The following is a 72089-nucleotide window of genomic DNA, read 5'->3' as shown; positions in this document are numbered from 1 at the left end:
CATCGTGATTATCTTGGTTGTAAAGTTCTTTTTTGTACAATTCTTCTGTGTACTCTTGCCACCTCTTCTTAATATCTTCTCTTCTGTTATGTTCATACCATTTCTGTCCTTTATCGAGCCCATCTTTGCATGAAATGTTCCCTTGGTATCTCTAATTTTCTTGAAGAGATCTCTAGTCTTTCTCATTCTGTTGTTTTCCTCTATTTCTTTGCATTGATCGCTGAGCAAGGCTTTCTTATCTCTCCTTGCTATTCTTTGGAACTCTGCATTCAAATGGGTATATCTTTCCTTTTCTCCTTTGCTTTTCACTTCTCTTCTTTTCACAGCTATTTGTAAGGCCTCCTCAGACAGCCATTTTGCTTTTTTGCATTTCTTTTCCATGGGGATGGTCTTGATCCCTGTCTGCTGTACAATGTCACGAATCTCCATCCATAGTTCATCAGGCACTCTATCAGATCTAGTCCCTTAAATCTATTCCTCACTTCCACTGTATAATAATAAGGGATTTGCTTTAGATCATACTTGAATGGTCTAATGGTTTCCCTACTTTCTTCAATTTAAGTCTGAATTTGGCAATAAGGAGTTCATGATCTGAGCCACAATCAGCTCCTGGTCTTGTTTTTGCTGACTGTATAGAGCTTCTCCATCTTTGGCTGCAAAAAATATCATCAATCTGATTTCGGTGTTGACCATCTGGTGATGTCCATGTGTAGAGTCTTCTCTTGTGTTGTTGGAAGACAGTGTTTGCTATGACCAGTGTGTTCTCTTGGCAAAACTCTATTAACATTTGCCCTGCTTCATTTCATATTCCAAGGCCAAATTTGCCTTTTACCCCAGGTGTTTCTTGACTTCCAACTTTTGAATTCCAGTCCCCTATGATGAAAAGGACATCTTTTTTGGGTGTTAGTTCTAAAAGGTCCTGTAGGTCTTCATAGAACCATTCAACTTCAGCTTCTTCAGCATTACTGGTTGGGGCATAGACTTGGATTACCGTGATAGTGAATGGTTTGCCTTGGAAATGAACAGAGATCATTCTGTCGTTTTTGAGATTGCATCCAAGTACTGCATTTCGGACTCTATTGTTGACCATGATGGCGACTCCATTTCTTCTAAGGGGTTCCTACCACAGTAATAGATATAATGGTCATCTGAGTTAAATTCACCCACTCCAGTCCATTTTAGTTCACTGATTCCTAGAATGTTGACATTCACTCTTACCATCTCCTGTTTGACCACTTCCAGTTTGCCTTGATTCATGGACCTAACATTCCAGGTTCCTATGCAATGTTGCTCTTTACAGCATCAGACCTTGCTTCTATCACCAGTCACATCCACAGCTGGGTATAGTTTTTGCTCTGTTTTTTCCATCCCTTCATTCTTTCTGGAGTTATTTCTCCACTGATCTCCAGTAGCATATTGGGCACCTACTGACCTGGGGAGTTCCTCTTTCAGTATCCTATCATTTTGCCTTTTCATACTGTTCATGGGGTTCTCAAGGCAAGAATACTGAGGTGGTTTGCCATTCCCTTCTCCAGTGGACCACATTCTGTCAGACCTCTCCACCATGACCCTCCTGTCTTGGGTGGCCCCACACAGCATGGCTTAGTTTCATTGAGTCAGACAAGGCTGTGGTCCATGTGATCAGATTGGCTAGTTTTCTGTGATTATGGTTTGTGTGTCTACCCTCTGACACCCTCTTGCAACACCTACCATCTGACTTGGGTTTCTCTTACCTTGGATGTGGGGTATCTCTTCATGGCTGCTCCAGCAAAGCGCAGCTGCTGCCCCTGACCTCGGGCGGGTGTGGGGTAGCTTGTCTTGGCCTCCACCCCTGATCTCAGATGTGGTCATTACTATAAAACTCCTCACCAAATCCTCTCAGGTGGGGACACAAAGTTTTTGAGGGGCATGAACCTGCTGTGTCTCCCTTTGTGTGGAAAAGCAATAAAACTATTCTTTTCAACTCTACCCAAAACTCTTGTTTTCAAGATTTGATTGAGCATCGAATGCTTTTAATGTTTTACCATTTCTGAAATCAAAATTACTAACTTGCTTTAGTTAATTGACAGCATTTGTAAAAAAAAAAAAATGATGATGATGCATAAAACAATGGTGTATCTTATATTCACTATGGTATCTGCCGGGAGCCGCCATGGAAGATCCCACCCATGACAAAGTCATGTGAAAGAGAACTGTTAAGCAAGGCTTCAGAACTCAAGGGGCTCCCTAGGCTTTCTCGAGCATCTACCCCAAAACCAGAATCTGTCTGTTTTACTGTTTCATGACTTTCGCCAACTCCTCTGACATTAACAGGGGGCTAACCCTGACCACTTTTCTCTGGAGAAAATCAACTTAGGGCTATAGCTAATAAGTCTCCTGGACATGAGAGGAATATTTCAAATCAAACCCCCTCTGTTAGCATTCTAGCTTGCTCGGCAGATATATCCAGACCCTTATAGCTACGCATGTGATTATTTACAGCCTCCCAACTGTGAGAGGCATGGAAAGCCTAAAACATAGAGCCTTTGAAAGAGTTAAAAGTTATTAGAGTAGTGCTAGTGCTGATGTAGGATTTCATTATTGGGCCAATGCTTGTTGCTAAGTTCCCATACCTCTTATCCACTGTGCACCTGGGAATGCATTAGTTAACATAGTGAGAATGCAAGAAAAACACGTGTAGCCTTGAATTTAACCATATCAAACTTTTGAGCTAATTGGTTCTTTCTTGTAACTCACTGCACCTTTGCTCTGTGAAAAACGTAACTCTGTTTGGCATTTTCTGAGGCTGACATAGATTAGAAATATAAAGAAAAAACACTTTGAGGGAAAACAAGTTTTTTGGTTGAGCAGCCTTTATCAAAAGAGGGTCATAAAATGTTCACAGGCCTCCAAGGCCAGAAGATACTGTACACAACATCTTTTGTGGAAAAGGTATGCAGAAAAATCATGGTTTTGATAAAGGCAATACTGCTGGAATGTTGGGCTGACTCTGTATGACCTTGCATCTTTCATTTCCTCTATGTACAAAAAAAGTATATAAGTACTGTTTAAAAATAAAGCTATGGATCTTGCTCATCAAAGCAGCTTGATCTCCTAATGTCAATCATTTTCCTCTTCTTACTCTCTCTTTCTGGCTAGTTCCCATCTGGAGTACAGAGATCCGCCGTGTCTACTTATTTGCCTGGGTTTCTAAGACCTGAACGGGAAGGCGCCCTGCGCCTTCACTCCCTCGGGAGACCGGGAGGGCACCTGTGGCCTCACGTAGATGGTGCAAGTCTCTTGTCTTGAGATTTTATTGATTTTCTGTATAAACCAAGGAACTCCAGCCTCTTTTCTTCTCTCCTCTAGTTTCTTATCTACAACATTCTTGTCTATCTCTCTCTCTCTCAATCAATCGCTGATGCCGTTTCTCCTTCGGGTTTCCCTGGATCCTGCGGGGGCTGGACCCCGGCGGGTATCATGCAGTGGATTACTTTCAATATTAACAAAGCACCATAGAGTTCTATAAAAGCAGTCATATGTAATAAATATATATTTCAACTAAACCTTTACCTACTTGGGTTTGGGTTTCTTTTTTCTGTAATTTGTTGAAAACAAACTCACAGGTATGTTGTTCTGTTATGTTTCTATCCCCCCAGAAACCTCGTATTGATTTTGAATTCCAGATTGGGTTTCTTCTCCTGCTCCTCAGTCCCTCTGGTTGTCAATTACCTCTGTATCTTTTCACATACCTCTCCCTCTTATTCTTGCAGCAACAAAATCCTGTTACCTTCCATTTCAGTGACCATAAAGCTGCTTTCCATCCTTGTCTCTCTCACTCATGTCATGTGCCCAACTATTTTCTTGGCTTTGAAATAGGATGGGAAGACATGTTATCATAAGAAATATGTGTACCCAACAATGTTCTTCTGAAGATTATTTCTGTGAAACTGATCAACAGAAACTAAATTTGATACAAAGATAATCAATTTGGCTTTTTTATTTTTGCAACATTTGCTGTAAATAGCATTTACTATGCTGTAAAGAGCATAGAATTCAGTTTGAGACACTCCTGCTCACTGGTGGGACTCAGACAGGTTCGGGCATGTTTAGCAAACTGATAAGATAGGCCTGTCAGAAGCCTATTTACAGGTCTTAGGACCCCTGAGAAAGCCTTGAGCTATACCATTTCCTGAAGTTCAGACATATCTGGGCAGGTCTGGCAAATTGAGGATCTGTAAGCAGAAACCTGAAAACTCTTTATAGAAAAAAAACTTTCCTTTTTTAAAGCTTAAAAAAATTATATATATATATATATATATATATATATATATATATACACACACATATGTAATTGCTTTACAATGTTGTATTAGTTTCTGTTCTATGACATCATGATATAGCCATATGTATAAACATATCCCCTTCCTCTGAACACTCCCCCATTCCACCCATCTATATCATCAAACTCTTCCTCCATAAGAAGGAGTATAGCACATGGAGTTTAACCCAATGCAAGGCTCCAGTTGTCAGTGAAGAATAATAATGTTGAACTCAACATGATGGCAGCGACTCAAATCTCTCCTTAGGGTCAGTCCTGACCTCTGGGAGGTCTGTCACTAGGACAGCAAAGATTTTAAGTAAAAATCATTCCTCTCAGAAAGGTAACTGAAATTTGAAGACAAAAGAACAAGGAGGAGGAAATGGAGGAGGAGGAGAAGGTCAAACATTACCCAGCAGTTTAGTAAATACATTAAAATAGAGAAAAAGAATACCTGATTTCAAATGTCAATCCCCTGATACAAATCTCCCTCCCTACCACCTGGCTACCTCTTATTAATCTTCTTTATTGTCACAAAGAAATCTTTTTGAAGACAAGCTCTATTTCACTCCTCTGTACTCTTAAATGGCCCACCATCTCTTTTCATGAGCTTTCCTGGTGGCTCAGAAAGTAAAGAATCTGCTTGCAATGGGGGAGACCTGGATTTAATCCCTGGGTCGGGAAGATCCCCTGGAAAAGGTCATGGCAACTCACTCCAGTATTCTTGCTTGGAGAACCGCCATGGACAGAAGAGCCTGGCGGGCTACAGTCCATGGTGTCACAAAGAGTGGGACACGACTAAGCAACTAAGCACAAACATTTCCTTTCAAAATTTTTCCCAATTATTTAGCCTATCACACAAGGTCCATCTGTCTCAGACTGATTTTTTTTTAGTTGGAGGAAAATCGCTTTACAATGCTGTGTTGGTTTCTGCCATATAGCAACGTGAATCAGCCATAACTATATATATGTGTGTGTGTGTGTGTGTGTGTGTGTGTGTGTGTGTGTGTGTGTGTTGTGTGTGTGTGTGTTCCCTCTGTCTCGAGCCTCCCTCCCAACTCCCAATCCCACCCCTCCAGATCATCACAGAGCACTATAACTCTAGCACTGTGCTATATATAGCAGCTTCCCACCAGCTATCTATGTATGGTAATATATATATGCCAATGCTACTTTCTCAGTTCATCCCACCCTCTCCTTCCCACGCTGTGTCCACAAGTCCATTCTCAACATGACTCATTTTTAACTCATAAAATAAGAATGAAATTAAGTAAGGGAAGAAGCATACAAACGGATCTTGTGATGTATTAGAATTTGGTTAAATATACTTCAACTTATACAGAATGTACTTTTCTTTTTTTTTTTTTCAAGATTTCTAGATTCAAATATTGATACTATACTGACATGGTCACCCACACATTTAGTCACAAATTTTGCTACTTCAGACAACTTTAGCAAAATAAGACAGCATTATCATTCACTTTTCATCCTTGGTATGATTTGTTGTGAAAGTGACCTTTTCACATTGCAGTTTTTTAACATGAGACTCAAAGTGAGATGCAAAATTGCTTTCACCTCAGGCAAAGCCAACCAAATCTTACTATGATAATAACATGATAAAGGCTTGATAGTTAAAATGCCCTTTGTCTTTGTCATTTTTTTTTTTCTGTTCAAGTTAATATCACCATTTTCAGAAGACTCAGTTTTTTCTTGTTTTGTTTGCCTTATTCCTTTTCAGGATCATTGCTCACTCCTGTTATTAATATTATTATTTTAGGTATGTAAAGTCCTCAAACAAAAATCATTTTTCATAATGTAGGTGAGGAAAATTAGTTTTCCCTCTACCTTTCTAGGTTCTTGGCCGAATCCTCCCTGAAATAAAAATAAACAGAAGTCTAATGATGTGTAAATTTCTTGTACACACGGGAAATACCCAGAAGACTGAGGAACTCCTTGAAAAGAACCAAGCCACCACCTTAAAATACCATCTCCAGTTAAAAGAAGTCTTTTCTTGATGGGGGCCTAAACCATGGGTAAGGTTGTCATGAAAATTTAGGTTGTTGTCTTCTCCTTTGTAAGAGTTTCTACAGATTTTAGTCATCATCCTCTTCCTTCTTAGTACAGAGAGGGAGACATCCTTTAAAATGGAGATTTTCCTTATAAATACAAACATGTCTTACAAAAGGACAACTTCTACTCAGTTTTCAGAGCTTTGACTATGTCTGCTGTTTCTTAGGGCTTCCCAAGTGGCACTAGTGGTAAAGAACCCGCCTGCCAATGCAGGATACATATTAAGAAATGCAGGTTTGATCGCTGGGTTGGGAAGATCCTCTGGAGGAGGGCATGGCCACCCACTCCAGTATTTTTGCCTAGAGAATCCCATGGGCAGAGGAGGTTGGCGGACTACAGTCTATACAGCTGCAAAGAGCTGGACATGACTCAAGCGACTTGGCACACATGCATACTGTTTCGTAAGCCAGTAAAAAAGCTGGCTTAAAATTCATTCAAAAAACTAAGATCATGGCACCTCGTCCCATCACTTCATGGCAAAACAATGAGGAAAAAGTGGAAACAGTGACAGATTTTTGTTCCCCCCTTGGGCTCCAAAGTCACTGTGGATGGTGATTGCAGCCATGGAATTAAAACATGCTTTCTCCTTGGAATAAAAGCTATGACAAACCTAGACAGTGTGTTAAAAAGCAGAGACATCGCTTTGCTGGAAAAGGTCTGCCTAATCAAAGCTACAGTTTTTCCAGTAGTCATGTATAGATGTGAGTGTTGGACCATAAAGAAGGCTGAGTGCTGAAGAATTGATGCTATCAAATTGTGTGCTGCAGCAGACTCTTAAGAATCCCTGGACATCAGGGAGATCAAACCAGTCAACCCTAAAGGAAATTTCAACCCTAAATATTCACTGAAATGGCTGATGCTGAAGCTGAAGCTCCAATAATTTGGTCCTCTGCAGTGAAGAGCCAACTTATTGGAAAAGATCCTGATGCTGGGAAGGATTGAGCACAGGAGGAGAAGGGGATGACAGAGGATGAGATGGTTGGATGGCATCATTGACTCAATGGATATGAGTGAGCAAACTCTGAGAGACAGTTGAGGACAGGGAAGCCTGGTGTGCTGCAGTCCATGGGCTTGCAAAGAGTCAGACATGACTTAGCGACTGAACAACATATCATCTAAAATAATCCTATGTCAAAGAGACAAATTTAGGGGTTAAAAACTCTGCTCCCTTTTAATAACTTTCGAATGTGACTTCTTTATGTAGTATATTTATGTGATTAATGTTATAGAAAATGAGTTTTTTCACCAAAAATTTTATTTTAATAGAAAATATTTATAATATTCAATGTCATTCATTTTTAATCCTTTTAGTGTACCTACAAGTTTTAAATCAAGAAGTATTTTTCCTATTAATTTAAGCCTAACTTCCATCAGAAATCCATGTTTCTTTCAACATTCTAGAAATGTTTGCTTATAAACTGTTTACATGTAAACTAAGCTATCTATAAATCCAAAAACAAGTTTCAAGACTCTTCTCTGAGGGATGTGTCAGGATTTTCTGTTTGTTTGAAAGAGACAATTATAACAGAAAGTATGTTCAGCAGAATGGTGATTTTATGAAGAACATGAACATCTCAGGGAATGGAAGGAGAGACCCAGGCAGGACCCAGGCAGCTTGAGGTCCCCAGAAACACACCTGGGTGTCTCCCCCACATCTTCCCTGTAAGAGTACCTAAGGCCTACCCCCAAGGACCACCCTGATTTCTTTAGACAGTTCTCACCTCTGGGTTCCTCCTCTTGGAAAAATTTAAAATTCCTCAACTCTCCCTGCCTAATCCTCATCAACACTTCCCTACCTTGAACTTCCCTCTCCTCTCACCTAGAGTAATAAAATAACCTTTTTACCTTCCTTCTCTTGCAAAAGTTCCCCCAGTGATAGATGGGCATGGCTGACTGAGAACTGTATCATTGATAAAAACAATTATTTACCTACATAGATAGTGAGTGACAAAATAATCATTTAACTGTAGAGTCATTGAGTAACTACTACATGATGACACTGTTCTAGGGCCCAAGGATAAAAAGGAAAGAAAAATCACCAGTGTTCAAGAGTTCAGTGGGAGAGAGGAACATTCATTAAATTATTACACAAAAGGATTGCAGCAGGGCCTGCTCCTTGTCCTCCAATATCATTTCTTTCACCTTCTGATAAATGAGTTTTTATATGAGCAGAATAAACACTGTATTTCCCAGACTCCCTTGCAGCTGGAAATCATCACACTATAACAGGAAAGGAGAGTTTGTCCTTTTCCTTTCCTCCTTTCAGCTGGCAGGCATGTGCATGTGATGATTACCTGTATGTGCACAGGAAGGCTATGGCCCTGATGGTGGATGAATAATATAGAAGGCGTTGTATCCCTAGATGGCCTCAAGGATCAGAGATGCTCTGCCAGCCTACCTACACACTGTTACATCCAGGAGAAATAAGCTTCCCTCTTGCTTAAACCACTTACTTGAAGTCTCTATTACACAGAATGGAGGAAGAGAGAGAGAGAGAGAGAGAGAGAGAGTGCACATGAGGGCGTGCATGCATTTGTGCTTGCTGCATGCTAAGTCCTGTCTGGCTCTTTGCAACCCTATGAACTGTATTCTGTCAGGCTCCTCTGTCCATAGGATTCTCCAGGCAAGAATACTAGAGTAGGTTGCCATGCCCTCCTCCAGGGGATCTTCCCAACCCAGGGATCAAACCCAAGTCTCTTATGGCTCCTGCATTGGCAGGTGGGTTCTTTACCACCAGTGCCACCTGAGAAGCCTGTGGTTGTGCATATACATATATATATATATATATATATATATATATATATATATAGAGAGAGAGAGAGAGAGATTAATATTAGTGTGTATTTTCTAATTGTAATAAATTCTGTGAGATGTGGAAATGAGGACGCTGCCTAGTTAGAAAGATCAAGGAAAGTGTCATTCATTCAGTTAACTTTTATTTTTTTTAATTACCTACTGCCTGTGAAGCGTCAGGCATTGTTCTAGGTGTAAGGCCTGCACAGTGAACAAAATAAACTTCTTGTTCTCATAGAACTTATAGTATAAAACAGTAGGTGTATAAACTCCTAGTGCATAAACAGGCAATCAATCTATCAATAAATGGGCAAAAATACAGGAAGTAATAATGCTGCAAAAAAAAAAAAACAAGGCCACATAAGAGGAAAGAAAGATGGAATGTAATTTGAAATAGGACTGTCAAGGAAGACCTGTTAGAGGTCATTTCAGTTCAGTTCAGTTGCTCAGTCATGTCCGACTCTCTGCGACCCCATGAATCGCAGCATGCCAGGCCTCCCTGTCCATCACCAACTTCTGGAGTTCACTCAGACTCATGTCCATGAGTCAGTGATGCCATCAATCCATCTCATCCTCTGCCGTCCCCTTCTCCTGCCCCCAATCCCTCCCAGCATCAGAGTCTTTTCCAGTGAGTCAACTCTTCACATCATGTGGCCAAAGTACTGTAGTTTCAGCTTTAGCATCAGTCCTTCCAAAGAAATCCCAGGGCTGATCTCCTTCAGAATGGACTGGTTGGACATCCTTGCAGTCCAAGGGACTCTCAAGAGTCTTCTCCAACACCGCAGTTCAAAAGTATCAATTCTTCAGTGCTCAGCCTTCTTCACAGTCCAACTCTCACATCCATACATGACCACAGGAAAAACCATAGCCTTGACTAGATGGACCTTAGTCGGCAAAGTAATGTCTCTGCTTTTGAATATGGTATCTAGGTTGGTCAGTGGTGATGAAATTGAGGGCTAATCTAATTGGGCCCCCTGTATCTAACTTGTCTTGCCTGCTTTTTAGTTACCTGGGTTTTTGTTGTTGTTGTTGTTAGTTGCTTGTTTTTAATTGATTTTAAACTAAACTGCCACTAGCTTGGGGCTTCCCAGATGGCGCAGTGGTAAAGAAACTGCCTGCCATTGCAAGAGATGCAGGATACACGGATTCAATCACTGGGTGAGGAAGATCCCCTGGAGAAGGAAATGGCAACCCACTCCAGTATTCTTGCCTGGAGGATCCCATGGTCCATCTAGGTCATGGAGAACACAGAAGGTCTTCAGCGTGGCCCACTTGCTTACTTAGATATAATGCTTCCAACATATGGTTTACTGTAGTAACAGTTGATTAAATTGTTTTTCAGGAACTTGGAGCTAGTTCTTACCCAGTTCAGATCAGCTGAGACCACTAAACATTCAACCAGACCTGTATGAGTGTCTGATGGATGACCTTCTGACTTCAAAGGGCCAAAAACTTCACCCTCAAAACATGCTAAAGCTATTATTTTCTGAACATGTCCTCTTAAGAGCCATGAAGCTCACCTAGGCTTGCACAGACCACTGGTTACCTCACTTTTCTTACCTTCAATCATTTTTCCTCATGCCTCGGACCACCCAGCCTTTTTATCCCATAAATATCTCTAAACTATCTTTGGGGAGGTAGATATGAGATGTGTTCTCCCATCTCCTCGCTTGACTGCCTCATGATAAACTTTTTCCCTGCTGCAACACTTGGCTTGCAGGTAAATGAAGCTGGTTAAGTAACAGTGCCATTGGGGCAGAAATCTGGAGGAAGAGAGAGAGAGTGATGATTCTGGTGATGAAACCATGTCCAGGAAGAGGGTAGGCAGTGCACAGACTCCATTGTAGACAGGCAGCTTGAAATGTGAGAGGAGCACCAAGAGGGCCAATGCAACAGAGCTGCAGGAACAGATCAACTCTCAATAATTTAGCAAATGAAAATTCCCTGAGCACATGATCTCTGGGTACAGCTCATGGTGACTAAAGATTTGCTACTATAGAAATACTTAGAGAAGCAGAATACTTTACAAAAAATAAAAGTATAAAAGAATACTTTATAAAGTATAAAGAATATAAGCAGAAGAATATTGAGCTTAAACCAATCGAAAATTACATATGATGATTGCTAAATAATGACATATGGCTATTACGATTAGGCTTTACATATGACACTATGGCATGGGCTAAATGTAGTGTGCCATTCAACATCTAAGTGTCTTGAGGATCAACTGCATTTCCCTCCTCCAGATCTTTCCAGTTTGGGTTGGATAGGAATAAAAACAAGAAGCACATTCCCTCTAAATAATATAGAAGAGAATCATCTATTTCTAAGAGATAATGATAGGGGCAATGCATGCTTGCATGTCAAGTCACTTCAGTCATGTCCAGCTCTTTGGAACCCCATGGACCTCCTCTTCCATTAGATTCTCCAGGCAAGAATACTGGAGTGAGATCCCATGCCCTCCTCCAGATGATCTTCCTGACCCAGGGATCAAATCCAGGGATTGAACCCAGGTCTCTTATGTCTCCTGCAGTAGCAGGCAGGTTCTTTACCACTAGCATCATGAAACCCATAGGGGCAGTATTTAGGAGAAAGCATACCCATAAAAACATGCAGTTTCAAGGGTTCTTGAACACTCGCTTTCTTGGGATGCCAAGCCCCAGCTGAGACCATGGAAGAGCCAAAGTCCAAGGTTGACATGATTCCAGAAGAGTCTGGGAGCAGGAACACTCACACTTGCTCCTCTTTCTGGTTCTCTACTCTCTCATCTACCTCAGCTCCCTGCTGCCAATCAACTGCAGTACATTAGAGAATTTCCATACAACAAAAAAAGAGCTTAGCAGAATTCTCTGGCTTCAAATGACATTCACAAAATTAAGACTGCTACATGAATTTTTTAATTACATTTGTAACATAATCTTATAAGAGTTTTCAAGAGTTCTCTGTAATATATAGTTCCTCAAATATTCTGCCCAGAGCAAGCTGTGAAAACACGGTAACCACATATGATACTGCTGCCACCACTCTCCACCCTTCCTCCACCTGGAAGCCCCTTAGGAATTTATGGCAGACTCTTATGCAATATATGGGTAATTCAAACCACAGCTCATATGAGACCAGGGAAGTGCTTTCTATAAGAAGCACAATTATAACAAATAATAAGTTAAAGGCTGTTGAGGAGGGAGAAATTTCCATCTCTACAGTTCATGAGTTCTTGTGGCTCAACTACTAATAAAGTTGACATAAGGCAGATTAATAGGAGAAAAAGATACAAATTTTAATTCATATGCATGGAGGTCTTGGAAAAGGGACCTAAGAAGTGGGCAAAGGAGGCAGCTTTTATACTTTTTTGGCCAAGAAAAAATACATTTATGAGGGACTGACAGAACAAAGAAACTTGGGCTTTGGATGCTTAATTAGTGAGGAATCTAAACAGAGTTTGGCTTGAGATAGTAAATTAAAGAATAACAAGGGTGTTTTAATCAGGCTTCTTGGCCCAAACTCCCCATCTCTGGAGATAAGATTGTCTATCTACCTTCATATATGCAGATGGCACCTTGCACGTGACAGATTTATTTCCTGCTTTCAGGGAGACAAAGAGTAGGATCTTGCATTTGCTGTTTCTTAAGTAATTTTCATTTGAAATAATCAATATGCCAATGAGGTATATTTGGGGGCTGCCTGCTGGGCCCCTGACAAAGTGCTTAGTCCTTTAACAATAGGGAAATTTTTAGGACTAAATTTTTTTATGCAAAAGGTAATATTGTCTCATCCTAAAACATAAATGGATTAAAATATATTGATGAATTAATTGGCCTTGGGAATTTAGTGTCCAGTAAAATGTGGTAGCGTTTCCAGTTCATTCTGGAAACTGGCTCAGCAATCTTCTTTCAGCTTCTCACCAAAATACTCAAAGACAGAAAAAGATAAATGCCCCAAACCACAAAGAAAAACATAACTATCAGACAGTCTCACACTATAATCTTGGAGGGATTGACAACAACTGCAAGGCTTATGGAGCTAGGCTTAGAAAAACAATTTGGAATTCAGCAAATGACATACACTAGCTTCAATTTATGGGAAAATGAAAAGACAACCTAAAAATATAGGCAGGAAAATATTTGTTCTTTCATACTCTCTATGCTTCTGACCCAGAAAACTAGGGATTGTGTCAATCAGAAAATCATCTAAATGTTCTTCTATGCCTGCCAAGTGCCAAAGGAATATAAATCCACTTATGCCCTGCTTCCTTCCATTTTCCTAAATTCAGAAAGATTACAAATCCCAGAGAACAATAATATTATAATATTAGCAGGAAATTTGGGGGTTTGTGAAAACTCAGAGAATTCTGAAAACTATATCCATGTATATACCATTATCAGTTCAGTTCAGTCACTCAGTCGTGTCCAAATCTTTACGACCCCATGAATCACAGCACGCCAGACCTCCTTGTCCATCATCAACTCCCGGAGTTTACTCAAACTCATGTCCATCGAGTCAGTGATGCCATCCAGCCATCTCATCCTGTCATCCCCTTCTCCTCCTGCCCCCAATCCTTCCCAGTATCAGGGTCTTTTCCAATGAGTCAACTCTTCGCATGAGGTGACCAAAGTATTGGAGTTTCAGCTTCAGCATCAGTCCTCCCAATGAACATCCAGGACTGATCTCCTTTACGATGGACTGGTTGGATGTCTTTGCAGTCCAAGGGACTCTCAAGAGTCTTCTCCAACACCACAGTTCAAAAGCATCAATTCTTCAACACTCAGCTTTCTTCACAGTCCAACTCTCACATCCATACATGACCACTGGAAAAGCCATAGCCTTGACTAGACAGACCTTAGTCGGCAAAGTAATGTCTCTGCTTTTTAATATGCTGTCTAGGTTGGTCATAACTTTCCTTCCAAGGAGTAAGCATCTCTTAATATACTCTTTAATAAAGATCAGAAAGAAGTAATATCTTAATTCATAGGTTACATTGCCATGTAAATAAAAACTTTTTACAGATTCTAAGAAGAAAATTACTAAGCTAATAAGTGAATTTTTCATTGATGCTAGACAAAAATTAATAAACAAAATTAACTGCATTTCTATAGATTATCAGATAACAATTTAAAATGAAAATTTTAAATGCCACCTATAATATTAATAGCATGCCCAAAACACAAATTTTAACAAAAGATGACAGCAGGAACCCTGCTCTGAAAACTATACATTACCACATTACTGAGATAAATTAAGGAAGACCAAATAAATGGAAAGTCACACCATTTTAATGAATGAGAAGATTCACTATTGTTAAGATCAGTACTTGCTAAACTAGTCAATAGATGCAATGCAATCCAATGCAATGCAATCCCAATCAAAATACTACAAACACACACACAGAGACACCAAAATTATAAGGCTTTTTGTTGAAACCAGCAAGCTGCTAAAACTTACATGAAAATTCAAAGAACCTAGAATAGTCAATCAGATGAGAGAAAAAATATAATTTTATTAAATATTACTAAAACTTGGTGCTTGTCTTGCAGCATTCTTGTAGAAATGGTTAATTATACAGAAAATCATAATAAAAAGAAATAAAGCCATGTAGCTATGCCTTTGGGGCTGAGTGAAAATTAACAAACATGTCAAAGGAGAATGAAGAATAATGAGAAAACCATTATAGGAAGCTAGAAAATGACAAAGCATGTTATATAGAGGCAAAAATTTGTTTTAATGTATTACCTATAATAACTAAGAAGATAGAAAATATACCTAATGAATTCATGACCTTGAGCAAGGAGGTATTTAGGTAAAATGCTAAAACCATCAGCTGCTCATTGTAGCTGCATGTAATAGGGTACAACAACAGAGACTGTAGCTTCAATATAATTAGACACATTACAAACATAATGAGAAAACTCTGAAGGCTAAAAAATTCCCTTGCTGAGTTGCGGAAGTAAACCTATGTCCTCTACACTCTTATCAGTTCAGTTCAGTCACTCAGTTGTGTCTGACTGTTTGCGACCCCATGAATTGCACACACCAGGCCTCCCTGTCCATCACCAACTCTTGGAGTTTACCCAAACACATGTCCATTGTGTCGGTGACGCCATCCAACCATTTCATCCTCTGTCATCCCCTTCTTCTCCTGCCCCCAATCTTTCCCAGCATCAGGGTCTTTTCAAATGAGTCAGCTCTTTGCATCAGGTGGCCAAAGTACTGGAGTTTCAGCTTCAACATCAGTCCTTCCAATGAACACCCAGGACTGATCTCCTTTAGGATGGACTGGTTGGATCTCCTTGCAGTCCAAGGGACTCTCTATATCTACACTCTATATCTCTATGTAAACACATGATATCTGTCTTTTCCTTTGTTCCTTTCTTCCACTTACATAATGCTTATTACATATAGTTTTTGCTTGAATTTCTACCGTATAACCAGCCTTTGAGCCATTATAACTAACCAAGCTAAAGCATATTCATTGACTAGAAAATGTTTGACAATAAATTAACTGAGAGACAAAAGATGTCCAATAAGTTAATATGTGAAGAACCAGCTTTTGGTTAAAAAAAAAAAAATGAAGAACTTTCCCTAAAAGACATTACCAGATGACAAACACAGCATTTCAGTGGTTACCTCTGAATGGTTTGTAGTAAATGAAGGCATTTATTTTTAACTTACTGTTAGTTTTTCTTCATTTTAAAATTTTCAAATATAAATGTACTTTGATTCTATATTAAGAAAAACAATAACCAAAAAGAAAGTCAGGTTTTGACTGAGAAAAGAAGAAATTATGAAGATTGAAATCTCAAATGATGCCCATGTTATTTTCTATAGCCCAGCTATACGATGGGAAAAGTACATTTCTAGGGAAAAGTACATTTCTAGGCAAAAACAACACAAGCTAGTAATGAAGAAAGTAATACCTGGCATATACTAATTAGATTATAATTGCAGATTGCGTACAGGGACCATTAAATATAAAAGTTGTTTCTCACTTAAATAACTAATGTGCTTTTAAGATGACACCTGATTAATGATTCTCCTGTCCCAGAATGAAGATGGTCAGTTAACTTACAACCACATTTATCTTCATATTTTACTCCTCCAAATTGCCAACAGCATATTGCAAAGGAAAGACCTTAACGATTATAAACTATGGATCACATGGCAAGTCCTTTAAGATCTGTGAGTTTCAGTTTGCTGATCATTAAAATGTGAATGATTTTAAAAATCCTAATTAATATACCAAGTTTTATAAAGAATCCAATTAAAATAAAAAAATCACATCATAAAATACATTTTAAAATTTATGAATAATATTTCTAATAACAACTGTTTAATTGCCATGTAATGAGGAATCACATTTATCTGGGTCCATAATATTCCCACAAAAACTGATGTTCACACACAAAAAAGGACATAGTCTATTAACATTATTAGCAATGCAGAAAACTTATTTTTTCTATCTTTGCATGTGTTTTCTTAAAAAGCATGTCACAGATGTAATTTTATACTGACATCAATTTTACAATGACAAACTAGTGGGAAGACCTTTTCATATAAATAATTTTCCTGGTCTCAATATCAGTCAGGCTATCCACTTACATTTAGGTATGCCTTCAATTCCTTTCACTAGAATTGTATCTTTTACTATTTTTAGTCCTGTGTCATCTGGTAGCATGCCTGAGTGTATGGAAAATTTGTGGAAAGTAAATTTTATGAATCGATTTAGGTTATAAGTGCTCTAGATGATCTCATAACTCACTTCATAAATTTATTTCTTAATTCATCTATTTGCAGACTCACTGTAACATTGGTTTTCTTAAAGGGGACGTGGCTTGGCGCAAAGGCAAAATTGGTAGGAAGAACACATTAGTGCATGGTACTCTTTGGACAATACATTCTTTTTACAGCAAAACTCACACACATGTAAAAAGCATATTCTCAGTACTAATCATAGAGGGAAAAACAACCTAGTTTTTACTCAGAAATGTCAGTGATACAGACTTTTACAATAGTTACTGAAATTCCAAATTTAATGTTACTTTTTGCTGTGAAAATTTGTTTAATACTCATCTCTTTGTGCTCAAAGAAAGTAGGATTCATTTAATCTGTGTAATACTCATCTCTAAGCTTCTGTGAAAAGAAAGTAGGATTCATTTTTGCAAATGTCACACCATAAAACATTAGCTACTTCCATAGAACATTAACTGCTTCCATAGCACAGGGAGATCCATTAAAACGTGAGTCAGCAAAAATTGACAAGTGAGCATTTTTCAAGACAGATGGGGTACTGCATGCCTTGCTTTGCTAATATTCTTTGTTATATTTATTATTGATGTCATGGTGATATTTAATACAGCAAATAAAAAATAGACTATTCAGAATAAAAGGCCAAAGAATCTTTCAAATAAACATAATATTCAGTCCACAGGATTCTTAGATTATGGGAGAGAGGGATGAATGAGTGGGCTTTAGACAACACTTCATGCTGTCATATCTCCTTTTAATTTAATCTTTCATTAGAAGATCACAGGTTTCTGTACATATGTGGGACTATCCATAAGAAACTATCTTCCCATAAAAAAACCTCATTAAAATATGATTTTGTAAATACAATGATGATAGGGTTATACTGACTCCTAAATCAGTAGGGAAATTGCCAATTTAAAATGTAATTAATGAAACATTAGCTATAAGACTGGATGTGACAATGCCAATAATTTGGGTAATTAAAAGAATCTTTATATGTGGATACTAAAGAATGAGCTCCAATAATATTGATAAGGGGAGAAGTCCTCTGGCTGATAAGGCAATTCTAGTTCATCATAACTATATGAATTATATAATTTATAATATATAAAGTGATATAAAGCCATCCTGCTATTTTAACCCTATATTTATCAAATACTACCATCCAAAATTGATTCTGTTTCTTAGACAATTGTCCTAAGGCAAAGAGAATGCACTGATCAACAGATATTCTAGGCTGTCTCTTCTCCAAATAATAATTAATCTGTTTATATTCTGTTCTATAAAGACACCTATTATCAATTTGCTTGACACAGATTAACTACTCTCTCAAGACAAAATGTCACCCTGATGAGCTAAGGAAGTCAAATCAATGAGAAATTAAACCCAAGACTGTTTAGGATCTTAATAAGAACTGGCTTTCCCACTACTGCATTTCCCAGATCCTGTAGAAAGCAGCAAATGGCTTTTACTTACGTATTGAAATACAATACACCTGCAATGCAGGAATCCCAGGTTCGATTCCTGGGTCGGGAAGATCCTCTGGAGAAGGCAATGCCAACCCACTCCAGTATTCTTGCCTGGAGAATCCCATGGACAGAGGAGCCTGGTGGGCTACAGTCTATGGGGTTACAAGAGTCGGAGACGACTAAGAACATAGAGTACTGCCGTTAAGTCGCTTCAGTCGTGTCCGACTCTGTGCGACCCCATAGACGGCAGCCCACCAGGCTCCCCCGTCCCTGGGATTCTCCAGGCAAGAACACTGGAGTGGGGTGCCATTTCCCTCTCCAATGCATGAAAGTGAAAAGTGAAAGTGAAGTCACTCTGTTCTGTCTGACCCTCAGTGACCCCATGGACTGCAGCCTTCCAGGTTCCTCCGTACATGGGATTTTCCAGGCAAGAGTACTGGAGTGGGGTGCCATTGCCTTATTCACATATAGTACAGTATATATAAATAACACAAAGGATTAAATAATAATCAAGGAAACCTCAGCCATTTCAACTTACTTTCTTTAGCCACTCTTTTTTTTTTCTTCCCTTATATTTTAAGGAATATATATGTCACTTAACATCACTTAACCTCATTCCATCTTGGTTTCTACATCTATAAAATGGGAATAATCCCACCCACCTTCCAGCATCATTCTCAGGATTGTGTTGTACAGTTCAGTTCAGTTCAGTTCAGTCGCTCAGTCATGTCCGACTCTTTGTGACCCCATGAATCGCATCACACCAGGCCTCCCTGTCCATCATCAACTCCCGGAGTTTACCAAACTCATGTGCATCAAGTCAGTGATGCCATCCAGCCATCTCATCCTCTGTCGTCCCCTTCTCCTCCTGCCCCCAATCCCTCCCAGCATCAGGCTCTTTTCCAATGAGTCAACTCTTCACATGAGGTGACCAAAGTACTGGAGTTTCAGCTTTAGCATCAGTCCTTCCATTGAACACCCAGGACTGATCTCCTTTAGGATGGACTGGTTGGATGTCCTTGCAGTCCAAGGGACTCTCAAGAGTCTTCTCCAACACCACAGTTCAAAAGCATCAATTCTTCAACACTCAGCTTTCTTCACAGTCCGACTCTCACATCCATACATGACCACTGGAAAAACCATAGCCTTGACTAGACAGATCTTGGCAAAGTAATGTCTCTGCTTTTTAATATGCTCTCTAGGTTAGTCATAACTTTCCTTCCAAGGAGTAAGCATCTTTTAATTTCATGGCTGCAATCACCAGCTGCACTGATTTTGGAGCCCCCAAAATAAAGTCTGACACTGTTTCCACTGTTTCCCCATCTATTTCCCATGAAGTGATGGGACCAGATGCCATGATCTTAGTTTTCTGAATGTTGATCTTTAAGCCAACTTTTTCACTCTCCTCTTTCACTTTCATCAAAAGGCTTTTCAGTTCCTCTTCACTTTCTGCCATAAGGGTGGTGTCATCTGCATATTTGAGGTTACTGATATTTCTCCTGGTAATCTTGATTCTAGCTTGTGTTTCTTCCAGCCCAGCATTTCTCATGATGTACTCTGCATAAAAGCAGGGTGATAATATACAGCCTTGACGTACTCCTTTTCCTATTTGGAACTAGTCTGTTGTTCCATGTCCAGTTCTAACTGTTGCTTCCTGACCTGCATACAGATTTCTCAAGTGGCAGGTCAGGTGGTCTGGTATTCCCATCTCATATCATAGTACATGTATTAAATATATCACAGTATGTATTTATATAAGAAGCATAGCACAAATCCTGGAATACAGTTACTATTACCATCTGGGGGAAAAAGTCCCCAGATCTCAGCACTGATTTTTTCTAGCCAGTATCAGTATCACATGCTACTGCCTGTAACACCACACCATCTTTGAATAGATGTAGTCTAGCAGCTCCAATGCTCCACTGCTGGCGCAGGCCACCACCCACACTTCCTCCAGGCTCACCACCTACTACTTGGCTAAGACACATCCCATGCCTGGCAGGTTCCTCCACCCAGTCCACACCACCAATACCACAGCTGCTTCATTAGGGACTGCTGCTTGTCACTCCTCTAAAATGGACCAACCTGTACCAACTAGCAAGAAGCAATTATGTGTATCTCCTCCCCATTCTGTTCAATGATTCCAAGTTGATAGTTGAAAATTGGCCATGGTGGAAATCTATGTCTCAGAAATTGGCAAATGCAGCAAGCAAGGGTGATCCCCACACACACTTTGGGACATGCCATTGTTAAACAGACCGGCACACCACTGTCTGAAAGAGAGGAAGAAAAGACAGGACTGGGCAGAGGAAGAAGTGGATCCTACCAACCACAATAACTGTTACTCCACATGCCAAGAAATTAAAACTGCTGTTGTGTCAAATAATAAGTACATCCACTTTAATTAGACTCAGAAGCAGAGACTGGGTTATGACTACTGGTCCATGGACCCTAGCAGACTTGCTCTTTGACATACTTGGAACAGAACTTTACCACCTGGTTAACCTATTCTAACCAAGGGATTATGATGACAACTTGGGTGCTAGGTATCAACATCAGCTGAGACTCTACGTCCAATAGTCCTTAAAATATCTGAGACTTCCCCTTTCCCTAGCATTGAGTTACCCAAGTAAATGACTTTATATATGATATAAAAATAACATCAACACAACTCCACATTAGGTACAGCAATAATGTACCTGTTTCAGGTCCAGAGATTTGGTGCAGAATGTCTGTATGGACTGTGATCTCCTGATCCCTCATCACGGATAAGGATTAAACAAAGAGAGAAAACGAACTAAGATGTATAGCAACATAATCAGCCAGTCCTACAAGAACCAAAGTATAACCTTGACCAAGGTAGCTCCCCTCTGCTGAGGGCAATTTCCATAGAAGGACTTGACCCAAGAAATGTGATGCCAGCAGTGGTTCTAGGAAGCAGACTTAGCTCTGAGTCCTGGGAAGTTAGTTTATCAGCTGGGAGACTGTCCTGAAGTAGGGAGTCTCAGCAGCATACTACAGTGTCCATTACACTGGGTCAGGTTAAAGTAAGAGCCCCTATACTACATGCCGAACCATATTCTCCAACAATCTTAAGGATTTTAGTTCAGCTTGGAACACCAATTTCCTTCTTAGCCTACATTCTCTCTCATCAACTGTTTAGGTTCTTTCTTAAAATTCTGCATACCCAAAGGCTTTCAGAGATGTTTATACACTGATCAATTTCACCTGGGTTTGTTTGTTTTCCAAAGGTTTTTCAACTACCATATAAAATGAGCTAATTCAGTAATATACCAAAGATGAGGGAGATTTTCCAGCCTCACACAATCTATACCAATGATGCTTTTGCAGGACTATATTACAATTATTGTCATGGTCCATTACTGGTAATCTTTGGTTATAGTGAACATATTTTTATAGTCAATATATTTAACTTACAAACTGAATGCGGTACAGTCAGCAGGAGAAAGAAAAAATAACTCTCTCATTAGGATAACCAGGCAGTTAGGGGAAGACCTTGACATATGGGTAATGTTTTTAGAAAGTTTCAGAGACACAGTTATATGGCAGTTACAATTAGCATCTAACAAGGAATTAGATTTGTTTATACACACTTCAGGGGGAAGAAAGATTATGGAGGCCATTTCGAAGGCACCCATTGTGCTGGAAATTGATGAAATATTGAATAACATCTTTAAAACATAATTTATCTAGAACTGATACTCAGATCTGTATAAAGGGCCATGCTGAGAGAAGAGTGAGTTAATAGGTTTCTGGGTGATTTTCTACCCAAACAGGTTTGGAGTAGCTTAAGCAATTAACAAACTTTCTGAGCTGATTCAAGATTACAGGAAAAAATTTTAATGTGCAATATGCTCTTGGGGGATTCTTAAAAACTGTCTCTGTGATTGTCAAGAGATGACACCATAATCATAATGCTGGCATCTGTAGACCTGACTCAGAGATTTCTTTGAATGCAGTACTCTCATTAATTTTATTCCTTTTAGAGATCTACATCAAGAGCTAGAAAGCAAAATGGGTTTTTATGCTTTCTGGCAAGATATGATGTCTTAATGTGAATCTATACAGATTCTTGACTTCATATCAGGGTTGACATTTTGTGATTGGATTTGTAATGGGGAGACAGCGCCTTACTCTCGCCAAACAGGTGGTAGATGAGGAAGACAAAACCCAGGAAAACCTACCTCCTGAAAGAGCTTATTGAATACAAGACCAGTTCTGGGTCAGGCCATTTGTAAAACCACAGAGCCAATGACATAACATGTTATGTGAAAACCATCTGTGCTAAAGATATGATATGTGATATTACCTTATATAGATTTGATTATATTCAGAACAACATAGAAGATTTTCTGCATACTATAGATGGCAGAAAGCTGTGTACCCACTTTTGTTCATGAACAACAGCTTTAAATTAGGTGGGGAAAGTATGAGTTAAAGAGAATTTAGAAATGCAATTATTTATTCATCCTAGTATTAAAAATAGCTCAGGGTACACTTTCTGTTTCCCACCTTCTGTCATAAATATTTCTATTTTTTAACACATGTACACCTGTGGTGGATTCATGTCAATCTATGCCAAAACCAATACAGAATTGTAAAGTAAAAATTAAAAATAAATAAATTAATTTAAAAAAAAATTAAAAAATAGAGTTTGGTTTTCCTTCGGCACTTTGGGTCTAAGCAGCAAAGAATGAAATATGGATATGGCTTGGACTTAGATTAGTCTATGGTATGCATGCCTCTTTTTGCTCTCTGCCTCCATCCAGGCTGTGATATGAGTGCTCTAAAGCCCCTAGCACATGGATTCTATGTACTATGGCAGAAAGCCAGTCCTAGAATATCTTTTTGTATTAAGGTGGGGCAGGGGGTGAGTTGTGAGATAAACTTTCATGAGCATATTTCAGGAGACTCCAACCTATAAAATGTGAAGAGCTGTGTTATTACCCTAAGGGGTGTATAAGTCACACTGTACAGGTTCCTCTGTCAAGATATTATTTTCAATTGTTACTACTGTGATACTTCAGATTTAGTCCTCATACAGGACCCAGTAACACATATATAACAGTGCTGATAATCACACTGATGCTGTCATTTTACAAATGGCCTGGTCCAGAACTAGTCTCCCTGTACACAATCAGTTATTTCAGGAGTTAGGTTTTCCTGGGCTTTGTCCTCTCCAGGCACTACCTGTGTGGTGATTTCTCTAAATATTTGGGATGGCTGACAATGACACCAGTTCAAGGTACATTCATTTCTCATTTTATCTCTTACACTTTTCCATTGTCTTTGTGATCTAAGCAGCTAGAAGTATTTTGGATTCCCTAGAATCTGAGGGTAAGAGTAGCCAGTAAACCATAATAACACCCCCAAGAAGAACAGCATCATCTTTTCTGAAAACTTTAGGAGTCCTCTGGGGTGAGGGGAGGTGGGGTTAGTAGTACATCAGTATTTAACACTGGTTTCTGTGCTAATAAATTAGTACGCCTTCTGGAACTACAGGCTCAGTTGCCCAATTTTGCACTGTGTCAACATCCACAAAGGTGGACCCAGGATCCATGAAAAGAAAAGCTATTTGTCCTCCTCTCCACATGGATGACCAATCATTTCATGCTTAACTTTCTTTTCTTCATGCCCTTTGTTATGTCCACTTCTGACTTAATCCGGCTCAGATTCTTTACTCTGTTGTGTGTGACACAGTCTTATCAATATATTCAACTCTTTTCTCCAACTATATTCTTCTATCACAACTGGTTGAAAAGCCCATGGCCTGGATAAACAGAGCTGTTGGTTTTCTTCAGGATTATATCTAAAGCCCTGAATGATACTCAAGATAATCATACACACTTTCAGACTGGCATCAGGTTAAGTTCATGGTTTTAAATTTAGATCATCTGCCTATGAAGTCCAGCAATTCAGACATTCAGGACCTTGTAAGTTTGAAAAGTCAACTCTTCCTGTGTTGCAAGCCATAAAGTGTAAGACTTTTAATTAAAGGCACTAAGGAAAAACATCCCATAAAACTTTTCAACTGGATAAAATTACTCAGAATAAAGGTGAGAATAAAGGATTTATCCACTCTTCAGGAGCCTGACATCTGCACTGTAGCTCTCATTAAGTTGAGAGAGAGAAAAAATGATATGCAGAGAAGAAAAAAAGATATAGAGCATGTCTGGAGGATATTACTTTGAAAAGAACTCTAGAAGTAATTACTGGCATATGGAACTGACTTCAACCAAATAAAAACAAAGTCTAACAAATTTTGATGGAGATTTACTAAAAAGCTTGAACTAAAAAAATTCATGTGACTGTTCAAGCTTTAAAATAAACTTGAGCATCCAAATTTCTATGAGCAGGTAGCATAATGAGAAAGCAATATATCTCCCAAGGAGGGCATATTTCACGACAGCACTTCAGATGTGGCTAAGGGGAATATGTAACAAAAAGGAAGCACCTTGCCATAAGGAGGAGCCATAAAGTAGAGAAAGAAGTGGTAAGAAAGCTCCTTCCGAGGTCAGAACTGGGCCTGATTAAGGAACATTCCCCGCCACTAGGTTAGCATGTCCTCATAATGTCTGCCCTCAGGATTTCAGTTGTTACCGACAAGTGACTACTGTGCATTTGATATCAGCCCCATTTCTAAATGGAAGTACTTATCGTACACAAGCAAAGCTCATTCCACCATCATCAGTTGTGTCTTAAGAGAGGAGAACTTGGTATCAGAGTTCCCTCAGTTCAAAAAGAGCTATGTGCGTGCATGCTAAGTCACTTCAAACGATTCTTTGCAACCCCATAGACCGTAGCCCTCCAGGCTCGTCTTGTCCATGGGATTCTTCAGGCAAGAATACTGGAGTGGGTTGCCATGCTCTCCTCCAGAGCATCTTCCTTTTTATCCCTTTTATCCAGGGATAAAAGCCACATCTCCTATGTCCCCTGCACTGGCAGGTGTGCTCTTTACTGCTAGTGCCTTCTGCTATACCTGGATCTAATTGACGGAAGACTTTGCATCTTTTCAGAGATCTTGGACCTAGACCATAATCTTGTGACTGAATAAGACATTTGGGTTTTCTCAGTTAAGAAGGGGATTAGCGGGGCTTCTCTGGTGGTTCAGTAGTAAAGAATCTACCTGCCAATGCAGGGGACAGTTTGAACCCTGATCCAGTAAGATCCCACAGGCTGCCGAGCAACTAAGACCATGTGCCACAGTTAGTGAGCCTGTGCTCTGCAGCCCAGGAACTGTAACTCCTGAGCCCACATGCCACAGCTGCTGAAGCTCACCTGCCCTAGAACCTGTGCCCCACAACAAGAGAAGCCATTGCAATGAGAAGCCTGCACACTGAAGTGAGAAAGTAGCCCCTGCTTGCTGCAATTAAAGCCCATGCAGCAACAAAGGCTCAGAAAACAAAAATAAATAAAAAACTAAAAATAAATGGCCAGACACTAAATAAGTGGCCAAACACTAAAACTAAATAAATAAAATTATTTTTCAAAAAGGAGAAAGCTCTGTGTTTGAGTAGAAGTATTGACTGAAGATCTGATGGCAAGAGAGCTGAACTGTGGTAGACTGTGTTAGTGCTCACAGTACCCAGTCTGCGTCTTTTACCAGGCAAGTGAAAGACAACATTTTACCAATGTTAATTTCCCCAAAAACTAGGTGGGCTAATTGCCTGCTTCTGGCCAATGGACTGTGAGTAGAAGTGACTTTGTCAATTCTGAGCTGAAGAAGAAGAGACACAGAAAATCTCTCTGTGTCCCTTTCTCTCCAGCTGCAAAAAAAAAAAAAAAAGGCAGCTCATGGCGAGTTCCTAGAACCAAGAGACAGGAGTAGCCAGCATGAAGGAGCCAATGCATGGAAAAAGTTAATCTGGATACTTCTGCAGCAAATTGAGTGAGAATGAGAAACTTTCATTCCATTAGACCACTGAGACTTCTGTTAAATCCACATAATAACCTAAGCTATTCAGATTCCATTTTAATGAAATCATGCATAACTAATTTAAAATTTAAGTCACCATCCAACAGTATTTTCCTTCACCATTTTGAGGGTGTAAACCCATTATATTTTGAGAACTACTGCTACTGATTAGAAGGATATTGCAATTTAAAATATATCCTTCAGTTCAATTCAGTTCAGTCGCTCAGTCGTATCCGACTCTTTGCGACCCCATGAATCACAGCATGCCAGGCCTCCCTGTCCATCACCATCTCCCGGAGTTCACTCAGACTCACGTCCATCGAGTTGGTGATGCCATCCAGCCATCTCATCCTCGGTCGTCCCCTTCTCCTCCTGCCCCCAATCCCTCCCAGCATCAGAGTCTTTTCCAATGAGTCAACTCTTCGCATGAGGTGGCCAAAGTACTGGAGTTTCAGCTTTAGCATCATTCCTTCCAAAGAAATCCCAGGGCTGATCTCCTTCAGAATGGACTGGTTGGATCTCCTTGCAGTCCAAGGGACTCTCAACAGTCTTCTCCAACACCACAGTTCAAAAGCATCAATTCTTCGGTGCTCAGCCTTCTTCACAGTCCAACTCTCACATCCATACATGACCACTGGAAAAACCATAGCCTTGACTAGATGGACCTTAATCGGCAAAGTAATGTCTCTGCTTTTGAATATACTATCTAGGTTGGGCATAACTTTTCTTCCAAGGAGTAAGTGTCTTTTAATTTCATGGCTACAGTCACCATCTGCAGTCATTTTGGAGCCCCCAAAAATAAAGTCTGACACTGTTTCCAGTGTTTACCCATCTATTTGCCATGAAGTGATGGGACCAGATGCCATGATCTTGTTTTCTGAATGTTGAGCTTTAAGCCAACTTTTTCACTCTCCTCTTTCACTTTCATCAAGAGGCTTTTGAGTTCCTTAGAGGCCATCTTTTCTTTTGTATCCTTAGAGGCCATCTTTTCTTTCTGATAATTTCTATGAGTTCAGTTCAGTTCAGTAGCTCAGTCATGTCTCACGCTTTCCAACCCCATGGACTGCAGCACCCCAGGCCTCCTGGTCCATCACCAACTCCCAGAGCTTGCTCAAACTCATGTCCATTGAGTCAGTGATACCATCCAACAATCTCATCCTCTGTCGTCCCCTTCTCCTCTGGCCTTCAATAATTCCCAGCACCAGAGTCTTTTCAAAGGAGCTGGTTCTTCACATCAGGGGACCAAAATATTGGAGTTTCAGCTTCAGCATCGGTCCTTCCAATGAATATTCAGGACTGATTTCCTTTAAGATGGACTAGTTGGATCTCCTTGCTGTCCAAGGGACTCTCAAGAGTCTACTCCAACATCACAGTGCAAAAGCATCAATTCTTCAGCGCTCAGCTTTCTTTATGGTCCAGCTATCACATCCATACATGACTACTGGAAAAAAACCAAAGCTTTGACTAGATGGACCTTTGTTGGCAAAGTAATGTTTCTGCTTTTTAATATGCTGTCTAGGTTAGTCACAGCTTTTCTTCCAAGGAGCAAGCATCTTTTAATTTCATGGCTGCAGTCACTATCTGCAGTGATTTTGAAGCCTAATAAATAAAGTCTGCCACTGTTTCCATTGTTTTCCCATCTATTTGCTATAAAGTGATGGAACCAGATGCCATGATCTTCGTTTTCTGAATGTTGAGTTTTAAGCCAATTATTTCACACTCTTCTTTCACTTTCATCAAGAGGCTCTTTAGTTTTTCTTCACTTTCTGCCATAAGGGTGGTGTTTTGTGCATATCTGAGGTTATTGATATTTTCCTGGCAATCTCGATTCCAGTTTGTGTTTCATCCAGTCCAGCATTTCTCATGATGTACTCTGCATAGATGTTAAATAAGCAGGGTGACAATATATAGCCTTGACATACTCCTTTCCCGATTTGGAACCAGTCTGTTGTTCCATGTCCAGTTCCTACTGTTGCTTGTTGACCTACATACAGATTTCTCAGGAGGCAGGTCAGGTGGTTTGGTATCTCTTTCGGAATTTTGCACACTTTGTTGTGATCCACACAGTCAAATGCTTTGGCATAGTCAATAAAGCAGAAGTAGATGTTTTCCTGGAACTCTCTTGCTTTTGCAATGATCCAGTGGATGTTGGCAATTTGATCTCTGGTTCCTCTGCCTTTTCTAAATTCAGCTTGAACATCTGGAAGTTCGAGGTTCATGTACTGTTGAAGCCTGCCTTGGAGAATTTTGAACATTACTTTGCTAGCATGTGAGATGAGTGCAATTGTGTGTTAGTTTGAGCATTCTTTGGCATTGCCTTTCTTTGGGATTGAAATGAAAACTGACCTTTTCCAGTCCTGTAGCCACTGCTGAGTTTTCCAAATTTGCTGGCATACTGAGTGCAGCACTTTCACAGCATTATCTTTTAGGATTTGAAATAGCTCAACTGGAATTCCATCACCTCCACTAGCTTTGCTGATAGTGATGCTTTCTAAGGCCCACTTGACTTCACATTCCAAGATGTCTGGCTCTAGGTGAGTGATCCTACCATCATGATTATCTGGGTCATTAAGATCTTTTTTGTATAGTTATTCTGTGTATTCTTGCTACCTCTAATATCTTCTCCTTCTGTTAGGTCCATACCATTTCTGTCCTTTATTGTGCCCATCTTTGCATGAAAATTTCCCTTGATATCTCTAATTTTCTTGAAGTGATCTCTATTCTTTCCCATTCTATTGTTCTCCTCTATTTCTTTGCACTGGTCACTGAGGAAGGCTTCCTTATCTCTCCTTGCTATTCTTTGGAATTCTGCATTCAGATGGGTATATCATTCCTTTTATCCTTTGCCTTTCACATCTTTTCTTTTCTCACCTATTTGTAAGGCCTCCTCAGACAACCATTTTGCCTTTCTGCATTTCTTTTGCTTGGGGTTGTCTTGTTCACTGCCTCTTATACAATGTCACAAACCTTCATCCATAGTTCTTCAGGCACTCTGTCTATCAGATCTAATCCCTTGAATCTATTTGTCACTTCTACTATATAATCATAAGGGATTTGATTCAGGTAATACCTGAATGGTCTAGTGGTTTTCCCTACTTTCTTCAATTTAAGACTGAATTTGGCAATAAGGGGTTCATGATTTGAGCCTCAGTCAGTGCCTGGTCTTGTTTTTCTGACTGTATAGAGCTTCTCTATCTTTGGCTGCAAAGAATATAATCAATATGATTTTGGTATTGACCATCTGGTGATGTCCATGTGTAGAGTCTTCTCTTGTGTTGTTGGAAGAGGGTGTTTGCTATGACCAGTGTGTTCTCTTGGCAAAACTCTGTTAGCCTTTGCCCTGTTTAATTTTGTACTCCAAGGCCAAATTTGCCTGTTACTCCAGGCATCTCTTGACTTCCAGTTTTGCATCCCAGTCCCCTATAATGAAAAGAACATCTTTTGGGTGGTATTAGTTCTAGAAGGTCTTGTAGGTCTTCATAGAACTGTTAAACTTCAGCTTCTTCAGCATTACTGGTCAGGGGATAGACTTGGATTACTGTGCTATTGAATGGTTTGCATTGGAAACGAACAGAGATCATTCTGTCATTTTGGAGACTGCATCCAAGTACTGCATTTTGGACTCTTGTTGACTATGACGGCTACTCCATTTCTTCTAAGGTATTTTTGCCCACAGTAGTAGATATAATGCTCATCTGAGTTAAATTCACCCATTCCAGTCCATTTTAGTTTGCTGATTCCTAAAACATCAGCGTTCACTCTTGCCATCTCCTGTTTGATCACTTCCAATTTGCCTTGATCTAACATCAGATTCCTATGCAATATTGCTCTTCACAGCACTGAACTTTATTTCTGTCACCAGTCACATCCACAACTGGGTACTGTTTTTGCTTTGGCTCTGTCTTTTCATTCTTTCTGGAGTTATTATTCACTGATCTCCAGTAGCATACTTGGCACCTACCAACTTGCAGAGTTCATCTTTTGGTGTCCTATCTTTTTGCCTTTTCATACTGTTCATGGGGTTCTCAAGGCAAGAATACTGAAGTGGTTTGCCATTCCATTCTCCAGTGGACCACATTTTGTCAGAACTCTCCACCATGACATGTTCGTCTTGGGTGGCCCTACCCACCCAAGACATGGCTCATTGTTTCACTGAGTTAGACAAGGCTGTGGTCCATGTGATCAGACTGGTTAGTTTTCTGTGACTTTTCCATCTGTCTGCCTTCTGATGAGAAGGATAAGAGGCTTATGGAAGCTTCCTGATGGGAGAGACTGACTGAGGGGGAAACTGGGTTTTGTCTGATGGGTGGGGCCATGCTCAGTAAATCTTTAATCCAATTTTCTGTTGATGGGCAGGACTGTGTTCCCTCCCTGTTGTTTGAGCTGAGGCCAAACTATGGTGGAGGTAATGGAGATAATAGGATCACTCTAGAGGCTCAGACTGTAAAGCATCTGTCTGCAGTGTACAAGACCCAGGTTCGATCCCTGGGTTGGGAAGATCCCCTGGAGAAGGAAATGGCAGCCCACTCCAATATCCTTGCCTGGAAAATCCCATGGATCTCGGAGCCTGGTAGGCTACTGTCCGTGGTGTCACAAAGAGTCAGACATGACTGAGTGACTTCACCTCACTAACGAAGATAACAGGGACCTCCTTCAAAAGGTCCCATGCATGCACTGCCACACTCAGTGCCCCCAACCCTGGAGCAGGCCATGGCTAACCCATGCCTCCACTGGAGACTCCTGGACCCTCACAGGCAAGTCAACTTTATTAAATTCTTCAACTTTATAAAATTCTAACCCATTACTAATAAAATACTGCCTATTAGACACATACTGTCTCTCATACTGGGCTCCATATTCCTTAAATAATATTTTGATGTTTTCCATCATTTTCTCTCCTAATGGTGCATTTGAAGTCATTTCCTCAGACTCACTGTCCAGTTTATGAATTCTCTTTTCAGTTGTTTAACTTACTGTTCAGTCTTTGGATTCAGATTTTTTTTTTTAATTTTTTGTTTATCTTACTGCGTTGAGTCTTAGTTGGGGCCTGTGGGATCTTTAGTTGCATCATGCAAACTCTTAGTTGTGGAATGTAGGATATAGTTCCCTGGCCAGGGATGGAACCTAGGTCTCCTGCATTGAGGGTACAGAGTCTTAGCCACTGGATCATCAGTAAAGTCCCCAGAATATGTTTTATACAGAGACCTTTAAAACACTTTCTAATTGTTTTTGGTTCTTGTCTTATATTTATGTGTTTTTATCTCTTTGAATAATTTAAATAAGCTTTGTGAACTTTTTTCAGATTGTTTAGTTATTTCTAGCTCTAAGTATCTAAATTCTCCACTTACTGGATCTGTGACTCTTCCATAATGGTTCATTCTGTGTGATTTGAACACTTTCACTAGGAGCTCCTCTCTATCTTATTATGCATTCCTTTTGGGGGAAAGACAAATATGCTCTGCACTGTTTCCTGCTCAACACAGCAAGTCTCAGGTATTCCACTGGCTCTTAATTTCTTGACCCTTCACATTCACCTGACATAACCCTGAAGTTCTCATTTTTCAAGGGCATTTTGTGCCCACTGACAAGCTAATGGAAGATAAACTTTCTTGCATTTCCTACAGGCTGAGGTTGGAGCCTTTCTGGTGTTCATTTCTGGGATAGGGCAACCCTTGATCATTCTGAATTTGGGCAAGATACTTAGTACTAGTACCCCAGGCATTTGATATCTATGGTTAAAAACATTATCTTCCTGTGTGTATCTAAAACACAGAACCAAACTGCTAAGATTTCAATATATATTTTAATAACCTATGGAGACGTTGGCAGAAGCCCCTGCTCACAGCTTTGATGTCACATGTTTTCTACATTTTTGTCTCATGGATATTTCTTTCTCTTGCTTTTGAACTTGGCTATGTTTCCAAATATTCTTTGGTTTATTTTAGAAAGCATTTGCATATATGCAGAGCTATTTGTATCCTATTTGATGTATTTTTGGTGAAATCTAAAACTCAGTCTTCATGACAATTTAATTGGGATTGAACTAGAAATATGAAATAGAGAGAGAATAGGTATCTATCACATCTAAGAGAATATCATGGGTCTGAATTTACTCAATATTTCTAATATCACTTTCAACATTCTAATAAAGCTCTGAGGTTTAATTTATGCCAAAATATGAACATCTGTCATTGTTTATTCCCAAGAATTTTTAAAACTATATTTTCCACCTACTTACTGGTGCTGCATTGTCTTAGCAAACTCTACATCTATTAGAAATAGATATTAACCCATTCAGAGGCCACCCTATTGGTCCAATTGGAAGAAAATGTGTCTTGAAATAAAGTAGCAACCAGAAAATGTAGGAAAGCTCAAATTTAAGAGATATTTTTAAATCATGATTAACAGGATTTGATGGTGAGATGTAAGAAGTGAAAAAGACAGAGGTATCAAGGATAATGTCTGTGTTAGTGCCTTGATGGTGGATAGAGGTCCCATTGAAGCCTAGTAAAGGGATAGATGTGGGGTAAGAATGGAAGATTAGAATATAAAGATGGAAAGTTGGTAATACATTTATACTAAGCTATTTTTTTGCTGAGTAATTTATTGTGCCATTGAAGTAAAATATTTTGGAGTAAGTTACAGCTTCATGGAAACATAAGAGCCACTAGGGAAGTTTTGAGTTATTAGAAAGGACAGGAATGCAGGGCTAATAAGAAGTCAGGGTCTAGACAGGATATCTGAATGTCTGCTCCCAAAGGAGTTACTGTAATGAGGCCAGGAGGTCACGAGCAGATTTTTTGCATGCAGTTGAAAAAAAATATTGAGATGACATTCAGAACGTTCTATTTCCATATCTAACCCATCACAACTATTACAGTCTTCAGTGATGAAAAAATAAAATGTATCTTCCTATACTGAAAACATACAGAGCCAGAGACGTTTCACAAAAATAAAATGTTCAATTGCTTGAAATTGAAATTCTAAATAGATATGGCAGTGGAGAAACATTTCCTTCTCAGTAGCACTCCAGTGTCTTTAGCTGGAGCTATCAGCATCTTAATTTGGCTGTGGGGACTTCGTGTGTGAAGTATATGGAGTGTGTTTTTTAAAGGTTTTTGCTGGACAGTCAGGCTGTGATGGAGAGTTGAAATGTAGCTTGTGGCACTTCTTGTCCAATATCGTGCACGTCCGTAACAAGAGACAAATGATTTCATTGTGAGATGAATACATGTGAGGGACTAATAAACCAGTTAGAGCTATTATCAGAGTAAAGAAGCCACCTAAGTGACAGCATGACTGAAACACAGATCCCATTCTCTTCTGCATTTGCCGGAAATGTGAATTCATATGCAAGTACGCTCTTCAGCAGTCTTAATGACATCAGTGTGAAATTTAAGCATTCCAAACTTTAGAGTCGGCTTTTTTCTAGGCAGAGAGTCGTACCAAAAATGAACTCACAGGAACAATCAATTCCATCACAAGAAAAGGTAAAGATCATATTGCTATATTAATTGCTTTATTGCCCTCCCCACCAAAATCCCTCGGTCAGGAAGATGCCCTGGTGAAGGGAATGGCTATCCACTCCAATATTCTTGCCTGGAGAATCCCATGGACAGAGGAGCCTGGCAGGCTGCAGTCTCAGTTCAGTTCAGTCACTCAGTCACGTCTGACTCTTTGTGACCCATGGACTGCAGCATGGCAGGCCTCCCTGTCCAGCACCGACTCCTGGGCTACAGTCTATGTGGTCGCAAAGAGTAGGGCACAAGTGAGTGACTAACACTTTCACTTTCACCAAAAAACAAAGGACAAGGTCCATAGCATTATAGACTTCATAATTATCTCTGCCCTAATGAACAGAGAAGTTAGGGGAAAGGGAAAGAAGAAAAATCTCTCCAATATAGCTTCCTTTATGGAATGTAAGGGCTTTTGGAAAAGATAAGAATGTCTTAAATAATTAGTTAATTATTTCTACAAAAATACATTAATGTCCTACTACTAATGATGCTTTTGTATGCCCAGGTGAATAAAAACGAGAAAGACTTCATCTCCAGGCAAGTTCAGGTATGTATGGCCAGCCGTTAACAAACTTATAAAACAATACTTTCAGGGCCTTCAGCCTCTTTTTTTCCCACACCATTTCTTATTTTCTATTACTGTTTTCTCCTTTCAGTCATTTACCTTCAAAGCTCCTTTCAGAATAATCCCGACAATATTCAGTGACCTGTTTAAATGGCCTATTTCAAACAACCACAAAAGGAAAAGACAGAATCTTCCTTATGGCAATGAAGAGTATAAATTTAAACAAAAAGTCTGCAATGTTAGACACATTAGTGAAAATCTTAACAAGAATGGTTGATCACAATATTTTTAATAAATTGTTTCAATTTCTCACTTGTTTCTTTCTAATCTACTTCACAGCTTCCTTGGTGGCTCAGTAGTAAAGAATCTGCCTGTTAATGCAGGAGACACAGGTTCGATGCCTGGGTCAGAGAAAGATACCCTAGAGAAAGAAATGACAGTCCACTCCCATATTCTTGCCTGGGAAATCCCACAGAGGAGCCTGGTGGGCTACAGTGAGTCCATGGGGTCACAAAAGATTTGAACACATCTTGGCAACTGAACAACAGTAACAAATCTACTTCACAGAGAGCTGAGAGAGTAAACATAATAAAATGCGATTCCACTCACGTCACCTCTCCCATGAAATTCTTTCCACAGCTTTTTATGAACCTAAGATAAAAATCAAATTCTTAAAGGAGACTTACAAGCCTTGCATGACCTCCTATGCCATCTAGTGCCCTTCTCCTTTTAGCTCAATAAGCATAAGCCAACTGGGCTTTCTTTTAGTTGTTACAGAGTAGATCTTTCCACATCAAGAGTTTTTATACTTCCTTTGCCTGCACTGGTTCACTGGGTCCTCCAGCTTCCAATTCTCAAGCCACTTCACACACACACACACACACACACACACACACACACACACACACACACACCCCTTCTCTCTCACCATCTGCATAATTCATCTTTCAGGTCTCCATTCAAAATATCAGTTTCTTGAAGGAAGAAATCAGTCTTCCTTCTTCTCCATTATTTTCTTCCTAGTACCATGCCTCCCCTAACCCTAACCCTATAAGACTATTCACATGTTGTGACTATACCTCTAACGTAATTACTATTTATTTCTCCCCTCTGTACTGTAACCTCTACAGGGATAAGGACCATGTCTGTTTTAATATCATATGCCTGTCTAATACTGTATATATTTGCAGCCTGGTACACAGAGTCCCTTGTACGGCAAGGAGATCCAAACAGTCCATTCTGAAGGAGATCAGCCCTGGGATTTCTTTGGAAGGAATGATGCTAAAGCTGAAACTCCAGTACTTTGGCCACCTCATGCGAAGCATTGACTCATTGGAAAAGACTCTGATGCTGGGAGGGATTGGGAGCAGGAGGAGAAGGGGACAACCCAGGATGAGATGGCTGGATGGTATCACTGACTCGATGGGCATGAGTCTGAGTGAACTCTGGGAGTTGGTGATGAACAGGGAGGCCTGGCGTGCTGCGATTCATGGGGTCACAAAGAGTCGGACACGACTGAGTGACTGAACTGAACTGACACAGCAAGTATTCAATAAGTATTTATGGAATGAAAAAATGAATAACTAGAATATTAAGATCAATAAAAATGAATAAATCATCATTTATGAAATTAGACAAATTAGGTCTGAGTTTCTTGGCAAATAGAATAAAAAGAAGAAAACCGATCCATTTTAATCAATTATATAGCTATGTGTTCACTCAGTTATGTTCAACTCTTCGGTGACCCCATGGACTATAGCCCGCCAGGCTCTCCTGTCCATGGAAGTTTTCAGGCAAGAGTACTGGAGGGGGTTGCCATTTTCTACTCCAGGAGATCTTCCTGACCCAGGGATCAAACCCATGTCTCTTGCATCTCCTGCACTGGCAGGCAAATCCTTTACGACTGCACCACCTAGGAAAATCAAACCATTTCTTTCAAGGCAACAAAACTTTTCCTGTTTCTACAGAATGTAGAAAACTTTCTCAAGGAGATAATTTTCCTTCACAGTTCGAATCACAGTTTATATATGTGTATGATCATGAATGAGTCTGACTCCATTAGACTCCAAATTTCTGAAAGGTATAGACCTTGTCTGTCTGACTTCCCAAAACATCCCAGCATATAACACAGGGTCTGAAATAGTAAAGGCTCTGCTAGTAACCCATTTATTCTTTCATTCAACAAATATCTACCAGACAATTACTATGTATTTAGCAACAAGATTTTAAAAAAATGAATAACTGGTGTAAATAGTATATCTTATCATTTTACAGCAACAGTAGTCATAAATTTCACATGGCTTTTTTAGGCTTTTGTTGTTTATGCTGACACTTGTTGGCACTTGATAAAGTCTGAGGGAAAACATTAAAACATGGTAAAACTACATAATGAGGAGCATAACAAAGGTTTTCCACATACTTCACTTTTTAAAGGCTCAACGTGTTTTAGGACAGAATTTGGAGTAACTGAAGGAACTAGGAAAGACCCTTAGTACCACTTCTCTGAGTTTATGCCAGAACCAGGAGAGAAAAGCTCAAGTCTGAGCTTGCTGATGACAGTTGGAGTTCCTCTATGCTCACTTTTGTGCTAAAATATCCTGCAGATTGAGGCTGTTTCACCAAATTTTCTTTTCCTAGTAGCAGCAGTCAATAGAAAGTCAAACTACTTTTCTTTCTTCTCTCAAGTTAACATTGTGTTTTTTTTAATTTTATGGTTACCAAAGGGGGGAGGGCTAAAATAACAGCTTGGAATTAAAATATACATATAGCTAATACTGTATATAAGATAGATAACCAACAAAGACCTACAGTATAGCACAGGAAACTATATTCAATCTTCTAATAATCTATAATGGAAAAGGATATAAAAAAGAATATATTTATTTATATATATGTATAACTGAATCACTTTACACCTGAAACTGGCACAACATTGTAAATCATTGATATTTCAATAAAATCATTTTAATCTAGTGTTTTCAGCAACCCCACACCAGGTAGTTCTTTTCATTTGAAGGGCTTTACAGCAGAGGAGCCTGGAGAGCTAGGAGGGTCCATGAGGGTCATCAAAGAGTCAGAAGCAACTTAGTAACTGAACAACAACAAGTTCGTTATTCAGAAATGTGTAGAAGGAGAATGGGACCTGAAAAACAAGATCACAATTCTTGGGCTACTGTTCCTGATATCACACTCAATTTAGGCCATTCTATTTTAATTTCCTAAAGCAGAATACACAAGTCATCAAAAAAAAAAAATCAATCATCTGACCTCTTCTCCTTTAGGACATGTGTTGAAGCATGAAGTTTGGAAGAAGCAACCAAAGATAACTCACTCGTGTTTCCAGTGGATTTTTGCGCATGTCAAGACATCCTTCACAGTGATCCATTTCATAACTCCTCTGAACCTCATGAAATCTGATCATGAACATCAATGAGCCTCCTGAGGGTTCTTCAGAGATCACACCACTTTATATGAAGTGAGTCAGGCAATAGGTGAACTCAGTGTTCCTCATAAAGTGAGACTGAATGGCTGAGTTCCACTGAATGGATGCCTCCTTACCGGAATTGCAGCTTTAGTGGAGTCATTTAGTCACTAAAGACATCATTACCCTTTACTCTAAGTTGGGGGCAAAAATATATCTTGTCTATTTCACAGGATATTCTAAGGATAAAGTGATATTAGGCACGTGAAATTACTCTCTGACATTTCCAGGGGAGGAAAGGATATGAAGTTACCTCCTCAGTCTCGATTAGCAACTACTCTGTATCTTTTCCAGGTCTGTTTCATTTCTCTCTCACTCAGCTTTCCCACAGAATGTGTGTGAAGTTTTGGGGTTGAGGTTTAAAGGAAAACTTGCACCTTTTCTTCCCATCAGTGTTTATCACCAGAAATATATTCTACATACACAGTAGATTCCACTTTTGCCTGAAAATATGCATACTGACATCTCCCTAGACAAAGATATTAGAAAACTTTCAATGTGATTTTAAAATGAAATTTAATTTTAGTTTCAGTTATTACCAAAACACTAAATCTTTTTGGACACTTGAAAAAATAATGCAGGATGGGCAAGTTTCACTTATTTCTTTCCTTATTTTTGCAAAGCAGGAGAGAACATCAAACCAGAAAAACCAGAAGAACTTCAAATATATATAAAATTGCACATCCCACTTTTGGTGAAATAGTCCCAATGCGAGAATCAAATTGCTCTTACTCTCACTTAAATAGCTCAGCAATACCTAAAACAAATGAGTCACAAGCTTGTTTTTGAATCACTTACCTCAGATTTCTTTTTTCAGGAAAATTTTTGAGAGGAGAAATAATGTCACTGATAGTTTCATCTCATGTCCTGGGAAAAAAGAGAGCAGAAAATTACCCACCTCTGGAGCATTAGATGTAGGCATGCCTAAACTATTCAAATAACCCATAGCACCTATGTCTGCACAGACTTTTGCATGATTCTCTTTGATAGGAGTTACTTCCCTACAGTGGGCATTCAGCCCTAATCTTCACTGCCTTTCATTTCTCAGATTTTTTTCCCTCTATAGTTCTGTTTATTTATCCTAGGATTGTCAAAGCCCTAGTTGATTTCTTGACTACCAAATGGGGAGGAATGTATCAAACCTGTTTTCAGTGGTTTTACTTAGCCAGGAAAATAAGCACCATTCAGTCACTCCATCACTCAAAAACACTTTCTCATATTTTCATACATTTGTGTACTAGAACAATGCTAAACACATGAAAATCAGAGATTAAAAGCCAGAGTTCTTACTTTCGAGGATGTCACCATTTGGTTGGTATAGACAGTTAAGAAGATAATTACTATATAGATACATAGAAAACAATCACACACACACACACACACACAAATAGGGGGAGACACACACAAATTACTATCAAAGCACAGAAAAAGGAGCACTAACTCAGATTGAGGGTAAAATCAGTCAAACCTTAATGGAGATCATATTTGAGCTGAGTCTCAATTAGGTATAAATTTGGTCCCCAGTGGATATTTGGCAATATCCAGAGGCGGTCCTAAGATGGCAGAGGAATAGGACAGGGAGACCACTTTCTCCCTCACAAATTCATCAAAAGAACACTTCAACGCTGAGCAAACTCCACAAAACAACTTCTGAATGCTGGCAGAGGACATCAGGTACCCAGAAAAGCAGATCGTTGTCTTCAAAAACAGGTAGGAAAAAATATAAAAGACGAAAAAAGAGACAAAGGAGGTGGGGAGGGAGCTCCGTCCCAGGAAGGGAATCCTGTCCCAGGAAGGGAATCCTGTCCCAGGAAGGGACTCTTAAGAACAGAGGTTTCCAAACACCAGGAAACACTCTCCCTGCCTAGTCTATGGCGAGCCTTGGAAGCACAGAGGGCAACATAACAGGAAGGAAAAACAAATAAATAATTAAAACCAACAGATTACAAGCCCAACAGTAACTCCCCCAGCAGAAAAGCAGCACAGATGCCTGCATCTGCCACTAGCAAGTGGGGCCTGGGCAGGGAGGCGCGGGAGGCACGGGCTGCAGTGCTTCTTAAGAATTGGGCAGGAACGCCCCACGCGTAACCAGAACAAACTAACTTGGGCTAGCAAACCAGAGTGTGGGATACTACCACATGAAAAGCTCAAACATAAGACACCGCCAGGACCATGCACAGAACAAAGGACAGAACAGAAATAGCCGGCTGCAGACCATCCGCCACCGGGGACAGGCAGCCAGAGCCGTAAGGGCTGGAAGGGGGCAACTGCAGCCCCGGAGAGACTTTACCTACCAAACTGCAAGCAGGCTTCTTTGCTAAGACTTCTAGGGGTTCTGGACAGTCACCATCTGACTCACAAGGGGCGCCAGCAGTACACCCAAAAAACTGAGCAGCAGAGATGGGAAAGGTGATAAGTCGCAGCAACTGCGCTCACCAAACACCTGAGCTACTCGGACCGGGGAAGGGCACAAAACGCAGTCCCAACCGAATCTGTGCCTCTGAGGGCTACCTGAGCGCCGAACCTGAGCGGCTTAGAACAGGGAGGTGCATGCAGCCTAGGGCCGGCCTCAGGCAGTTCCTAGCTGAGCATCGTAGAGCTGGAGCGGTTTGTGTGCCGCGAGCAGGGACAGGCCCAGCGGGGCTGAAACACTGCGTGCACACGACAGTGCTGTTTGTTTGCAGCATCCCTCCCTCCCCACAGCGCGACTGAACAAGTGAGCCTAAAAAAAAAAAGTGTGCACCACCGCCCCCAGTGTCAGGACGGAAATCAGACACTGAAGAGACCAGCAAACAGAAGGAGTTAAACAGAGGGAACTGCCTTGGAAGTGACCCCACACTGCCCACAACACCAGAGAAAGGGCCAGATATATCTTTACTATTTTTACGATCATTCTTTTTCTTTTTCTTTTTCTTTTTTTGTTTTTTTGTTTTTTGTTGATGTTGTTGTGTGGTTGTTTTTTCTTCTTTTTTTTCTCTAACTTTTTTAAATTGTTAAGTCCTCTATTTCTCCTTTTTTATTTCTATTATCTACTATTACTTTTCAAAAAAAAAAAGACCCTATTTTTTAAAGCAAACGCGATATATACTCTATGTGTGGTTGTTGTTGTTGTTTTTTAATAATTCTTGTGGCTTTGTTTTATTTTTCTTCTTCTTCTTTTCTTTAATATTGTATTTTTGAAAATCCAGCCTCTACCCTAGATTTTTAATCTTTGTTTTCTGTTTTTTGTTGTCAATTTTGTACATTTAAAAACCCAAACCTCACTACCCAATTTTACCTGAGAGCAAGATTACTGGCTTGACCACTCTCTCCTCCTTTGGACTCTCCTTTTTCTCCACCAGGTGGCCTCTGTCTCTTCCCTCTCCATTCTCCTCTACCCACTTCTGGGAATCACTGTGTGTTCCAGACGGTGGGGAACACCTAAGGAACTGGTTCCTGGCTGGATCTGTCTCTCTCCTTTTCATTTCCCTCTTCTATCCTCCTGGCCACCTCTGTCTACTTCCTCCCTCTCCTCATCTCTGTATAACTCTGTGAATACCTCTGAGCGGTCCAGACTGTGAGGCACACATAAGGAAGTGATTACTGGCTAGCTTGCTCTCTCTTCTTTTGATCCTACCTCATCTCATTCCAGTCACCTCTAACTACCTCCTCCCTCTTCTCTTCTCCATGTAACTCAGTGAACCTCTCTGGGTGTCCCTCAATGGGGAGAAACTTTTCATCTTTAACCTAGATGTTTTATCATCGGTGCTGTATAGATGGAGAAGTCTTGACGCTACTGTAAAAATAAAACTGAAAACCAGAAGCAGGAGGCTTAAGTCCAAATCCTGAGAACATCAGAGAACTCCTGATTCCAGGGAACATTAATCAATAGGAGCTCATCAAATGCCTTCATACCTACACTGAAACCAAGCACCACCCAAGAGCCAACAAGTTCCAGAGCAAGACATACCATGCAAATTCTCCAGCAACACAGGAACACACCCCTGAGCTTCAATATACAGGCAGCTCAAAGTTACTCCAAACCACTGATGTCTCAAAACCCATTACTGGTCACTCCATTGTACTCCAGAGAGAAGAAATCCAGCTCCACCCACCAGAACTCCAACACAAGTCTCCCTAAGGAAGAAACCTTGACAAACCACTGATACAACCCCACCCACAGCAAGGAAGCTCCATAATAAAGAGAACTCCACAAATTCCCAGAATATAGAAAGGCCACCCCAAACGCAGCAATATAACCAAGATGAAGAGACAGAAGAATACTCAGCAGGTAAAGGAACAGGAGAAATGCCCAACAAACCAAACAAAAGAGGAAGAGATAGGGAATCTACCTGAGAAAGAATTCCGAATATTGATAGTGAAAATGATCCAAAATCTTGAAATCAAAATGGAATCACAGATAAATAGCCTGGAGACAAGGATTGAGAAGATGCAAGAAAGGTTTAACAAGGACATAGAAGAAATAAAAAAGAGTCAATATATAATGAATAATGCAATAAATGAGATCAGAAACACTCTGGAGGCAACAAATAGTAGAATAATGGAGGCAGAAGATAGGATTAGTGAAATAGAAGACAGAATGGTAGAAATAAATGAATCAGAGAGGAAAAAGGAAAAACGAATTAAAAGAAATGACAATCTCAGAGACCTCCAGGACAATATGAAATGCTCCAATATTCGAATTATAGGAGTCCCAGAAGAAGAAGACAAAAAGAAAGACCATGAGAAAATCCTTGCAGAGATAACAGTTGAAAACTTCCCTAAAATGGGGAAGGAAATAATCACCCAAGTCCAAGAAACCCAGAGAGTTCCAAATCGGATAAACCCAAGGCGAAACACCCCAAGACACATATTAATCAAATTAACGAAGATCAAACACAAAGAACAAATATTAAAAGCAGCAAGGGAAAAACAACAAATAACACGCAAGGGGATTCCCGTATAACAGCTTATCTTTCAATAGAAACTCTTCAGGCCAGGGGGGAATGGCAAGACACATTTAAAGTGATGAAAGAAAATAACCTACAGCCCAGATTACTGTACCCAGCAAGGATCTCATTCAAATATGAAGGAGAAATCAAAAGCTTTACAGACAAGCAAAAGCTGAGAGAATTCAGCACCACCAAACCAGCTCTCCAACAAATGCTAAAGGTTATTCTCTAGACAGGGAACACAAAAATGATGTATAAACCCAAACCCAAAACAATAAAGTAAATGGCAATGGGATCATACTTATCAATAATTACCTTAAACGTAAATGGGTTGAATGCCGCAACCAAAAGGCAAAGACTGGCTGAATGGATACAAAAACAAGACCCCTATATATGCTGCCTACAAGAGACCCACCTCAAAACAATGGACACATACAGACTGAAAGTGAAGGGCTGGAAAAAGATATGTCATGCAAATAGAGACCAAAAGAAAGCAGGAGTGGCAATACTCTTCTCTGATAAAATAGACTTTAAAACAAAGGCTGTGAAAAGAGACAAAGAAGGCCACTATGTAATGATCAAAGGATCAGTTCAAGAAGAAGATATACCAATTATAAATATATATGCACCCAACATAGGAGCACCACAATATGTAAGACAAATGCTAACAAGTATGAAAGGGGAAATTAACAATAACACAATAATAGTGGGAGATTTTAATACCCCACTCACACCTATGGACAGATCAACTAAACAGAAAATTAACAAAGAAACGCAAACTTTAAATGATACAATAGACCAGTTAGATCTAGTTGATATCTATAGGACATTTCACCCCAAAACAATGAATTTCACCTTTTTCTCAAATGCACGCGGAACCTTCTCCAGGAGAGATCACATCCTGGGCCATAAATATAACCTTGATAAATTCAAAAAAAATCGAAATCATTCCAAGCATCTTTTCTGACCATAATACATTAAGATTAGATCTCAATTACAGGAGAAAAACTGTTAAAAATTCCAACATATGGAGGCTGAACAACACGCTTCTGAATAACCAATAAATCACAGAAGAAATCAAAAAAGAAAGCAAAATATGCATAGAAACAAATGAAAATGAAAACACAACAACCCAAAACCTGTGGGACACTATAAAAGCAGTGCTAAGAAGAAAGTTCATAGCAATACAGGCATACCTCAAGAAACAAGAAAAAAGTCAAATAAATAACCTAACTCTACACCTAAAGCAACTACAAAAGGAAGAAATGGAGAACCCCAGAGTTAGTAGAAGGGAAGAAATCTTAAAAATTAGGGCAGAAATAAATGCAAAAGAAACAAAAGAGACCATAGCAAAAATCAACAAAGCCAAAAGCTGGTTCTTTGAAAGGATAAATAAAATTGACAAACCATTAGCCAGACTCATTAAGAAGCAAAGAGAGAAAAATCAAATCAATAAAATGAGAAATGAAAATGGAGAGATCACAACAGACAACATAGAAATACAAAGGATCATAAGAGACTACTATCAGCAATTATATGCCAATAAAATGGACAATGTGGAAGAAATGGACAAATTCTTAGAAAAGTACAACTTTCCAAAACTGAACCAGGAAGAAACAGAAAATCTTAACAGACCCATCACAAGCACGGAAATTGAAACTGTAATCAGAAATCTTCCAGCAAACAAAAGCCCAGGTCCAGACGGCTTCACAGCTGAATTCTACCAACAATTTTGAGAAGAGCTAACACCTATCCTACTCAAACTCTTCTAGAAAATTGCAGAGGAAGGTAAACTTCCAAACTCATTCTATGAGGCCACCATCACCCTAATACCAAAACTTGACAAAGATGCTACAAAAAAAGAAAACTACAGGCCAATATCACTGATGAACATAGATGCAAAAATCCTCAACAAAATTCTAGCAATCAGAATCCAACAACACATTAAAAAGATCATACACCATGACCAAGTGGGCTTTATCCCAGGGATGCAAGGATTCTTCAATATCCACAAATCAATCAATGTAATTCACCACATTAACAAATTAAAGAAGCCATATGATTATCTCAATAGATGCAGAGAAGGCCTTTGACAAAATTCAACATCCATCTATGATAAAAACTCTCCAGAAAGCAGGAATAGAAGGAACATACCTCAACATAATAAAAGCTATATATGACAAACCCACAGCAAACATTATCCTCAATGGTGAAAACTTGAAAGCATTTCCCCTAAAGTCAGGAACAAGACAAGGGTGCCCACTTTCACTGCTAACATAGTTCTGCAAGTTTTGGCCACAGCAATCAGAGCAGAAAAAGAAATAAAAGGAATCCAAATTGGAAAAGAAGTAAAACTCTCAGTTTGCAGATGACATGATCCTCTACATAGAAAACCCTAAAGACTCCACCAGAAAATTACTAGAGCTAATCAATGAATATAGTAAATTTGCAGAGTATAAAATCAACACACAGAAATCCCTTGCATGCCTATACACTAATAATGAGAAAATAGAAAGAGAAATTAAGGAAACAATTCCATTCACCATTGCAACAAAAAGAATAAAATACTTAGGAATATATCTACCTAAAGAAACTAAAGACCTATATATAGAAAACTATAAAACACTGATGAAAGAAATCAAAGAGGACCCTAATAGATGGAGAAATATACCATGTTCATGGATTGGAAGAATCAATATAGTGAAAATGAGTATACTACCCAAAGCAATCTACAGATTCAATACAATCCCTATCAAGCTACCAGCGGTATTTTTCACAGAACTAGAACAAATAATTTCAATATTTGTATGGAAATACAAAAAACCTCGAATAGGCAAAGCAATCTTGAGAAAAAAGAATGGAACTGGAGGAATCAACTTGCCTGACTTCAGGCTCTACTACAAAGCCACAGTCATCAAGACAGTATGGTACTGGCACAAAGACAGAAATATAGATCAATGGAACAAAATAGAAAGCCCAGAGATAAATCCACACACATATGGACACCTTATCTTTGACAAAGGAGGCAAGAATATACAATGGAGTAAAGACAATCTCTTTAACAAGTGGTGCTGGGAAAACTGGTCAACCACTTGTAAAAGAATGAAACTTGATCACTTTCTAACACCATACACAAAAATAAACTCAAAATGGATTAAAGATCTAAACGTAAGACCAGAAACTATAAAACTCCTAGAGGAGAACATAGACAAAACACTCTCCGACATAAATCACAGCAGGATCCTCTATGATCCACTGCCCAGAATGCTGGAAATAAAAGCAAAAATAAACAAATGGGACCTAATTAAAATTAAAAGCTTCTGCACAACAAAGGAAACTATAAGCAAGATGAAAAGACAGTCTTCTGAATGGGAGAAAATAATAGCAAGTGAAGCAACTGACAAACAACTAATCTCAAAAATATACAAGCAACTCCTGGAGCTCAATTCCAGAAAAATAAACGACCCAATCAAAAAATGGGCCAAAGAACTAAATAGACATTTCTCCAAAGAAGACATATGGATGGCTAACAAACACAAGAAAAGATGCTCAACATCACTCATTATTAGGGAAATGTAAATCAAGACCACAATGAGGTACCACTTCACACCAGTCAGAATGTCTGCGATCCAAAAGTCTGCAAGCAATAAATGCTGGAGAGGGTGTGGAGAAGAGGGAACCCTCTTACACTGTTGGTGGGAATGCAAACTAGTAGAGCCACTATGGAGAACAGTGTGGAGATTCCTTAAAAAATTGCAAATAGAACTGCCTTATGACCCAGCAATCCCACTGCTGGGCATACACACTGAGTAAACCAGAATTGAAAGAGACACATGTACCCCAATGTTCATCGCAGCACTGTTTATAATAGCCAGGACATGGAAACAACCTAGATGTCCATCAGCAGATGAATGGATAAGAAAGCTGTGTACATATACACAATGGAGTATTACTCAGCCATTAAAAAGAATACATTTGAATCAGTTCTAATGAGATGGATGAAACTGGAGCCGATTATACAGAGTGAAGTAAGCCAGAAAGAAAAACACCAATACAGTATACTAACACATATATATGGAAATTAGAAAGATCTGTAATGATGACCCTGTATGTGAGACAGCAAAGGAGACACAGATGTGTAGAGTGGACTTTTGGACTCAGTGGGAGAGGGAGAGGGTGAGATGATTTGGGAGAATGGCAATGAAACATGTATACTATCATGTAAGAAACGAGTTGCCAGTCTATGTTTGATGCAGGATACAGGATGCTTGGGGCTGGTGCACAGGGATGATCCAGAGGGATGGCATGGGGTGGGAGGTGGGGGGGGGGAGTTCATGTTTGGGAACTCATGTACACCCGTGGTGGATTCGTGTCGATGTATGGCAAAACCAATACTGTATTGTAAAGTAAAATAAAGCAAAAATAAAAATTAAAAAAAAAAATCCAGATATATCTTCACTCATCACAACTGGGAGCTTGCTCCTAACTCTACTGAGTAGAGGGAAGGCATGCTATTAAACATCTTACAAAGCACAAGACAACCCCCTACAACAAGAAATTATATGGCCTCAAATGCCAAAAGTGCCAAGTTCAAGAAACCTTGTTGTAAAGGATGAAAATGCAATTTAGATTGCTTTATATCAAGAAAAAGGGTCATGTTCGAAAAAGCCAATGATATACTCATTCACTGAACAAATGAACATCAAGTGCCTACTAGGTTTAGGTAATGTCATAGGTACAGGACACAAAGTGTGACCAAAACAGGAAAGTCCAGGCCTCCATGGAACATATATTTCACTGAAAAGAGACAAGCCATAAAACTAGGTGAAATAGGTAAATAAATAATATATCAAACAGTAGACATTCTAAGATGCAATATTAAGTAGAATAAGGGGTGAAAGTCATGTTAGAGAACCAGGGGATAGTGGGTATATGGTGATCAGAAAACAGCTTCCTTCGGGAGGCTGTCCGCCACCTGGCATGTAGGATCTTAGTTCCCTGACCAGACATCGAACCCTCACCTCCTGCAGGGGAAGCACAGAGTCTTAACCACTGGGCCACCAGAGAAGTCCCAACAGGTTCCTGTTTTAGGCAGGATGGTCAGAGAAGTTCTCGCTTACATGTTCACATTTGAGCAAGGATTTGAAAGAAATGAAGGGGGAAACCATGTGAATACTTGGAGAAAGAATATTCTAGTCCAGAATGTACAAAAGTTCTCTGAGAGAAAAGTCACAGAAATAGCAGTGATAGTCACTCAGTCATTGCCGACTGTGACCCCATGGACTGTAGCCCACCAGGTTCCTCTGTCTATGGGATTCTCCAGCCAAGAATACTGGAGTGGACTGCCATTCCCTTCTCCAGGGGATCTTCCCGACCGAGGAATTGAACCCAGGTCTCGTTCATTGTGGTCAGATTCTTTACCGTCTGAGCTACCAGGGAAGAAGGAACTGCAATAAGGCCCATTTGACAGGAGTGCAAATGGATGACAGGGAGAGTGGGAGGAGATGATATTAGGGTGGAGAGAAGAGCTGGTCTGCCTTCCCTGCCTATGGTACCCAGGCAACTGCATTTACTGTGGGTGAGATGGGAAGGTTGTGAGTAGTGGCTAACGAGACATGTAAGTTTGAGTCAGAGGATGATGAAACTGGAGATGCGTGTAACAGATTGACTACCATTCTGTCAGTTAGACTGTAGACTGGGGGACCAGGTAGGAACCTACAGCAGTAAGCATGGCAAAAGAGGATGAAGGCTTGGATAAGGATGTTACGGTAGAAGGTGTAAGAAGTGGTTAGAGGCTGAACATATTTTCCAAGCAGAGTTGATCAACTTTATGGGTAGAATGGACACAAGATATGGCAGAAAGAGAAAAGTCAATGATGATCTTGGAGACTTGCTTTCTGAGCCAAGTATAAGTATTTGTTGGGGGTGCAGGTGAGGTGGAGACTGACATGTTTAAGAAACAGAATGGACAGTAAGGCTTTGGTCTATCATGTGAAGCAGAAGACAGAACAAAGTGAGATCAGAGAGGCCAGAGGGAAGCGTCCCTAAGTATGTTATTCTAAGTGGAAAGGGAGACCATGGCAGGGTTTTAAACAGGACTGACATGAATTGACACACATTTTTCAAAGATTCCTCTAGCTTCTCTGTGAAGATAAGAATACATAAGGCAACAGAGTGAGAAACATCTAACTGAGAGGTGATAGCTTTAGTCCAGGCAAGACAGGCTGGTGACCTGGACTGGAGAGTAATGGTGAGGGGTGAAAAGAACTGGAAGAAACTGAGCTATGTTTTATAGGAAGATCCAAGAGGTTTTAGTGATGCTTTGATTAAGGAAGATAAAGGAAACAAAGGAATTAAGATGGTTAAGAAAATCAACTTCCCAGATCAATTCACACTCTAGACACGTTCTGTTACCATTTAATCAGAAAGGTCAAGGACTTCCCTAGTGGCCCAGTGGTTAGGATCCTGAGCTTCCACTGCTGAGGGCCTGGGTTTTATCCCTGGCTGGGGAATTAAGATCCTGAATGCTGCATGGTGTAATCAAAACAAAGAATAGAAACACCATGGTTTTTTCTTTATTTTGTTGAAGTATAGCTGATTTACAGGGTCTTCCCAGGTGGCTCAGCGGTAAAGAATCTGCCTGCCACTGCAGGAGACACAGGAGATACGAGTTCAATCCCTGGGTCAAAGATCCCCTGAAATAGGATATGGCAACCCACTCCTGTATTTCTGGGCTGGGGAAAATTCCATGGTCAGAGGAGCCTTGCGGGCTACAGGCCATGTGGTCACAAAGAGTCGGACATGACTGAGCAGCAGTAGCAGCTAATTTACAGTATGGTGCTCACTTCTGTTGTACAGCAAAGCAATTCAGTTATATATATATATATATATATATGTATGTATGTATAGATATGCATGTATATATGTGTATATATATAAACATGTATGTAGATATGTGTGTGTGTGTATATATACATTCTTTTTATTGTATATATATAATTTTTTATTATATATAATGTATGTATATATACATTTATATATTCTTTTTCATTATGGTTTATTACATGATATTAAACATATATAATTCCCTGTGCTATACAGTAAGGCCTTGTTGTTTATCCATCCTATATATAATAGTTTGCATCTGCTAACTCCAAACTCCCAATCCATCCTTCCCCCACCCCTCCTTGGAAACCACAAGTCCATTTTCTGTGTCTGTGAGTGTCTGTTTCTGCTTCATAGGTAAGTTAATTTAAGTCATGTTTCACATTCCACTTACAGTGATATCACAGAGTATTTATCTTTCTCTTTCTTACTCCACTTAGTATGATAATCTCTAGGTCCATTCGTGTTACTGCAAATGGCATTATTTCAATCTTTTTATGACTGAGTAATATTGCATTGTATTCATATTCCGTATCTTCTTTATCTTCTTCCATATCTTCTTCTTTATCTTCTGTATTTATTCTAAATGTCAGTGGACATTTAGATTGTTTCCATCTCTTCGCTCTTGTGAATAGTGCTGCTATAAACACAGGGATACATGTATCTTTTGAAATTACAGTTTTGTCCAAGTTTATGCCCAGGAGAGAGATTTATCAATCATATGGCAAATCTATTTTTAGTTTTCTAAGGAAATTCCATGCCGCTTCCCATAGTAACTGCGCCAATTTACATTCCTTCCAACAATGTAGTAAGGTTCCCTTTTGTTCACACCCTTTCTAGCATTTGTTACTTGTATATTTTTAACTATGAGAAAGGCCACATTCTAAAATATAACTATAACAAATATTTCAGTTCAGTTTAGTTGCTCAGTCATGTCTGACTTTTTGTGACCCCCATGGACCACAGCACGCCAGGCCTCCCTGTCCATCACTAACTCCTGGAGTTTACTCAAACTCATGTCCATTCAGTCGGTGATGCCCTGCAACCATCTCATCTGTCGTCTCCTTCTCCTCCTACCCTTAATCTTTCCCAGCATCAAAGTCTGTTCCAATGAGTCAGTTCTTTGCATCAGGAGGCCAAAGTATTGGAGTTTCAGCTTCAACATCAGTCCCTCCAACGAACACCCAGGACTGATCTCCTTTAGGATGGACTGGTTCGATCTCCTTGCAGTACAAGGGACTCTCAAGAGTCTTCTCCAACACCACAGTGCAAAAGCATCAATTTTTGGTGCTCAACTTTCTTCACAGTCCAACTCTCACATCCATACATGACCACTGGAAAAACCATAGCCTTGACTAGACAGACCTTTGTTGGCAAAGTAATGTCTCTACTATTCAATATGTGGTCTAGGCTGGTCATAACTTTCCTTCAAAGGAGTATGTGTCTTTTAATTTCATGGCTGCAATCACCATCTGCAGTGATTTTGGAGCCCAAAAAAATAAAGTCTGACACTGTTTCCACTGTTTCCCCATCTATTTCCTATGAAGTGATGGGACCGGATGCCATGATCTTCGTTTGCTGAATGTTGAGCTTTAAGCCAACTTTTTCACTCTCCTCTTTCACTTTCATCAAGAGGCCCTTTAGTTCTTCTTCACTTTCTGTCATAAGGGTGGTGTTATCTGCATATCTGAGGTTATTGATATTTCTCCTGGCAATCTGGATTCCAGCTTGAGGTTCATCCAGCCCAGGATTTCTCATGATGTACTCTGCATATAAATTAAATAATTAGGGTAACAATATACAGCCTTGATGTACTCCTTTTCCTATTTGGTACCAGTCTGTTGTTCCATGTCCAGTTCTAACTGCTGCTTCCTGACCTGCATACAGATTTCCCAAGAGGCAGGTCAGGTGGTCTGGTATTCCCATCGCTTTCAGAATTTTCCACAGTTTTTTTGTGATCCACACAGTCACAGGCTTTGGCATAATCAATAAAGCAGAAATAGATGTTTTCTGGAACTCTTTAATTGGATTAAAGATTTACTGAGCATGGCCCCGCCCACCAGAACAAGACCCAGTTTCCCCCTCAGTCAGTCTCTCCCATCAGGAAGCTTCCATAAGCCTCTTTTCCTTCTCCATCAGAGGGCAAACAGACTTAAAACCACAATCACAGAAAACTAACCAATCTAATCACATGGACCAGAGCCTTGTCTAACAAATACCTCAGTCATTTTTATTTCCTGCTATACTAGAAACTGGGTCAAGTGGCTTAATAGATGTTAGAAAGGCTTCCATTGATAATATTAATAGCTCATAAACAGTAAAATAGATACTATAAATGGTTTCTCATGAGTGTATGGAAGTAAATAAAAATCACCCAAATGAGAGCAAGTAACAGGTATTTATTCATAGCTTGATATAAGAAGGGATCCAGTCACCATCACTCACATGTGGCAGAGAATCAAAGGCAGACAGAGGAGTGAGAAACCTTCATAGGGGAGAAATGGAATGCTTTGATTAGAGGCTATTGGAATGGGGAACATGTAGGTAGACTAACCAGAAGCATGCTCAGTTCAGTTCACTTCTGTCGTTCAGCCTTGTCCGACTCTTTGAAATCCCATGGACTGCAGCAAACCAGGCTTCTCTGTCCATCACCAACTCCTGGAGCTTACTCAAACTCATGTCCGTTGAGTCAGTGATGCCATTCAACCATCTCACCCTCTGTCATCCCCTTCTCCCACCTTCAATCTTTCCCAGCATCAGGGTCTTTTCCAAGGAGTCAGTTCTTCACATCAGGTGGCCAAAATATTGGAGTTTCAGCTTCAGCATCAGTCCTTCCAGAAGCACATATCTTATATAATTGGTTTATTTCAACAATAATTATGTTTTATAATGTCTACTTAAAAATAGTTTCCAAAATCCTTTTGGCGACTCACCATCTTAGACTTATGCTAAATTAACTAATAGCTATATACTAAATGTCTAGATCATTTCTAAGTAAGATTAAATACTGAAACATTAATTGCTAAGCATAATTAAATTTCATGTGCTTTATCTTCTTATTTTATATGGTACAGAAAGGTAGATATTTGGGAAGCTATCCGTTTAGTCAAGGCTATGGTTTTTCCAGTGGTCATGTATGGATGCAAGAATTGGACTGTGAAGAAAGCTGAGTGCCACAAAATTGATGCTTTTGAAGTGTGGTGTTGGAGAAGACTCTTGAGAGTCCCTTGGACTGCAAGGACATCCAACCAGTCCATTCTAAAGGAGATCAGCCCTGGGTGTTCTTTGGAAGGAATGATGCTAAAGCTGAAACTCCAGTACTTTGGCCACCTCATGCGAAGAGTTGACTCATTGGAAAAGACCCTTTTGCTGGGAGGGATTGGGGGCAGGAGGAGAAGGGGACAACAGAGGATGAGATGGCTGGATGGCATCACCAACTCGATGGACATGAGTCTGAGTGAGTTTGAGTTGGTGACAGACAGGGAAGCCTGGCATGTTGCAATTCATGGGGTCACAAAGAGTCGGACATGACTGAGCGACTGAACTGAACTGAACTGAACTGAACTGAAGGAAGCAAATCCCGGTAAAAACTTAAGGATGGTATACTCGTAACTTTTGCCAGTCTGTTAGAAAATGCTGGCATATGACATATAATTCACAATTATCTATTTCTTAGTTCTCTAGAAAAGTTAGTACTTAAAATTTATAATCAATGTGTATAAGCTATTAGAAACAATAGGGCAAATGGAAACAACATTGTGTTAAAAGTATGCAAAGTGTGTAGGATGGAACAGTTGTTCCAGAAAAAGAAAGAGGAAAATGTAGGAACAGCCAGAATGCACATGAAATGTAGAAGTTTTGCAGAAAAAAAAATTTAATTTCTAGTGGTCAAATCTGACTAAAAATTTACAAGTTTCTACAAATGAACTTGCCTTTCATACTGTTTACCTTAAAAATAGCTGAGAAAAGAAGAGAAGTGAAAGGCAAAGGAGAAAAGGAAAGATATACCCATCTGAATGCAGAGTCCCAAAGAATAGCAAGGAGAGATAAGAAAGCCTTCCTCAATGATCAATACAAAGAAATAGAGGGAAAAAATAGAATGGGAAAGACTAGAGATCTCTTCAAGAAAATTAGAGATACCAAGGGAACATTTCATGCAAAGATGGGCTCAATAAAGGACCGAAATGGTATGGACATAACAGAAGCAAGAGATAGTAAGAACAGGTGGCAAGAAAACACAGAAGAATTATACAAAAAAGATCTCAATGACCCAGATAACCATGATGGTGTCATCACTCACCTAGAGCCAGACATCCTGGAATGCAAGGTCAAGTGCGCCTTAGGAAGCATCACTACGAACAAAGCTAGTGGAGGTGATGGAATCCCAGGTGAGCTATTTCAAATCCTAAAAGATGATGCTATTAAAGTGTTGCACTCAATACACCAGCAAATTTGGAAAACTCAGCAGTGGCTACAGGACTGGAAATGGTTAGTTTTCATTCCAATCCCAAAGAAAGGCAATGCCAAAGAATGCTTAAACTACTGCACAACTGCACTCATCTCACACACTAGCAAAGTAATGCTCAAAATTCTCCGAGCTAGACTTCAACAGTATGTGAACCAAGAACTTCCAGATGTTCAAGCTGGATTTAGAAAAGGTAGAGGAACCAGAGATCAAATTACCAACATCTGTGGATCACAGAGAAGGCAAGAGAATTTCAGAAAAACATCTACTTCTGCTTCATTCACTATGCTAAAGCCTATGACTGTGGATCACAACAAACTGTGGAAAATTCGTTAAGAGATGGGAATACCAGACCACCTCACCTGCCTCCTGAGAAATCTGTAGGTCAAGAAGCAACAATTAGAACTGGACATGGAACAATGGATGGGTTCCAAATTGTGAAAGGAGTACATCAAGGATGCATATTGTCACCCTGCTTATTTAACTTCTATGCAAAGTACATCATGCGAAATGCTGGGCTGAATGAAGCACAAGCTGGAATCAAGATTTTCGCCAGAAATATCAATAACCTCAGATACGCAGATGACACCACCTTTATGGCAGAAAGTGAAAAGGAACTAAAGAGCCTCTTGATGAAAGTGAAAAAGCTGGCTTACAACTCAACATTCAGAAAACTAAGATCATGTCACCCGGTCCCATCACTTCATGGTAAATAGATGGGGAAACAATGGAAACAGTAGTAGATTTTCATTTCTTGGGCTCAAAAATCACTGCAGATGGAAATTAAATTTTGTGACTCCAGCCATGAAATCAAAAGACATTTCCTCCTTGGAAGAAAAGGTATGACAAACCCAGACAGCATATTAAAAAGCAGAGACATTACTTTATCAACAAAGGTCTGTCTAGTCAAAGCTATGGTTTTTCCAGTAGTCATGTGTGGATGTAAAAGGTGGACCATAAAGAAAGCTGAGCACCAAAGAATTGATGTTTTTGAACTGTGGTGTTGGAGAAGACTCTTGAGAGTCCCTTGAACTGCAAGGAGATCAAACCAGTCCATTATGAAGGAAATCAGTCCTGAATATCATTGGAAGGACTGATGCTGAAGCTGAAGCTCCAATACTTTCATGACTTGATGTGAAGAGCTGACTCATTGGAAAAGATGCTGATGCTAGGAAAGACTGAAGGCCAGAGGAGAAGGGGATGACAGAGGTCAAGACGGTTGGATGGCATCACTGACTCAATGGACATGCGTTTGAGCAAGCTCCATGAAATGGTGAAGGACAGGGAAGCCTGGCATATTGCAGTCCATGGGGTAGCAAAGAGTTGAATACGACTGAGTGACTGAACAACAAAACTAATATATGAACTAATCAACAGTATACTGTTGAAAAACTAGTTTGGTTTTCTCTCTGATAAAATGACAAAATTTTCTTAGGTTATTGGTTTGCTCTTTGTTGTTCGGTCATAAAGTCATGTCCGACGCTTTGCAGTCCCATGAACTGTAGCACACCGGGCTTCCCTGTCTTTCACTCTCTCTCAGTTTGCTCTTAAGAGGCTATAAAAGGTTTTCTTTACCTTCTGACTAATCCACCTAGGAAGTAAAGATTCTGTCTAGAATAATCTCTCTGCTTTATGCTGACTATATCACGTCCTTGATTATTTAAAAGAACCAAGTTTTATCACTTTTGATAAAGCTAAGAATTTTATTTTACAATTATATTACCTCCTATATTTACTTTTGAAATCTTTTATTGTCATTTTAATTAAATAGGCAGCCAAGCATGGTTTCTCAATGACTCATGATTCAATTTAACCAGGTGTTAACCTTTTAACAACATTTGATATTTTGCCTCTTCCAAAGCTAATCCTAAATTATATCTTTTACATCTAAAATTGTATGTGAGATTTCCCAGAGGGGCCCAGAAAAGGTCACAAAGGATCTTTTACCTTGTTAAAAAAAAAAAAGATTAAAAAAAAAAGACTAGGATTTTTTAATATGTTAAATTGCTTGGGAATCACTGCCAAATAAGAAAAGATACCTAATCTTCCCTAGGTTACGTTTGTATAGGTAAATGGGTAAATATATACGTGTGTGTGTGTGTTTAAAAAATTATACGAATTCCTAGAAATGTGTCAATGTCCCTGATGTCCATAATAAGTCCTGGTGCTGCTATGGGCGATCTCAAACAACAGTATGCTTTTGTCAAATTGTAATTCCAAGATTTTCTCATTCCAAGTATGTCTCAAAAATAGCAGAATATCCTTGTCAATTGCATTATTTTTGCAATTAATTCTCATTATATCTTTATACACAGCCATTTTTAAATCTTTTGTCACTCACAGAGAAATGATGCTTCCCTGAAAGCTCTTACAATCCTCTGTCCCGTACCTGACCTTTCAGGTACAGGACATAGTACATCATCTTCAACCAAAAGGGACTGTCTCAGAGATGCAGGAAAGAACTTGTTGGATTCTGATGACATTGCTCAAATAACACTGAGCACACCTACCAAGCATGCTACCAAACTGAGTCAGGATTTCTAGAACTCTGGTAGAGAAACTGCTGGGTTCAGGAGATTGCTAAACCAAGATCAAGCAGGACAAGAATTAATTCACAGGACTGTATGAATTGATAAAGGAGGATTATGGGTCTTGTTTGGAACATTATTGATACTTTAATATCTTTCCTTGAGATAAAGAACCCCTTTCTCTTTTCTCCTAAGCTATAACTCATAAAAATTTATTTAAAAATCTTTTATAAACAAAAATGAAACATTTATCTTTTCTTCCTGCCTGATTTCCCTAGAATTCAGAAATTTTGAGTATTCTTATTTTCATAGCAAATAATTATTTGCTTATGTTCACCAAAAATCTGTCCTCCTTTTAACAGAAAGTAATTAGAAATATTAATTATATAACTGAGGCTTTGACTATACTGTTACATTTGATAATGATTTGCATAAAATCAGATATGACTGGATAATTTTAAAGAATTTTAAGATCGACTTTATGGAACCAATTCCAAAATCCTCTTGGGAAAACTAGCCTGGAACCCAGGTTATATGTTCCCAGCCTTATAGATGAGTAAGAAAAGTCACTCCTGGCAGGCCAAGAAGATAGGATGTATTCAGTTCAGTTCAGTCGCTCAGTCATGTCCGACTGTTTGTGACCCCATGAACTGCAACACGCCAGGCCTCCCTGTCCATCACCAACTCCTGGAGTTCACTCAGACTCACGTTTCATCAAGTCAGTGATGCCATCCAGCCATCTCATCCTCTGTTGTCCCTTTCTCCTCCTGCCCCCAACCCCTTCCAGTATCAGAGGCATACTGGGGATCCCCAAAGAGAGGAATTCATCCAACTCTATAAGTACTGCACATAAAACCTGGTGACAAGTTCACCTTCCTCGGCTCAAGAGGCTTTTAAAGTTCCAATCTGAAATTCCCTATAAAAGCTTTCATCAAAGCAAATTTTAAAAGGTATATGCGGTTAATTGCCATTCTTGCTGTACCTCTGTAAATAATCAGGCCAAACCTAATGAGGCCAGATTTCTTTTATGATGTAAAATAGTGTTACTTTGATTATGACTGATCAGAAGTGAGGTGACTGTGGAGAGAAGTTTTTTGTTTCAGTAGAAAACTACATCACAGCCTTGTGCATTGTCAGATCCTGGTCCTATTCATTGTCTTCGAGCTATCTTCTTTTTACCTTTTTGTAAACTGCATGGCATTGATACCTATCTATAAATTACACTAGATCCTGTCATCTTGCACAAATTGTCAGTTCCTACCAAATTTTAAATTTTTGCAGTTTCCTTCAACATCTAACTTCAACCCTCCAAACTTACATTTTTAATTCTCCTCCCACCCTTCTGACTTGGAGTCACTGAAAACTAAAACTTGACACTGCCACCGTCACCCCCAAATCCTTCCTAGACCCTAGATTGTCTTGTAGCTTGCCTCTCCCCCAGGCTAAGAAGCCCTGTGAGCTGAAGCCAGATGACTTTGTACAGACTTTGAGGTCTCATCATTCAGCAGATCATGCATGGATAACCTCCATGCCTGAAGCTGCTGCTGTGTGGGCCACTTAGGAAGTTCAGTGCAATTCCCACATCTTCCATGCTCTGCTCTGGAACATGATCATGAATATGAACGATCTCCCCAAAACATCTCTAATGTCTAAAGTGAAAGTGTTAGTCACTCAGTCATATCTGACTCTTTGCAACCGCATAGATAGTAGTCCATCAGGTACCTCTGTCCATGGGATTCCCCAGACAAGAATACTGGAGTGGGTTGCTTACACCATCCAGCAAATATTCTCTACTGCCAAGACTCAGCAGATGTTTCAACTAGTCCTTCAATTACAGAAATGTGCTGAGCAAACTACATGGGACTCGCTTTTCTAAGCTTTTTGATGGATGCCTGGCTTCTGTGGGAAAAAAGGGAGGATTGGCCAAGGCCCAGCACCTCAGCTTTTCCCTCAGCCTGACTAAATTTCAGACATCCTCCTCCCTGCTTCCAGATGCCTGACCTCTTTCTTAGAGCATTTACTTCAAAAAATCTGTAATTGTAAATATATATCTTTTCAAAAGCTTCTTGCTAGTTTTACAACCCAGGAATGTCCTTCTCAGAGACCTGAGAGCCATCCTTCTGAAATGCAATCACTGAGGTAGATAAAGACCCTGTCTCCCAGTTTCCATGGGAGGATAGGAGCCTAACTCTGGAGGGCATCTTACTCTATGTTGTAAAATTACCTCCTGCTACAAACATACAAAAAAGTTTGTTTTTCCTTTGCATAAAGCCAATTAGTAAACAAAGATGACCTAAGATCCTAACTCAGCTCTTTGTTAAAGCAGAGTTGAGCTCAGATACACTTGTTGTCTCCTACAACTACAGTCACAATCTTGAATAAAATATTCCTCACCCTTTAGCATTATCTCACCCAATTTTTTTGCTTTGACAGTGGCTATCATGATTTATCAAAAAAAAAAGAACCAAATAGTTGAGACAGAGCAAATAGACTAAGCCTATTTATAGCAATCTGAACAACCTTGGACCAAGTATCCTCTTTAAGTAGTCTGCTCACACTTTCAATCACGGATATTATCATAGGATTTTTGTACAGATTAAAGTCACTAATATTTATAAAATCTAGCACACTGCCCAAAGAACCTGACCATCTAAAACGCTGTTAATGCCTCTTCTTCCTAACTCATCTCCTTATCACTTAACACACTCCAAGGTGATTTATTGGTTTTATATGTTCTATGTCAGAAACTGATACTTCTTTTAAGAGACTGCATGTCATCTGCAGGTATTTTTTTGCTTTTAATGGATAAATTTCAGATATAAACTCCCTGGAAAGATCATGGCTCCCATTACTTAAGGCAGGCTCGCCTAGAGGTGCCATTTTGGCAGTCTATGTGTGTGTTTAGTCACGCAGGCATGTCTGACTCTTCTCAACTCTAGGACCAGTAGCCCACCAGGCTTCTTTGTCTGTGGAATTCTCCAGGCAAGAATACTGGAGTGGGTTACCATTCCCTTCTCCAAGGGGATCTTCCCAACCCAGGGATTGAACCTGGGTCTCCTGCATTGCAGGCAGCTTCTTCACCATCTGAACCACCAGGGAAGCCCTTGGTAGTCCATAGGTAGACAAAAATCTGGAGCAGCTGAAAACACTGTAAACTGGAAATGTAGAGAGTGAACATAACAGAAGTGAATAGAAGACCTGAAATTGGGAAGCAGATATTTATACACTTCTACAACTCTACAAAAGCCTTTCCCTAGCTTAGAAGCTCTCTCAGGACCCAGTTCTGCTTCAGGCAGTTGAGGCTGACCTCTCTCTCCACAGCAGTATCTGGAGGCATTCTCCCTGGAAGGTGCTCTGACCTCATTCTCTTCTAAGCTGAATTAAAAGAGATGTATTGTTTTAGGCTAATAATCTACAACCTATTTTATAAAACATTTTCAATAAATGCAATCTTTTGGGGGCAAGTATAATTTTCTAAAATTAACTCTCACCCTTTATTAATACTTGTTGTCTCAAATTGGGAAATGTGAACAGTAAGTGCCCTTTTCATGGGTTTCATTCATCTGTTAAGTATCTAGAGGCCAGTACTTCAATCAATACCTGCAATCTTTCGGAATTAAATTGCCTCTGTTAAGAAGCTAGAGAAAATGTCTTCAGATGATGAAATACTTTGCGTTTATCTCCATTTCCTTTGTTCAGTTGTTTTGGAACAAATGTACATTTTTGCCTAATTTCAATATCACCTGTGAATGTTTGTAATCATCCTCAGGCAGCATTATGCAAAGGAGTAGGAGTGGGGAGCATTTCCCACTTCTAAAAATAGTACTGTTCTTCTGAAAGGTGCTTTTTTTTTTTTTTTTTCAATTATTTTGGTAAATTGAATCATAGTTAACATGATTAAGTGTGGAACAGGCACAGACTGTTTAAATAACACCTGTAAGGATTGACTGGATTAAGGAAATGATTTGTCTCCTCAAAACTCAGATCGTTGTTTACCCAGAAAAAGAGGGGACACTCTCAATGGAGGATGGCTACGAAACTATTCCCATCTCTCACACAACCAGGTTGGAAGTGTTGACCTGAAACAAACAGACCACCAAATATTTCTCCAGCAAACACAGGTTTATTTGGAATCAGCAGAGAACTGCAATTTGGGGTCTGCCACCATGACAGCCATGTGTAGGTCCCCTCATCACAAAAGAGGAGAATTCTTCTACAGAGGAGAAAGGAGGCTGGGAGGGCTTAGTAAACAAAGAGTTCTCAGCTTTTCATTGGCTGAGCCCTTGCCAGGAAAAAAAAGAGGAGTCTTTGTTTTTCCTGTTGTGCTCTGCTACGGTCAGAGGGTGTAAGAGCTCCCCCTTCTGGTTTTTTATTTAATTGGGGTTTCTGTTTGTTAATTTTTAACATGCGTTTGATTTTCCCCACTCAGTGAAACAGAGTGCTGTTTGTATTGATTGGAGCATATTGTATTATTTGTGTAGGAAGGAAAAAGACAAATGATTGTTAATGAAGTACAACTTTGGGCACTGTCATAGGACAGCCAGTTATCCCAGTTTTCCTGGACGGTCCCAATTTTAGCACTGAAAAGCACGCATCCCAGACACACTTTGTGCTGTGCGGTTGGTCGCTCAGTTGTATCTGACTCTTTATGACCCCATGGCCTGTATCCCACCAGGTTCCTCTGTCCTGGGGATTCTCCAGGAAAGAATACTGGAGTGGGTTGCCATGCCCTCCTCCAGGGAATCTTCCCAACCCAGGGATCAAACCCAGGTCTCCTGCATTGAAGGCGACTTTTTTTTTTTTTTTACTATCTGAGCCACCAAAGCAAGTCTAAGTTGATCACTGTCAGGGAGGAAGAAATTGTTCTCTACCCTCTAGGTTCTTCTGGCTGGTTGGAGAATTAAATTAGCATGAGACACATCAACAGGAGAAAACCCAACAAATTCAATAGCATGGATGCACACAGGAAACCCAGGAAAACTGAGTAACTTGCCAAAACAGCTGAAGCTCTCACCTTAAATGCCCTCTACCGTTAAAGACAGAAGAGTATATTGGGTAGGAGGAGTAGTCTGGGACTTCAAAGGTGAAGAAGGCAATTTATTTCAAGATGGAAAAGCAAATCTTTGGTAAGTAAATGTTTATTGGGTCATGCAGAGGCAATGGACACAGAACAGACTCTGATCCCTAGGCCCTGCCAAGTCTCCCTGACCCTACCTAGACCATATACTTTGTTATCTCTGGTGATAGCTCTAGTCCCAGAGCAAGCCCTTTTCCTAAATTCTTTTAGGCAGTAAAGAGGGAGGTAACAAGAAAAACTTCTTGATGCCTCTGTTTCTTAAAAATAATCAGCCTAAATCAGTCCTCAAGCCAAATAAACCCATCTGCGGGTAGGAAATTTTGTTCTATATCATCCTACCATTGCACCTTCTTTCATCCTTTCTAAATATTTCATCTTTATGGAGAACTTTACAGTGGCTTTTGATCATTTAAATACCCATGCAATAGTTTACTCAATTATTTTGCTATATTATAAGAAACTTTTTAAGGTTAACTATATTAGCCATTAAAGGTTAATTAGCCTTTTAAAGGTTAACCATATTAACCATTAACTATGGGCACACAGCTTGGGGCTCCCCTGGTAGCTCAGTAGGTAAAGAATCTGCCTGCAATGCAGGAAACCCCAATTCGGCTCCTGGGTTGGGAAGATGCCCTGGAGAAAGGATAGGCTATCCAGTAGGCTATAGAGTATTCTTGGGCTTCTGTGGTGGCTCAGCTGGTAAAGAATCCACCTGCAATGCAGGAGACCTAGGTTCGATCCCTGGGTTGGGAAGATCCCCTGGAGAAGGGAACAGCTACCCACTCCAGTATTCTGGCCTAGAGAATTCCATGGACAGAGGAGCCTGGCAGGCTGTACAGTCCATGGGGTCACAAAGAGTCAAATACAACTGAGTGATTTTAAAGAAAAAAAATGGGCCCATAGCTTAGTGATTTTATCAGCGTCCCCCTAGACAACAGTGAACATACCAGTTATTTTAACAGAGAGAACTTAATATAAAGAACTGTTGGGGTTCCCTGGTGATCCAGTGGTTAAGTGTATGCCTTGCAATGCAGAGGATACCAGTTCAGTCCCTGATTGGGAAGATCCCACATGCCGCAGAACAACTAAGCCAAGGCATCACAACTACTGATCCCACTCTGGAGACTTCAGCCACGACTACTAAAGCCTGAACTCCCAGAGCCTGTGCACTGCAACAGGAGAAGCCAACACATCAAGAAGCCAGTCAACAGCCACTAGAGAGTAGCCCCCACTCGCCACAATGAGAGAAAAGCCCCTGAACAGCAGTGAAGACCCAGCACAATCAAAAACAATATAAATTAATAAATTATTGTAAGTGGTTAACATTTATTAGAAATATTTAAAAAATAAATGAAAAGAACTGTTAACCAGTGAGAGATTGAATACACAAACAGGCAATGGTTAGACCATATATGACAATGGAACTCTGACCCCACAACTACTACAGCAATCAACCCAAGTTTGGTCAGGAGTTGGTTGGTGACAACCAGCTTCCATATTTTTGCCCTTGCTTCCAACTCAGAACCAATCAGAGAAAGCCAAATATGCCCTTGAAATCAACCACATAAGGCAGTCCACTTCTAACAAGCCCACTTCAAGCTTTTTCATACAGAAACCTCCCATCAGGGCATGCCCAAAGTCCTTCCTTTGTTTTCTCACTATCAAGCTTTCCCACTCACATTCCTGCTCTCAGGACTCTGCCAAATACAGGTGACGGTGGACGACCTTGAGTAAACAGAGTAAACAGCCTGTATTTGTTCTCATCCAGGTGACCTTTGCTTATTTCTACAGCAGGTTTTGGTTACCCAAAAAAGCACAAAGGGAGCACTTTAGTTATCACAGGAAGCAGCTGCCAGTACTCAGTCTGGGGGATGAAGGGACGAGATTCAAATTATTAATAGGAGAAATTTGGAGAGAGGGCCTTTCACACAGACCCAGGATGATAACATATCATGAACTCAACCCTCCTCACCATAGGTTGAAACATGAGCTACATACACATACATGATAAAACATTTACATTCTAATACTGGAATTAATGTTCCTTACTCAGGGCCTACTCTGTCCTAGGTCAGGTAATATCTAATGCTACTCAAAGTATGGTTTAAGAACCCCTGGGACCCTCAAGACCCTATCAAGGATTCTATAAAGTCAAAACTATTTTTAGAATAATGCTAAGAAGTAATACAGAGAAGGCGATGGCACCCCACTCCAGTACTCTTGCCTGGAAAATCCCATGGGCAGAGGAGCCTGGTAGGCTGCAGTCCATGGGGTCGCTAAGAGTCAGACACAACTGAGAGACTTCCCTTTCACTTTTCACTTTCATGCATTGGAGAAGGAAATGGCAACCCACTCCAGTGTTCTTGCCTGGAGAATCCCAGAGACGGGGGAGCCTGGTGGGCTGCTGTCTATGGGGTTGCACAGAGTCGGACATGACTGAACTGACTTAGTAGCAGCAGTAGCAAGAAGTAATATGTCTGTCTTCATTTTGCTGGCATTTGTATTGATTATGTAAGAATAACCAAGGGAAAAACTGATGGCACCTTAGTATGAATCAAGGCACCAAAATTAAAATGTATAGTAATAATTGTACTCTTCATAGCAATGCACTTGTAAGAAAAAATTAAAGACTTTCATGGACATGAACTTGGGCAAACTCCAGGAGATGGTGAGGAACAGGGAGCTTGGAGTGCTGCAGTCCCCAGGATTGCAGAGTTGGATATGACTGAGCAACTGAACAACAAAGACTTTAATTTTGAAAATTAAAAGACAAAAAAAAAATTAAAAACTAAAAGCCAGCTTCATTTAAGATGGTTTTCATGAAGCAGTAGGAATTAATTTTGTTAAATTTTACTTCTTGTGTGCCCGTTTTTTAATATGCTATATGATTAAATGAAAAGTACACGTAAAGTTCATCTGCTACATACTGAAGTACATGTTATGGTTGTCTCAAGGAAAGAGACTTGTGTAATTATTTGAGCTGCAAGCTGCACTTGCCACTTCTTTCATGGGATACCGTTTGTACGTGAATGAACAGCTAAAACACAAAATGATGGTTTTCAGACTTCAGTATTTGGCAGACACTCTCTTCAAAATGAACATAGTAAACCTGTCACTTCAAGAAAAACTATTTGTGGCCACTGATAACATGTGAACTTTCAAGTGAAAATTAGAATGTCGAAGCCTTGCATTTACCACCATGAGCTTGACAGGTTTCCAATACTTAAATACTCTTTTGATCCAATGGATGGTAAGTTTAACAAATGTGATCTTTTTATTTTGATGTCCTATGACAAAATGTGTCAACATTTGGACGACCTGCACAGCTCAGTAAACCAATATTTTCCAACTGACCCATGCACAATGCATTAAACCATACTTAAATGAAGGATCCATTCAAAGCACAAGCCAGATCAATGGATTTGAATATTACAAAGTATGAATGTTCTCTGATACAGTTTAAGATTCCAGAATGCAACTAACCTTTTTACAAACCATCATTTGTTGAGTTTGGGTAGAATATCTACGATAGAACATATCCATGATTACCTAAAAAGACTATAAGAGCAATTTTCTCTTTTCTAACGACATATCTATATGAAGCCACATTCTTTTCATCTACGTCAACCAAAACAGTATGTTTCAAAAGATCAAATGCAGAGGAATATACAAAAATCCAACTTTCCTCAAGGTATTAAAGAGATTGACAAAATATAAAATAATGCCACTCACTAAAGTTCTGTTGAAAAATATAGTTATTTTAATTTCATTTATGTTAACATGTCATGGGTTTATTATTGCTTTATGTAAATAAATTAACAAATAAGTGCTTTAAAAATACTTCTCAGTTTTAATTTTTAAGAGTAAGTATAAAGAGATAGAACTCATGTAAATAAGTTTTTTGAGATCCTCAATAATTTTTAAGAATGAAAGAAGCTTTGAGTCAAGAATGTTTGAGAACTGCTGCTTAGATATATCCCCTTGGTTTATCTTCAATCATTCTTTGAGATTATTATTGGATTTTCAGATGAACTGCCTGAGATTCAGAGAGAATAAGTAAGTTGCTTAAGGTCATTCAGTTAGTAGGTGCCAGAGTGTCTGGTGTCAGCCAGTTAGTAGGTGCCAGAGTGTCTATAATTAGCTACTGGGTATGTATACAGTTGACTAAAATAGTACAAAATATCCAGGTAAGGAAAAAAAGAGCAGGTTAGTAGGCATCTGATAGTAGTTGATCAAGAGATAAAAATGTAGGAAACGGAGGTTGATAGAGCATATATTTTTGTGACTAGTATCAGAAATTTTTGCAGTCTCTTAAATTCTACTGGGGAATCTTGTTATCATTCAGAGGGACAATCCACCATCACACTAGCTTTTGGGAGGGTTATAGTGCATTTGGCTGGGATGTGTGTGCCCAGTATCAGTTTTATATTTGGAGCTTCCAAATGCTATAGCAGATGGCTGAACAGATTTGTCATCAAATGACTTCAATCGTTGGGATGATAAGCACAACATTTGGCCTTTAATAAATGCCTAGAAAGAGAAGGAAAGACAGCAGGGCCTTACCATGCATTAGAGTATCTTACTTCATCCTCACAACAGCCCCTAAAATGTAAGAGGCTCTCTCATGTTTAAAACAGGACCAATGAGAGACTTCTATGGTGGTCCAGTGGTTAAAAATCTGCCTTCCAAAACAGAGGATGCATGTTTGATCCCTGGTCAGGGAACTAAGATCCCACACACTGCAGGGCAATGAAGCCTGCATGCCACAACTAGAGGAGCCATGTGCTTCAGCTGGAGAAAACTGCAACCTCAGTGGAGAGCCCACACACTGCAGGGAAGATGCAGCACAGCTAAATAGAACAGGACAAACGGTAAGACTTAAAACGTTTGTGAAATGCTCTCGGGGGGGGGGAACTAGTAAGGGCAAAGAGGACCCATCCTTGGAAGTTTGGGTCCTATGTGTAAGCCAAAAGCTGAGAATGAGGGGCAAAAGCTCAGTTATCAGAACTGGAATAATCAAGACCTGGTTTACCCACATGGCTGCCTCCATTGTAAATCACAAAGGCTTGATTTAAGTGATAACCTGAAGTGTGCAGCCAGATATTTCTAGTTATGGGAAGTGAAAGGGCGGTAGAGATCAAGACCCGGGCGAGACTTGACAATGAGAGTTATTATCTAAAGTTATCACCTTTGAAGATTATTAGCATTCTACTGTGCTCACCTCCCTACTCTCACTTGAGATGAATTTTTAATGTATTATATTTGAATAATATATGTCTAGATTTCTTTATCTTCCTGACAACTAGCTAAGTAAAGATTGTGAGGAGGGCTAAAATTTTACTGTATTTGAATGTGCATTGTCTAAAAGATTTTCACAACGTTGAAGAGTTACATCATGATGATGTTTCTCCTAATTATGCTTACAAGGTATAACATGTCTACATTAACAATAATTTGTGCTTCCCTTCGTGGATATGTGGGGAAGACAGAGGTGGATGTGTTTCCATGAATGCAAGCCCATCAAGTCATTTTTTCTCTATGTCCAGGCAGGAGGCGAGATCTTTACCTGATTTTAAACTTGTAGCACTGCTCAAAGAAACTGCCTTCTTCAGGTTGCTCCTTTTGTCATCACTACCTGCTACACGGGCCCACAAAAAGGCTGGATGATCCAGCAGATCACCACCTGCCTTGTGGCCTATGACAATGTCCAGAATTCATTTCTTTGAGACCACAACTTGCCAAGATATGATTCTTAATTAGAAGATGAACCAGAAAAGTATGTTGGATTAGAAGTACTAAGATCCAGTTGTGACCACTTGTACACTTTAAGAGCCTTAGAAAAAATTTTATAAGAGATACCAGACCTGACTCTTGAGAAATCTGTATGCAGGTCAGGAAGCAACAGTTAGAACTGGACATGGAACAACAGACTGGTTGCAAATAGGAAAACGAGTACGTCAAGGCTGTATATTGTCACCTTACTTATTTAACTGATATGCAGAGTACATCATGAGAAACGCTGGGCTGGAGGAAGTACAAGCTGGAATCAAGATAGCTGGGAGAAATATCAATAACCTCAGATATGCAGATGACACCACCCTTACGGGAGAAAGTGAAGAGGAACTAAAGAACCTCTTGATGAAAGTGAAAGAGGAGAGTGAAAAAGTTGGCTTAAAGCTCAACATTCAGAAAACGAAGATCATGGCATCCAGTCCCATCACTTCCTGGGAAATAGATGGGGAAACAGTGGAAACAGTGTCAGACTTTATTTTTGGGCACTCCAAAATCACTGCAGATGGTGACTGCAGCCATGAAATTAAAAGACGCTTACTCCTTGGAAGGAAAGTTATGACCAACCTAGATAGCATTTTAAAAAGCAGAGACATTACTTTGTCAACAAAGGTCTGTCTAGTCAAGGCTATGGTTTTTCCTGTGGTCATGTATGGATGTGAGAGTTGGACTGTGAAGAAAGTTGAGCACCAAAAATTGATGCTTTTGCACTGTGGTGTTGGAGAAGACTCTTGAGAGTCCCTTGGATTGCAAGGAGATCCAACCAGTCACCAGTCCACCCTAAAGGAGATCAGTCCTGGGTGTCCTTTGGAAGGATTGATGTTGAAGCTGAAACTCCAATACTTTGGCCACCTGATGGGAAGAACTGACTCATTTTAAAAGACCCTGATGCTGGGAAAGATTCAGAGCAGGAGGAGAAGGGGATAACAGAGGATAGAAGACTGGATGGCATCACTGACTCAATGGATATGGGTTTGGGTGGACTCTGGGAGTTGGTGATGGACAGGGAGGCCTGGTGTGCTGCAGTTCATGGGGTGGGGGTCGCAGAGAGTCAGACATGACTGAGCGACTGAACTGAACTGAGTAACAACTAGGATTAACTTGATAATCAGGGTGAGATGAGCTAACCAAGAGTGGAGTAAGGCGGTGGAGCTTAAATTGTGATGACAGAACTGAGAAGATTCGCATCACCAGCAGCTTTTCTATCTTACTCTCGTGCAATATTTATGCCAAGGATGCCTCTACAATTTCCCTGCTTTGAGCTGTATCTCCTGTCCTCTAAGGTCTAATGTTTATATTTATTCCTACTTATCTTAAGGTCCTGGTCAATGATTTTCCCCACTCTCATATTTCCCCTTATATCATTTGTTCTTATCAATACATTTTATTTTTTAAATAACTGGCTACTTCATCAAAGTTTCTTGAGTTGTTAAAAAGATCTAATGTAAGAGCCGTCTTCCTCATGACAATAATCATAGTGAATCCTTCTTTCTTCCTTAGAAGTAAGGAATTAAAGCAGCTGAGTTTGTTTTTAAGAGCTCTTTCACCCCTGCTGGTGTAAAGGATATCTGGGTTCATGTCTTACCTCCTTTGTTGAAGGGACCCTCCTCCTTGCTGGCTTCCTGTCCTCATATTGAGGGACTTCTATTACTGGAACACTCTTAGGAAAGTGTTCAAGTGACAAGATGATTGATAAATTTGGGATAAAACCTAAGAAATGCCAACCAGACTTTAGGAAGCACATGCTGTGGTCTGCTCAGAAGCTGGCCGCTTCACTCCTCAAGAATTGCCTATACTTTCTAAGGTTGTCTTGATAAACCTATCTACTTCTGGGATAATGGCATTAAAAAGATCACGGTTCTCATACAACTAAGTCATATTTTCCAAACACCTATTAGTAATGAGTTGGTGTTTTGATCTCTAATTCCTTTGTCTAATTCCTCTGTCTTTAATTGAATGGGCAAAGGAACTGTTAGATACTGTCCGTCTAACGTCCTAGTTCAAGGACCAGGAAAGAAGACAAAGACTGGAACTTGGGTAGTAAAATAATAAATGGAGGCTGGGGTATCTGGTATGGCCCAAGCAGAGACTGCTTCTAGACATTTGGTTTCAGCAGTCTACATTGTGCCATGTAACTTGGAAGGTTTTTTGTTTACTTTGTTTTGCTCATTGTTTTTAGCTGACAGTTTGCGAGTGGATAACTAAAATTTGAGCTTTAGCAAGTGATTACCATGTGGCACTTGAACCTTGTCAGGTCATCAAAGTTAATGACAGCTTCAACCACAGGTAAGTGGCTCTTTCCTAAAGGCTGAGCTGTAGGCACCAGGCAACAGCAACATGTCCAGAGATCTGCCACGTGGGCCTCACACGGGACTGCTGATGTCTGACCCTGGATTCCATATCTGTGGCTTGGCTTCATGTTGAGTGCAATGTTGTAGTAGGGTGAGCTTTCCTAAAGAAAGAGGAAAGACATCAGAGCCCAGACTGGAATGATTCTTCCAGCTGGGGGAAGTGATCTAAGTAGCTATTGAGCAGCACCCCTTGAAAGTTAACAGAAAGAGAATTAGTAAGATCAACTGTATAAAACACTCAAACTATTCCAGGGAGAATGGCAATTAAAGATTATTGGAGGTGGAGTGATAAAATTGGGACCATGCCCCAAAGTTTATGGAAATAGATATTAAATATAAAGCCAAACCTGACTTTGGTAACGCTATCTCAGGACCTTCCTTAACTTCATTTTTAAAAGGATGGGTATTGTGGGAGAAATGTAAGAGAGGGAAAGAGATTTTATATGTAAATCCCTTAAGACCCAATGTGTAATTAAATTCTACCTGTTGAGGATTATTGTATAAATCATTTTTACAAGCGTTGGACAAGAACATTAAAGGGCATTCAGTATGCCAATTCTGGCTACTCCAATCCTAATTCAAGAGAAAGCACTCTTGAGAAGGAAGGAATTTTCCTCTACCCTTCGAGGTTCTTCTGACTGCTCTAAGAATTAAAGTGACATGAGGCAGGTTAATAGGAGCAAAAAAAAAAAAAAAAAGTTTAATAACATGTATCCATGGGAGAGACCCAGAAAAAAATGAGCAATTTGCCAAAATGGCCAAAGCCCTCATCTTGAACATCATCCTCAGCCAAAGATAAACGAAAATGTTCAGAACAATGGTTTCAGACTTCAAAGGGGAAGAAGGCAATTAATGAAGAGATGGAAAAGCAAATGTTTGGCAAACAAATGTTTTCTGGGTCATACAGAGACAATGGGTGCCCAGAGAGGACTTTTAACAGACTCTGCTGGATTTCTTCCTGTCTACACGCCTAGTTCATACTATAGTTATCTACGGTGATCACTCTCTTCCCAGGACAGGTCTTCTGTCTACATTCTTTTAGGTAGCTAGGCTTCCCTGGTACCTCAGTGATAAAGAATCCACCTGCAATCCCTGGGTTGGGAAGATCCCCTGGAGAAGGACATGGCAACCCACTCCAGTATTCTCACCTGGGAAATCCCATGGTCAGAGGAGCCTGACAGACTACAGTCCATGGGATTGCAAAAGAGTTAGACACAACTCGGTGAGCAAACAACAACAAAAGGGGACAGGTCAAAGGTTCTTCCTGAATTGGGGGGCCCTAAAAATAGCCTCTTTCCTCCTAGAGTAGACTCAAAGTGGTATAACACATCTCAAACACAAGCTTAGTAGTTGTGGCAAGCGTCATCAATATGGCAGGCACTTAGTGGTGGGTCTTGTGACCCAGAATTCAAGATCATTAGTAACACCATGCCTGCTGTAGAGTGTGGCCTCAATAGTGGTGAGATGTGTTCTCTACAACTCTGGCTCAGTAGTGGAAAGACGCATGACAAATTTTGTTCCTCTACAGCACCAACCACTCCTCCATTTTACTCTGCTTGGAACACCTTCACTGTGCGAAACTCCACCCCACCCCCACCCAATGAAACAGAAACTTTGTTCTATGGCTATATGCCCAAATAATCTCTTTTTGTTATATGTACCCTATTATTCTTTATTCTGAGGCCCAAGTACTTTTTCCTTTCTTCACATTCATTGGATCAACCTGAATTTCAAAAGATGTTTAAAGAAAAAATTGTCCCACTCTATTTTCTATATATGCAAGTTATTTTCCCTTTGACTTTCTCAAATTGTGACTTAATTCATGTTTCAGTCACAAAAGCCTTGTTACTCTGCCTTAGCTTAGCCTCAGAGTCATCAACCTCGAACTGCTAAATCCTTTGTTATTCAGCACACAGACTACTTCATTTAATGACAAGTTTTACTCCTGAATTTTAATAGGGCCTACCTAACTTTTAATTGCTTTGAAAAACATGATATTTTTAAAGAAATCTACACATATTTGGCACAATCACAAATATTTCAAAAAGAAAAATCTCATGTGGAGACACAGGAAAGATTTATCAGTTACAGTAAATAGACAAGAACAGTTGCAGGATTAAATTTGCTTGATTTTACATCCAGTTGGGGCAATTACAATGTTAAACTATAGTTAACATTAAATGCAAAGGGC

The 72089-nt window shown here is 39.7% G+C and overlaps 1 long non-coding RNA gene across 1 annotated transcript; it reads right to left on the bottom strand.

The window, feature by feature from the left end:
• Nucleotides 1-36400: 36400 nt before the first annotated feature.
• LOC120861519 lies at nt 36401-63891 on the bottom strand. The gene is made up of 4 exons (XR_005720558.1): nt 63417-63891; nt 38670-38738; nt 37722-37837; nt 36401-36742 (listed from the first exon to the last, which is right to left on the bottom strand). It is a non-coding gene; the product is annotated as an uncharacterized LOC120861519 (long non-coding RNA).
• Between the last annotated feature and the right edge of the window lie 8198 nt (nt 63892-72089).

This window comes from Oryx dammah, unplaced genomic scaffold, assembly GCF_014754425.2.
Source record: "Oryx dammah isolate SB20612 unplaced genomic scaffold, SCBI_Odam_1.1 HiC_scaffold_1, whole genome shotgun sequence".
Taxonomy (NCBI): domain Eukaryota; kingdom Metazoa; phylum Chordata; class Mammalia; order Artiodactyla; family Bovidae; genus Oryx; species Oryx dammah.
This window is presented reverse-complemented; position numbering and strand designations above follow the sequence as displayed.